The sequence below is a fragment of the Bombina bombina genome, chromosome 4, assembly GCF_027579735.1.
Source record: "Bombina bombina isolate aBomBom1 chromosome 4, aBomBom1.pri, whole genome shotgun sequence".
NCBI lineage: Eukaryota > Metazoa > Chordata > Amphibia > Anura > Bombinatoridae > Bombina > Bombina bombina.
The window spans coordinates 288,848,115-288,920,203 of record NC_069502.1 but is presented as its reverse complement, the minus strand read 5'-3'; positions in this window follow the sequence as shown (position 1 = coordinate 288,920,203).

Here is a 72,089-nt window from a genome sequence, read left to right as displayed (position 1 = left end):
CTTTGTGCAAAGATTTTTATACATTATGAGCAAACCAAATAAATGTAATATTAATATTGTCATTCACAAAACATTCCTTATCATGTATATGTGAATGAAACAGTAAAGAAAATGCAAAAAAGAAAGATAAATAATAAAAATAAAAATACACAAATACAAACCTATATACACACAATACTGGAGGCACCAGAGAATTATTATCATCAGCTTATACATGTTAGCATTTTTGTATGTAACCATATTGCTCTAATACCCATATACTAGGATGCATTGGAAGAGGTTTGCTAACATCCAATACTACATAAGCTAACCCCGGTAAGACACAGTACTACGCTGGAATAACGGTCTCCCTTGGCCGTGGACTTTCCTCACCTGCGGATCCTTCCGCTCCCACGGCTCGACTTCCAGGATACTACTGTGGATGCACAGAATTCTGAGAGAGGGGATCTGGAGCAAAGAAGGTTCAAGGTGGGTCCCCAGAATCAGCGTTACATCAGTGTATTGATTGCAGGTCGTATGTATGCACACGGAACATTTGGGGGTCATTGTAATGTGAGTTGAAGCAGGTGTCATATACTAGGGGTGTATTCTTACATAAACAAGCAACTACAACAATACGCTTACAGGTGCTGCAGACTCTCTCTTGTTTGTATACATCACACTGTATGTCCCAGTGATTCTTTAGCTTGCACTGTCAATATATTGTTGTTGCCATACCAAAGCTGCTTTATATATACAATCAACATGGAGGCTAATCAAAGCTTGGATGTATCCACACACTTATATTCACTCTCTAAACTGGAGGACAGAGGGTTAAATGAACTTGAACTTGAGACTTTGTTTGTCACGGATCGAGCTCACCTTCCACTCAGTAAGCTTTTTGAGGAGGCTGAATTTCTCTTGACAAAAGAATGTCGTCTCAAATGGGACATTTGGACATTACAAAAATATCTTAGCCTGGGGATTATACCCAGGGGGCTACGCATTGCCAAGTTCCCCACTTTTCCTGTGGAGGATGTGGAATTCATTTCTGCATGGAATGCCATATTAACAGACTGTTCGATACGCTTAATTAATATGCTTATAGATTATAAGAAAAAGCTGTTACAGAGTATAACTGTTGATATTGAATGACTGCAGTCAGAATTAAGCATACGCAGCACATGTATCAAATACTCACAATATGATAGCATTTTGAGAAACACTTTGGATGAGGCTAAAAATAATATCATGGGTACTAAACATGAGAAATACCTCAGGGACCAAAGTGATTATGACAACAATAGAGTCTATATTTGGAACAGAAAACAAAGGTCAATTACACATAGATTTAAGAAAGACAACAAACTTAAATCTCAGGGACAAGGGGGTCAGAAGGGACATTCTACACTCAAAAAAGTCACTTTCTCTGACAGTGAGGTAGAGTCACAAGAGGATTATAATACTGGTGCCTCCTCAGGTGATGAAAATACACAAGCACCTTTAGTCACCTCAAACAAAACTAGAGCTACAAATCCCACCCCAGTACAGCCTAACACAGGTAGCAGGGGAAGAGGTAGGGGTAGACAATCCAGATATCAGGATCTGGATAGAGCAAATGATGCCCCCGTACCTAGTACTGCCACTTCTATGGAACGGTAGAGGGGAGAGATTGAGCAGGTTTTTTCCAGGCCCCCCGTAGGACAAGAAGGGGGGGGGAAAGGTGGAGATCATTTAAAAACAAGGTCCTCATCCAGGAGGAGATATCAGGGCAGGAAGTACAACTGACACCAGTGATTAACCTTTCTAGCCATACATTGAGTAAGGTTGAGGAAAAAGTCCTAGGTTTGGGACTAAATTTTGTACCAACTGATAACTTTGATTTATTCACTACATTAGTTGATGTAAACAAACTCATCAGAACATTAACATTAAAGAAGCATTTCAAAAATGACCAGGCTGAGGATATCTTTATAGGAGATTCAGCTAAAGAATCAAGAGTGAATTTAACTTTTGAAGAATGTTGTGATGTAGTGGACCTGGAGTCACTACAGAGGGAGAACCTTTGTGGTGACACGAATTCTGCCCACACCAATACCATTGGTCCCAGATTCAGAGGTGTATCCAAATTTTACCCCATTCAGTCGAGGGGACCCATCCTGGAAAAATTCCAGCGGAGGGTGGAGGAAGATTTAAACAAATTGGCATACACCTCTGGCTTTGGAACTAAAGGTAACCTTAGTGCAAAGGAAAGAAAAGCACTTAAAGATTTAAGTGAAAATAAGAACTTGGTGGTGAGGGCAGCAGACAAGGGAGGATCTGTTGTTCTAATGGATAGGGAGTTTTTCACCAAAGAAGCCCTACGGCAACTAAATAATCCCAAACAATATACCATACTGGATTTTGATCCCACATCTAGGTTCCTAAAGGAACTTTCACACCTGATTGATGATGGGATGGAAGGGTTTTTTTTTGATGATGGCACTAGTGATTTCTTATATAATAGTCACCCCAGAATTCCTACCTTCAACCTTCTCCCCAAGGTACATAATACCTTGGAGAATGTTGAAGGCAGGCCCATCGTCAGCGGTATAGGTTCAATGTTGGAACCATTATCCAGATGGTTAGATTCCCTTCTACAACCCCTAGTGGGGGAACTCCTTAGTCACCTGAGGGACACTAAACAACTCCTTACAGAGATAGAAATGATATCTTGGAAAGAGGGCTATGGCTGGCTATCAGTGGATGTTAAGTCACTATATTCATCAATTCCACATAGTTTAGGTTTGGAAGCCATAGCCTTCTTCCTAAGGAGATCTACTGAATACAGTGACGAGTTCACCAGGTTTGTTGTCAGGGTCACTGAATTCCTCCTTACGCACAACTTTTTTGTGTTTGAACGCGTTTTTTATCTCCAGAGGTGTGGCACAGCAATGGGAGCAAAATTTGCTCCCTCTTACGCCAACCTGTATATGGGTTGGTGGGAGCTGTGCCACATCTATGGGGATAAAAACAGACAAAGGGGCAAAATAGTTTATTATCGTCGATATATAGACGATCTGCTCTTTGTCTGGGATGGGAGTGTGGAGGAAGCAGAGACATTTGCAGAGTATTTGAATGTTAACAATGCTGGTTTACAGTTCACCCATGAGTTTGGATCTACTAGCATCAATTTCTTGGATGTTACCCTTCATGGTGTGAAATCAGAACATGTAAAAGTTGAGCTCTACAAAAAACCAATAACTAGAAATACTCTCTTACATGCTCATAGCAGCCACCCAAAACAGGTATTTAAGTCAGTCTTGAAGGGCCAGTTCACCAGGGTTAAGAGGAATTGTATCCGGGATAGTGAACACTTCAAGCACGAAACTGAACTCGTTACTAAGTTTCAAGAGAGAGGGTACCATAGACAGGATATATGTAGGGCCCGGGAGGAAGTAAGGGCCATAAAAAGGGCCACCCTACTCAGTGAGAAACAACCTGTATGTGACATTAAATCTGAACAGCTTACGTTTGTTACTCAGTTCAGTAGGCAATACTATCAGGTGTGCAATATTATACGTAAGCATATGACATTGCTGAAGGCTGATGATGAACTTGCACATATTGCCACACAGAATGTGAGGTTTGCCTTCAGAAGAGGCAAAACCATAGGCAATTATGTAGCCCCCACACAATTGAAACAAGATGAAACAAATACATCCTCTTGGTTAAGGTATAAAGGGGTTTACAAGTGCAGTTTTAGTAGCTGCATAGCGTGTGGACATGTAAAATTGGGCAATATATTTAGGAGTGCATACACAGGTGAGACATTTGCACACAGGGCGCTCTTCAATTGTAGATCCACATATGCAGTTTATCTCCTCAGCTGCGACACATGTGACATTCAATACACTGGTCAAACTTCTCGACAAGTCAGAACCAGGATAAGGGAATATATAAATGATATCAAGCAAGGCAAACTCACTTTCCCCCTAGTGAACCACTTCAAGATAAAACATAATAAAGATCCAGGGACATTGTCATGGACAATTATTGAAGTGGTAAATACACATAATAGGGGAGGTGATAGGGAGAATTTGCTCCTTAAAAGGGAGGTGTTTTGGATACACAGGCTGCACACCAGGGTGCCCAATGGGCTTAATTCTGAATATGACCTAATTAACTTCTGGTGTTAGCCTGTGTATTCGCGATAAAACACCAAATGCTGAGACATACGTACAAGTATATCTATGGATACATTTTTCCTTTCCCCTAAGTAACTAATCACTTGGGTAAGCAAATGAATGAATATAGGAATACTATATAGATATATAACCCACCCTTGTCCAGTTTTCATAGCACACGGTTAGCTTATGTAGTATTGGATGTTAGCAAACCTCATCCAATGCATCCTAGTATATGGGTATTAGAGCAATATGGTTACATACAAAAATGCTAACATGTATAAGCTGATGATAATAATTCTCTGGTGCCTCCAGTATTGTGTGTATATAGGTTTGTATTTGTGTATTTTTATTTTTATTATTTATCTTTCTTTTTTGCATTTTCTTTACTGTTTCATTCACATATACATAATAAGGAATGTTTTGTGAATGACAATATTAATATTACATTTATTTGGTTTGCTCATAATGTATAAAAATCTTTGCACAAAGTGGATAGTATGGTTTTACATCCTAAATTAGGGCAGGTGTATAATATATAGGTGGAGGTGGGTGTCACCCATGTAGCATATGAGTTTTTTAACCTATCACAGGTGATCTGTGTCTTTAAATAAGTAATTAGGCTTACATCCTTTAGCTACGATTACGGCATTTGCCGAAACATGTCAGCATCAGGGTACGTGGGGTACCGCCTTTCCACCTTTGCCCCAGAGGTTTAAAGCTTTAACCGAAGTGTCTCCTGTTGTGTTTTATTACCTTAATAAAGGACATTTTTGCTTGTGAAACTACCCGGTGCCTCTCCTCGTTTTTGTTATTGTTGCTGTCTGGATATGCTTTAAAGGCACGGGTACTCACATTTCCTGAGCAGCAGTGAATCACCCCGGTAAGACACAGTACTACGCTGGAATAACGGTCTCCCTTGGCCGTGGACTTTCCTCACCTGCGGATCCTTCCGCTCCCAGTTGTGACGTCACACAGTTCCGGACTGACCGTACACACGCTGAGACGCTGTAGGGACCCACGCCGCGGCTCGACTTCCAGGATACTACTGTGGATGCACAGAATTCTGAGAGAGGGGATCTGGAGCAAAGAAGGTTCAAGGTGGGTCCCCAGAATCAGCGTTACATCAGCGTATTGATTGCAGGTCGTATGTATGCACATGGAACATGTGGGGGTCATTGTAATGTGAGTTGAAGCAGGTGTCATATACTAGGGGTGTATTCTTACATAAACAAGCAACTACAACAATACGCTTACAGGTGCTGCAGACTCTCTCTTGTTTGTATAGATTTCTAATAATCTTATTGACATCTAGTACTGTCTGGAAGAGGTTAAATCTAGCTAAAAGTACAAAGTTTAATCCCCTATTTAAAACAGATCTTTGTTGGTTAGTTTGGGTGTAATCAGAAATGTTTACCACATTGTCTATTTGTATTTGATTTGGAGATGGTCTCTTATCTGAGGGTACTTGTACAAGAGTGAGAAGATCAGTCTTGTACGAGGATACTAACTGTGATTTTATTTTAAGGGTAACTAATTTCCTGTTAACAAATAATTATTTTAGGTTTGAGAGGGTGTTCTATCTCAAGAGATGTGGCACTGCGATGGGAGCAAAGTTTGCTCCCTCCTACTCCAAACTTTTCATGGGTTGGTGGGAGCAGGCCCACATCTTTGGAGATGTTAACACCCTTCAAACCCTACATCTCTTTTTACAGGAGATTTATAGATGACCTGATCTTGATTTGGCAGGGTGATGAGTCCATGGTGGAAGCCTTTATTCATAAACTTAATGATAATACCATAGGACTTTCATTTACACATGAGTTTAACAAATCTCAAATTAATTATTTGGATGTAACTCTCACAGGCTCTATTTATCCCAAAGGTGGCCACATTGACACGAAAATTTATCGTAAACCATCAGCAGGTAATTCCCTACTGCATGCAAAGAGTGGACATCCCAATTGGGTTTTTAAAGCTATAGTAAAAGAACAGTTTAATAAAGCCCGCAGAAATTGCTGTGACCAACTGAGCTTTCAAGAGCAAGCAGATGAACTCACTGATAGATTAGTATCTAGGTCCTACCCTGATCCAATGGTAAGAGGGAATAGGAAATCAGTTGAATCCCGAGCTAAAGAAGAGTTCTAGCTAAACAAGAATAGATATGGGACCAAATCAACTAATCAGGCAAACAAAACGACCTTCATTACTGCGTATAGCAACCAATTTCACCAGGTCTGCAGAATAATTATAATATACTTTTCAGGGGGAACTTCCGGGAGGTGGCCATGATAGGTCGCACATTACCACTCTGCTCTAGCCTTTTCATAATTTTTGCTCAAAATAACATCCCAGATGTCTCATTTATATGCTACACAGCCTGATTTTTGAAGCACTACAGATCCTGCTTTAGATGAGCCTATTAACTCTCAGATGATTGTGACATTGAGTACCCGGAGCACATTCTAAGGCTGAGGCCTTTTATCCACCCCCCGGCGAGGTCCAACTGGGCCTTGTCGTTAGGCAGCACGTAGTGCTGAAATCGAAGCATCCCATCTCTAATCTGCCTGACTACAGACCTATATTGAAGATAATGGAATGCGCTACAGATATCTTGAGGGAGCTGAATCATCTGTTAATGGAACATCATGCTGCATTCAAGACTATTTTACACAAAACCTTTAATCCCGGGGACAACCACTTGCCCCATGCAATCACTCAGTGGGAGCTTGTATTGACAGAGCGGGAGAACGTGGACATTCGTAATGGCAGTTTGGAACCCTGGAGCCCGTTACCCACTCCTACTAGATTGGTGAGGGACTTAAAAAGTACTCTTGTGGTGCCCAATGGAGTGGCTGAAAGAGCTGAGCAGCTAGACGTTAGCGTGATTTATTGCAGTACCAAACCAGGTGTTTGTATGTCTATTACACTGGTGAGCCAACTAACTTTTATATTGCAGTAGAGGGCTTTAGATCAACTATCAGTGCACTCTCCAGCAAGTGACTTTCCCTGGAACAGTTTCTACAAGCAGCTGGAAGAAACACATTGTTCTATACTGCCTAACATCCTTCTTTATGCAGTATAACTACATCTGCAATGGGATCCTGGCAGTCTGATTCAGGCTGCTTCCTTCTTGGCAGAAACGGAGGCTGGAACAAGCCAGTCAACTTTTGTCCCATTACAAATTTCATGAATACTTTACTTACCAGATACCTGTTCCTATCTAGCCTTGCTGCACTCTGGTTGGGTTCCTGTCGGATCGCATTGGTCTGTTCCGTGTGACTATAATAACAAAAATAATGGTGATTCATTACCCGCATTTATATACTCTTGATATATTTGTGTTGGAACACTGAAGTTTGATATCACCAGGCTTAAAGGACAAAACACCCCTTATTTAGCGATATTATGTCTAGTGTCTGGGTTACTTGATATCCTAGATAAGATTTTATTATGTAGATGGCAACTGTTTTATCATGAGAGTGTGGCTATGGTTCCCTTGTTATAACAATTTATATGCCAGTATTTCATGCAAGACCACTTTAGGATCTTATGGTGAACCCTTCAAAGTTTAAAATATCTATGGCACACTAATTGTCTCACATCTAGCAACACCTTGTGATCTGTTTAATGTTTACCACCATCCATCTATATATACATAATACTCTTTGTTCTCCAAGATGTTCTGATTTAACATTGCTATACCGTTTATCCCGACAGTTGTAGCTTTTAAGGTTACCTCTTTATACATTTCCTTGCCATGAGATGGTATAATAATTCTTAACGTTTTTATAGGGATGTCAAGCTCAGTAACATAGCAGGAGCTTATCATATATCATGCGCCCTGTATTTTATATATATTAGTACTTAAATCCCGTTTGAGCAATGAGTATAATATTTCCAAGAAAGTGTTGTGGTGACATAATAGTATTTACTGCTTATATAAGGATATCAAGCTCAGTGTAACATAGTAGGAACTAATCCTATGGGTATTAAACCCTATAGCCATTGTGTTCTGTATTTCATGTGTGTTTAATCTGTTTATCTGAAATGAGCATATAACCACTTAGGGACTACCTATCCACTATTTACAGGTCCCCTACATATTTATGACTTATTTATCGCTTACCAATACACACTGGTATGTCCACTTCTTAAATGTTGCATTACTTATATACTCCTTTACAGCTTCTCTATAGAAAGGGTATTTAGCCACCTCTTCATTTAAGCCCTAGATCATATTACAGCCTTTGAACCCTACTTACACCCATAATGCTTTAATGAACCATTTTAAGGTGGTGTCTTGTTCCCAGCGGCCGGGGTAGCAGGACATCTATCTATCTCTTTACTTCTCTAGTTCTTATTAATCACTTATAAAATCCCAATATGGGTGGATATTTACTCTGGAACATGTTCTGGATATGATTTGTCACTTTAGACTTTGGCTGATTAATATCTAATCCACACTGGGTTTAGCAGTGGGGAATCCTTTGTGGCAACCTCACATATAACCCCCTCTTACTCTTTCAACTTCTACGTCATATGTAGCTATAATCTTTTTTTTTATATAAATAATTTTTGTTTTAATGAAAATATATCAAAGTAAAGTGATAACAGCAAAATTATCGATACAGTGCGTAGATGACATATATCAATCAGAAACATTTAGATTGAAGAACAGCAAAACAATTCACATCATTTTAAAGTGCCAGAGTAGGTATATGTATACAATACATAATCAGAATCAAGATCACAATATTAACCTCCAACATATTTTCAAATATATATCTAGAGTGCTGACAACATAATCTAGAGCAAGCTATAAATCTAGTTAAGTATATTAAAACATGTCATCTAGTAGGAATACAAAGGTATGACGACAAGTGCCAAAATTCGTTAGCATGTGACCATCAATATCATGCAAACCTCTGGTAGTGTAGTCATATTATATCCAATTATAATCGCTATCCAGGCAGGGTACAGTAGTTGGGAGGGGGGGAAGGATTGAATCAGGAAGCATCAAGTATGATTAGTGATTATTCAGTTAATAGAATATATTTAGTTTATCCAGGGTGGTCCTGGTAGTGGAGCCAGGGGTCCCAAATAGCCCAATACAGGTCCTATCTATCCCTTTGTGAGTAGATGGGGTTTTTTTCGATTTCAGCAAAGTATGTAATATTTTGGATTAATTCCGCTATGTCTGGGGATATATGTTGTTTCCATGTTCTTGCTATGGAGAGCTTCATAGCAGCAAATATGAAAATAGCCAATTTAGATTTAACAGGAGATGGGGATTTTGGGAACAGATGTGGAAAACCTTATTTTACATATGTGGAAAACCTTACATATGTGGAAAACCTTATTCCAGCATGATGTCAGACCTGGGCAACTCCACCAAACATGCAAATCAGTACCTTTTTCGCCACAACCCCTCCAGCAAGCAGGGGAGGAGAGCAGGAATATCTGAGATAATTTAGCAGACGTATAGTACCACCTAAGAAGCAATTTCATATGTGACTCAATAGAATTTGCACAGTGTAAAGTTTTCTTAGTCAATGTCATGGCTTTTTGTAAGTCAGCATCAGAGATGCTTATAGATAGGTCATGTTCCCATGCTTTGAGTTGACAGATTCTCTCTGAGTTTGTTGATTTCTGAATCAAGCTATAATGTGTAGAAATTGTCTTAGTGAGTCGGGTTTTCGACTTCCAGAGTTTTTCCCAAGTTGTCACTGGTCTGTCATCTGCTTTAGGGAAACCCCAAGCTAGTAGGAAATTGTATAATCTGGCATATTCAAAACCTGCACAAGATGGCAGGTCCCGTATCAGGGATTCCAAGTGCTGTGGAGGAGTAAGAGTCCCAGATGGGTAGAGCTGATTAACTAGTTGGATGTTCCATTTTTTCCAATGTATATAGTGCATGTCCGGGAGAGTCACCAGTAAACTGGGTACTGAGTGAACCGGGGATGGATGAGGCGCCAACTCAGGAAGATGTCTTATAGTGTGCCAAATTTTTAAATTATCTTTTATAATTGGGTTCCCCATCCCTAGACTAGGAATCCGATGAACTGGGATCCAGAGGAGGTCACCTAGCCCCAGTCCAGGTGGCAATTCTGAAGCTTCCATATTCTTCCACCTCTGTGGTTCTCCTTTATTTGCCCATGCAGAAATATGAGTCAGTCTGGCTACTTCATAGTAGGTCTGAATATCAGGCATGGCTACTCCACCCTGCCCATACTGCTTGTGTAGTATTTTCGAAGCTATTCGGGGTCTAGAAGATCCCCATACATATTTTAGACATAGAGATTGGATTCCGCAGATAAATTTCTTAGGGACATTGAGAGGTAGACATCTAAGATAGTAGAGAATCTTAGGAAGTATAGTCATTTTAAGGGAGGAAATACGCCCCAGCCATGAGACTTCTCTGAATTCCCAGGATTTGAGAAGTGAGGAAATTTCCAAGAGAAGATTATTATAATTTTTGTGAACAACTAGGTTGGGGTCGGGGCCCAATTGATGTCCTAAGTATCTTATGGTTTCTGAAGACCATTTAAAAGAATAGGTTGACTGTAAAACTTCTAATTCAAAAGATGGGATACAAACAGGTAATGCTTTGGTTTTTAAAAGGTTAATTTTATAGTAGCTGTATTTCCCAAATTCAACTAACATGTTAAACAGTATGGGCATTGAGCCCAAAGGGTTGGTCAAAAAGAGTGTTACATCATCGGCAAAGAGGGCAATCTTCTCCTCTCTCCCTCCCAAGTGTACTCCCCGGATCATTGGAGAGAGTCGTATAAATTGTGCCAGAGGCTCAATTGCTAAAACAAAGATAAGGGGCGAAAGTGGGCAACCCTGTCTAGTACCATTGGATATGGGGAACTCCGGGGAGGAAAAGCCCAGCCCTTTAACCACTGCAGAAGGATTCATGTAGAGCTCTTTAATAGCCGATATGACCTCATTTGGAAAACCAAATTGTGCTAAGACCTGCCATAAATATTCCCATCTGACCCTGTCAAATGCATTCTCGGCATCTAAAGACAGGGCCAGCATGGGGGACCCACGTCTATTAAGGACTCTGCGAGTATTATCCGGACCTTCTCTCCCAAATGTAAACCCTACCTGATCGGGATTCACGATCCTCAGCAGGATGAGTTTAAGGCGATTAGCCCATACTTTTGCATATATCTTGGCATCGGCATTTATTAGTGAGATCGGTCTGTAGCTACTGCATTGAGATAAATCTTTGTCAGGTTTTGGGATTGGTAATATAATTGCCTGAAGGAATTCTTTCCTCCAATTACCCGTTTCACGCATCTCCGCGAATACTTTCAGAAGGAGTGTACATACATCCGACTAAAAAAGTTTATAGAAGTCCGATGGGAAACCATCCGGAGCCAAGGCCTTATTGTTTTGGTGGTTTTAATAGCTAGAAAGATTTCAGCTAGTGTAAAAGGGGTGCTCAGTGTGTTTTTGTCTGCTTCCAAAATCGATGGTATGTTTAGTTTATCAGGGAGGATGTTATAGATTGAGTCGGGGGTTCTGAGTGTATTCCCGAAGATTTGAGTTTATATAGTTCAGTGTAATATTCTGTGAACAATTCTCCTATTTTCCTAGGGGCAGTAGCTACCTTCAGACCTTTTCTGAGTAATAAGATTCTCGCTGCTGACGTCCTACCGCAGAGTTTACGAGCTAACAAGGCAGAGGCTTTATTCCCCTGATAGTACATCAACTTTTTAAAATGTGAATATGCTGCCTGCACTCTTTCCAACTCCTTCTCTGCTAATTGGCTTCTAAGAGTATGGATCTCATCCGCCAATTGCGACGAGGGGGAGGTCTTGTTATGGAGCTCTTTACTTCTCAAAGAAACAACTAGCTGCCCCATCGAATAGCCTCTTTAGTTCCGGTTAGATGCTTGAGTCTTAATACAGAGGCCTCGTATGAAAGCTTTAAGAGAGGCCAAGGAAGGAAGAGGAAAACAGATTTACCCTGGAAAGTAGACATAAACCGTAAGATAAACTGAGATAAACACTTGGGTATGAAAATTCTTGGAACATATCCATAAGGCACAGTATGAATGTAAATATACAGTTGCGGGGGAGGGGAGGGGGAGGAATAGGAGAAGAAAACATATTTAACCCTTAACTTAAATGCCACTGACGCATACATACAAGCTATAATATGAATCTAAGTATGAAGTGATAGACATGATTCATAAATGTACATTTGGGTATGAAACACCTTACAACACAGTCAGAAATCCCATGATGCGCTCAAATATAGAGTTGAGTGTACTATTGAGGGCGGGGAAGGGAAAAAGGAGGGGGAGGAGGGGGGTTGGGGGAGAAGAGCAAAAGAAATCATATGTACCATCTATATAAGTAATAACATAAATACAGGTCTAGGGCTTATATGGAGAGAGGGAGGGGGGAGAAGAGGAGGGGTGGAGGGGGAGGGGGGTAGGGGAAGGGGGGGAAGGATGAGGAAAACACATTTATCCTTTACAGTAGACATTAACCATAAGATGAACTGAGATATACACTTGGGAATGATAATTCTTGGAACATATTCACAAGGCATATTATGAATTTAAATATATAGTTGTGTATAATTGAGGATAGGGAAGGAGCAGGAAAAGGGGAGGGAAGAGGTGGGGAGGGGAGGGGGGGGATAGAGAGAGGGACAAAGGGGAGGGGGGAGAGGAGAAGAAAACATATTTCTTAAACACAACTGTAGCATATATGCAAGTCATAATATGAATTTAAGTATAGAGTTTATTGATGGGGGGAGGGGAGAGGGAAAGGTGTGGGGGAAAGGGAGGGGAGGGGGGAGAGGGGGGGGTTATACCATATATGACCTGCAGCATAGACATGAGTGCTATTATAACATTAAATAGAAAATGGAGTGTCCCTTTCAAGTATTAGGCCTTTGAGGTAAGGGGTTCCACTCAGGGGCCCCAGGTTGAAGTCTAGAAGTTGAGGGAGCTTTTGCCAAAGATGTAGGAGATGTTGACATCCCCCATTCTTTAAGTAGACTAAGGTCCTCTGTAGGGGTAATGATAGTGTGGGTGTCTCCATTTCTAGTGACTATTAATTTGGTGGGATATCCCCATCTGTATCTAATATTTTCAGCTCTCAGGGTTTGAGTGATGAATCTGAATGTCCTTCTTTTTTGGAGCGTATAGCTGGATATGTCCGGATAAATGGCCAATTGTTGGAAGTTAGTCGGAAGTTGTGGTTTATTCGCCATCTCCCTAAGGATATTTGATTTATGAGAAAAGAAGTGGATTCTAGCTAGAACATCCCTAGGCTTATCCTGTGAGACATTTCTGGGTCTAGCTACTCGATTAACACTGTCCAGAATCAGACCAGGGGGGTCTAGTGAGGGTAACAAGTGCTTACAGAGTTCCAAGATATACTTTTCCAAGTCTTGAGGACCGATTTCTTCTGAAATTCCACAAAATCTTAAATTGTTCCACCTAGATCTGTCCTCCATGTCTGCCAATTTAAGTTCCAGATCTGAAATTTGTAAAGAGAGATTTTAGGAGTAGGATAGGAGGTTTGCATGATCCACCGCTAGGTCTTCATGTTTGTGTTCAAGGGTTTCCATGCGCTCTCCTAGCGCAGCTATATCTATACGCAATTCGGCAGTAGAGCCTTTGATTTCCTTAGTTAGAGTGTCCTGCAAGGTGGTCATGCGCCTAGATAAAATCTCTACAATATTGGAAGAGACAGTTTCATCCAATGGCGATTGGGAATCCATACTGCTCTCTGAACAACTTAACTTAAAATCTTGATTTGAATTTCTAGGTGAGCGATCCTTTGAGAAAGGGCATTCTATAAAATGATTTGCAACAGTTTTTTTTAGGTGTTTGTGCAGGTTTAAGTTTGTGCCTTGCAGATTGAGACATATTATAGAAGCAAATTTCCTAAAATGGAGTGTAGAATAGGAGAAGAAGCACTTTAAAGCAGATTCCACTTAAAAATAGGAGCATTGAAGGATACAAAAATATTAGTGTAAGATTACAAAGTCCCCCTGGTGTCAATCGCGACTTAGCAACTCATGGTCAACTGTGACATCTAAGAGAGTGATCTAGTGTTAAACCTCTCCGGGGAGAGTGTCATCTAATGACGATGTGGGGTAGAAGATATTGGATATGACCCACTAGGATTTTCCTAGCAGGAAATAGGAAGGGAGAGGCTCGAATTAACTCAATGGTGATAACTCCTGGGTTATTAAGTTAGGTGAATAGTTTAGCTGCTGCAATCTGAGGACAGACAGTAAGATACACTGTAGTTAAGGATGAGAAGGTCCAAGTTGTTCTAGGTTATCCAAATGTATACACTTGCAGTGTGTAGGACGTCTTAACTATATTCTTGCTAGTATATATACCAATGGCCATTGTTTTGAGCAGTTATAGAGAGCATCAAATATACAAAAATGAAAGTGTGATCGGTGCAAGCAGTGCATGTCCCCCATAGGAAGATGTCCCCTTGGACTCTATGGTAACTACTATATCTATGGTAACTACTAGATTAGCTGTTAAAGAAGCCCCAGCATTGATATAGTTTACTTTCTTTTGAGGGTATTCCAATATGGCCTCAATTCGCGCCAAAATCCTCAGCCGTTTTTGAAAAGTAGTAGTCGTCCAAGTTAGCTAAATTTGTGGGCCTGCAGTAGTTATGTGAGGTTCTAATCCTCTTCTGTTGCTATGTTTTAATGTTTTTAGCTGGACCTCAAATGGGTCATCCGCATATGTGGGAATAATATTGCGGTTTGTCTGCAGGTGGAAAGGGCCTCACAGCCCACGAGGGAAATCAAGCCAGGGCCAGTCTAAAGGCCGTGTATAGAAGGGGGTCAATGGTTATATTCAGAGATCTTACCCTCTTTCACTAGCCTTGGTTCGATGCTTGCTCCGGTGTCTGTTTTTCTAGATTCAGTTCTATAGCAGGGCAGGCCGCTGTACAGATGGAGGGTATTCGTGCCGGAAAGCTGGTGGTGCAGTTAGAATCAGTAATCTCCACCGCCACTTGTAAAGTCACCTCTATAGCTGGTCCCACCGGCAGATGATACAAGCCAGGAGTAGTCCCAATGAAAGGAATCCTGCCGAGCAGAAGCGATATAGGACTTTGGTCAGTAAGCCAAATAGCCTTGTGTAGATCCGAGCCTTCAAAAGGCCAGCCTATCTCCAGTCCCTCTACGGTACAGCCAGGTGTAACTTTAGTACTCTGGAGCGGAGCCCCAACCCTCCGGAGTGCAACAGTTTAGCAGTTGCTTGTCTTCTGTCCTCAGAGTAGATGGAATGGTACCGTAAGTGCCGTTACCTTCTACGACCCAAAACTCTTCTCCCGCTGTCCTCCTAGTATAAATGCTGTATTTACATTTCCAGGTCTCCTTAGTATATATGAATGGCTGCTATATTTTTAGAAAACTTGTCCAAATTTGCAGAGTTTTATAGAATAAAATGAGGAGCTCACACAAAACACGTCCTCTCAGATTGATGGTTAACTCCGCCCCCCATTTTAGTAGTATTTTAATGTTATATTCCAATTATATTTCAGGCAGAGCTCTACCTATAATATTTTAATGTTATTCTACCCTGTTAAAGTGATCATCAGAAATATAGTATCAAAAAGTAAAAAACAAGAAGTCATTCACTTGGGGTCCATGAGTGGCCCTTTCACATTAATGTTTACCTACCTTATATTATGTTAGCTGCAACTGTGTGGTCAAAAATTGGCCACTCAAAACATTTGGTGGGTATACAGTTTGAGCAGCATTTATTGCCTGTATTGACAGTGTAATTTGTCATTTAATCGTATTGTCCACTTCCTTGATCTGTTTTAGTAGCTTACCCTGTAACATTTTTTTTTCCGTATGTGTGTTATGGCAACTACTAATTGTCTGTTTTGAAAAGAACCTCAATAAAAAAAAAAATACACTTTTCAGTGTTGTCTGCAGATAATGATCTAGTGGAATTATCTAGGACTGATACCCAAAGCTCATGGCTCTCTACTAAGGGGGTTTATAGATATCACTTTTTAAACTATAAGGCTTGTGAGTTTGTACAGTTGGGGATGTTTTTTCTAGTACAAATACTGGGATCCATTATACCCACAAGATTTGCTACAACTGTAGAGCGACATGTTATTTACCTATTAACTTGTACACAGTGTAACCTACAATATGTATGTATGACCTCCAGGGAGATCAGATCCCTGATACGGAAACATATCTGTAACATAAAAAAGGCACATTGACTACACCCCTCATTACTCATTTTAAATATGTTCATGACAAAAAAACAGATGGATTAAGGTGGGCCATCATTGACCATGTACCCAGATTGAAGTGTAGGGGTGACAGGGATCTTCAACTTGCTAAGCAAGAGGTCTTTCTCACATTTAAGGCCAGACAACTGCTGGGACTTAACAGTGAATATGACCTTATCAATTTTTGGCAGTGAATGCCTATCTGAGCAAATGAATAATAATAATTAAAAATACCCTTATTATATATACCCCAAAAAACATATATGTTAAATCCTCAATGAGAACTTTTTTTAAACAAAAATGACTATTATCACCTATGCTTCTCAATCTCATGGAACAAATGTTCATCTCTTCTTCATAGATAGAGGCAGTACAGTACAATTATTATTATTATTATCAGGTATTTGTAGAGCGCCAACAGATTCCACAGCGCTGTAAACATAGTCGGTGTATAGGATAATTTTTGTAGGGGTCAGGTGGGTAGAGGGCCCTGCCGAGAGTTTCATTGTTGTATCGGCTCTTATGAAGCGATATGTAAACAGCTAGGCCCATAGGCTTACATTCTAAGGGGTTCAAGGGGAAAGCAATGAAGTTAGGAAAGGTTAGTGTTGGTTGAATGCATCCCTGAATAGTAGAGTTTTTAGGGAGTGCTTGAAGCTGTTAAACTAGGGGAGAGTCTTATGAAGCGAGGCAGGGAATTCCACAAGATGGGGGCCAGTCTGGAGAAGTCCTGTAAACGGGAATGTGAGGAAGTAACAAGAGAGGAAGAGAGGAGGAGATCCTGAGCTGATCGAAGGGGACGGGAGGGAGAGTATCTAGAGACAAGTTCTGAGATGTAGGGGAGAGCAGTGCAGTTCAGAGCTTTATATGTCAGGGTGAGGATTTTATGCTTAATCTTAGAGGCAAGAGGAAGTCAGTGAAGGGATTGGCAGAGAGGTGCAGCAGATGAAGATCGACGAGTAAGGAAGATGAGCCTGGCAGAGGCATTCATAATGGATTGTAAAGGAGCTATGCGGCAGCTAGGTAGACCAGAGAGGACGGAGTTGCAGTAGTCGAGGCGGGAAAGGATGACAGAGTGGATTAAAATCTTGGTTGTATCTTGTGTAAGGAAATGTCTAATTTTAGCGATGTTTTTAAGGTGGAAACGGCAGGCTTTAGCCAAGGACTGAATGTGAGGAGTAAAGGAAAGATCTGAGTCAAGTGTGACCCCAAGACATCGGGCGTGCGGGGTAGGGGTAATGATGGAATTATCAACAGTTATAGAAATTTTGGGGGTGGAGACATTGGAAGAAGGGGAAAAAATAAGGAGCTCAGAACCTAGTGATGATGTGTAGATTGAAAAGAGAAGGGGACCAAGGACAGAGCCTTGAGGTACCCCAACAGAAAGTGGTAACGGGGAAGAGGATGCTCCGGAGAAGGCTACACTAAATGTACGGTTAGTCAGGTAGGAAGAGAACCACGAAAGAGCTGTGTCACAGATGCCGAAGGATTGGAGGGTTTGGAGCAGAAGAGGGTGGTCAACAGTGTCAAAGGCTGCAGACAGGTCAAGGGGGATAAGCAGAGAGAAGTGGCCTTTGGATTTTGCTGTAAGTAGGTCATTGGTAACTTTGACAATTGCTGTCTCTGTAGAGTGATGGGAACAAAATCCAGATTGCAGTGGGTCAAGAAGAGAGTTTAGTGTAAGGAAATGGGATAGACGTGCATAAACTAGCTTTTCGAGGAGCTTTGAGGCAAGAGGGAGTAGGGAAATAGGGCATTAGTTGGAAGGGGAGGTTGGATCGAGGGAAGGTTTTTTGAGGATAGGTGTGACCAGTGCATGTTTTAGAGATGAGGGAAATATACCAGTGCTGAGGGAGAGGTTGAGAATGTGTGTGAGTATGGGGGTGAGGGTAGAAGAGAGGGAGGGGAGTCGATGTGAGGGGATGGGGTCATGGGGACAGGTAGTGAGGTGGAAGGACAGTATAAGGGCAGAAACTTCATCCTCGTTAACAGGGGCAAAAGAGCTGCATTTTTGGATATATGGGTTTTGGGTGATCGTGAGCTTTTAAGGGGGTGGGAGATTGGAAGTATGTTGAGAGCTGATTTCACTTCTGATGGAGTCAATTTTGTACAATACTATTATGTACTAAGTTAAGTTTAACTTGTAACACTGTAACTGTGTCATACTCATCTGTCCGTTCTCTTTCCACATTTGAGCTTATAAGGGAATTGATAATCATCAATGTGTATATATTGCTTTAAATTTCAATTAGCAAGCAAGATAGGATGATGTATTTTTGTTTTTAACCAATCAGAGTGTGCTACTGGTTTTAAAATACACAGGTGTAACAGTCAGTATTCATGCTATGACTACGGCATGATAGCCGAAACATGTTAGCGAATCTGACAGACACACCATCCCACTATTGTTCTGCTTGTACCTGTTTTAGTGAATTTAATAAAAGAAGTCTGACTGCTTTTAAAAGAAACCACTTCTATCTTTTTCTATTTGCCTTTGACCTGTTTTCGTTAGCCATTGGGGCCCATTTATCAAGCTCCGAACGGAGCTTGTGGGCCTGTGTTTCTGGCGAGTCTTCAGACTCCAGTACATCCAAGACTTGCCAGAAACAGCAGTTATGAAGCAGCGGTCTAAAGACCGCTGCTCCATAACCCTGTCCGCCTGCTCTGAGCAGGCAGACAGGAATCACCGGAAATCAACCCGTTCGAGTACGATCGGGTTGATTGACACCCCCTGCTGGCCGCCCATTGGTCACGAGTCTGCATGGGGCAGCGTTGCACCAGCAGCTCACAATGCATATTGCTCTCCGCATTCAGAAATGTCTTGCGGACCTGATCCACACTGTCGGATCAGGTCCGCAAGACATTTGATAAATAGGCCCCAAGGGGTCAACCCTAGAGGCTGTTCCTGTTCAACTAATGAGATGCTACCAGTAGAGTGCCATTTTAGGTACACGCCAGGAGGCGAGGAGGATCCGTCTTTAAGAGGGATGTAGTGCCATCCCCCAGGACCAAGCAGATTCCTTAATTACTAGCCACTAGTGTCCTGCTGTGAGGAGGAGCCGTCTTGATGAGGGGAGTTACCGGAGGCTGACATAGTGCCATCCCCTAGGACTGAGCAGATTCTCCAACTTCAAGCAGTGAGTCCCTTGCCATGAACCGGCTTATCCTGTTAATCATTTGACTCACGCATCACAGAGTGGCTGACAATCTTGTTAACAGTGGTGACACTTATCCTACTCTCATACCCTGGGTAATCCTCAGTCTTTACCTTATTTTACACAAGCTGACAGATGACCATATGGTTTAGCGGAGTAACAGAGGATACAATTGCACTCATTTGGGATATGATACTGTGGGTTATTAATCTCAACTATGTTATAGGTGTGCACATGGACTTGTTGTATTGAAATAATGTAACACCTAATTTAGTATTCTTTTTCTAGAAGCTGGGATTTAAACTTATCACCCTGAATAATGTATGTGTAAGTTTTACACCTAGAAGCACAGCATCTGAAACATCCTTTTTTTTGTCTTAACCAAGTAGATTGTTGCACTTTGGGTAACAACTATGGAGACAATATATTCCTAAGGGTCCTAACTTTTCTGTAAACAAATTTACAGCCATCTTGCACCACTTTAAAGAGACTTGGGTGCATCTGTTAATTAGGAAGATGTTGTTTTAAAAGACCACATATTTGATTTGATTAGAGAAGTAATCTGGCAAAATTACTTCTCTGACCATGATCCCCAGTTTTCTGTTTGTATTGTAGCTCTTGTGTAGAGGGTATTTGATCATCCTGTTTCTTACCATCTACAAAAATAAATCTGTCCATCAAATGTGGTGGATGGGCAGATTGGTAAATCTAAATGGCATTACCCAAAGTCGGATTATGATACAATTTAACAGATAACTGATTTGTATCTCTATCAAGCTTAATCCTTACATCCAAGAAGAGGGCGCAAACTTGGCACCAATAGCAGTTCCACATCTTTGTAATTTCACTCAAATAAAACAAAAATTTCTAGGAAAATTTTCTATAGTTGCTAAACCCTTATCATGAGGGATCATAGTATATAGGGGATGAAGCATCCAAACATATGAGCACATATGTATCGCTCCACCCTAGGTATTACATATCATGTACAAAAGATGTAGTGTCTTGTATGTTGCTAGGGAGAGCAGTCATTAAAGGCTGTATGATAGGGCAGCCAAGGGAATCTAATCCACCATATGGGATTTAATAATGCCACGCTTTAAAGCATATTCCACGATGTCCCTAAGAATCTCTCTCTGTATTCATGTACAGGATTAAATGGCAAAACTGAATATGTATTAGTAACAATTGACATAAAGCTTCGATAATGTGGCCTGCCAGTTTAATATAACTACATTGCCCCCTTGTCTTAGTCACCTATGACTATTTATTTATAAAATGTTTTCATTATTTGGCATCTTTGACACAGCTATGTCATGGCTCTCCTCTTACCTGTCTAACCAGACCTTTAGTGTTACCTTCTCTGGCACATCCTCTGACCCTTTACCACTTTCTGTTGGGGTACCACAAGGCTCTGTCCTTGGTCCCCTGCTCTTCTCAATTTATACATAATCCTTAGGTTCCTTAATACAGCCCCATAGGTTTCAATACCATTTATATGCTGATGATACCCAAATCTACATCTCTGCACCAGACCTATCCCCTTCCTTACTAACCCATGTCACTAACTGTCTTTCTAATATTTCATCCTGGATGTCCTCTCACTACCTTAATCTAAATCTCTCAAAAACTAAGCTCCTTATTTTCCTCTCTTCTTCAAAAATCCCTACCCCCCAACTTTCTCTTACTGTTCATAATATCGCTATTACTCCAATGCCACATGCCCGATGTCTTGGGGTCACACTTGACTCAGATCTCTCTTTCACTCCCCACACCCAGTCTTTGGCCAATTCTTGCCGCCTCCACCTTAAAAACATCTCCAAACTTCACCACTTCCTCACACAAGACACAACTAAGACTTTAATCCACTCTTTAATTATCCCCCACATTGACTATTACAACTCCATCCTCTCCAGCCTCCCTAGCTGCCGTCTATCTCCCTTACAATTCATAATAAATAATTCTGCCAGACTTATCTTCCTTACACGATGCTCATCATCTGCCACACCTCTCTGCCAGTCCCTTCACTGGCTTCTTCTAACCTCCAGAATAAAACATAAAATCCTCTAACTTTTAAAGCTCTCAATAACACTGCTCCATCCTATATCTCTGAACTAGTCTCCAGATACTTGCCATGCCATTCCCTTTGCTATGCTCATGTCCTCCTTCTCTCCTCCTCTCTTATTACCTCCTCACATTCCCGTCTACAAGACTTCTCCAGACTGGCCACTATTTTGTGAAACTCTCTGCCTCGCTCTTCACGACTCTCCCCAATTTTTTAAACTTTCAAGTGCTCCTTAAAGACTGTACTGTTTAGGGATGCATATAATATACACTACTATTTTCCTATTTTTGTTCCTGTCCTACTTAAGTTATCCCCTTGAACCCCCTTAGCATGTAAGCCTACGAGCCCAGCTGCTTTGTAGATCACATTCATGAGAGATGATTTACAAAAGTGAAACTCTTGGCAGGGCCCTCTATCCCTTTGTCTCCTATAACTGTCACCTTGCATATTCGACCCATGTCTTTAGCACTGTGGAACCTAGAGGCGCCAACATGGCCTAATATCGCCAGGGAAATGAAACACAGCAACACAGATGAGTAGGATACTCACAAACAAAAAGCACCCAGCTGGTGCATGTGTAGCAGGCTGAAACTTTTGCAGTGGTCCAGCTCACTGTGTCCTTGGCACAAAGGCAGTTGGAAATCCTCAGAAGGTCCAGATATCAGATGCCTAAATGAGCAAGAGAAAACAAACCAACATGGCCAAATATCATCTGGACAAGGAGAATAGGACCCAGAGTGATTAAACTTACAAGATAATCTGCACCTGTGGGTGCAAATTCAGCAAACTGGAACCAAAAAAGTCGCCCAGTAGACTACTGCAAAGGCAATCCTCAGCAAAAACCAGGAACAGATATGTAGTGGTCACAGAAGTGATAGACCACACAATAGCAAGCGTATAAAATATTAAAAACTTTATTAATACAGCGACGCGTTTCTCAGCCTGCTCAGGGCTGTTTCATCAGGCTATGAAAAAACATTGTTATACACTTGCTATTTAACAGATAGTCTATAACAAAAGGAACTAATGTGATTGGTTGAGTAATTAACAATTAACTGACCACACCTATAACACATCTCATGAATGTGGTTGCATGGTAACAGTTGTATACAAAAGTGGGTCAGATATTGTCAGGCATGTATTAACTAATACATAAAAAATGATAACAATGACCACATATATAAACTGCGGTTGGCTCATCACATACTGATAATCCCCACAATACACATAAATAAAAACTTCATTAAAAACAATTTTGAAAATATTCAGTAGATAACCCCTAATATAAACATTCTATAAATTAAAATTATATATTTAGTACTAGTACAAAAAACATTTATTATGCCATCATAATATAAACATCCTATTAATCAAAATGTGTGGTGAGTATATATGCCTAATGGAGTCAGTTTGTACACTGACACCATTCCTATCAAGTTTGAAAAAAAAAAAGGTTTGGGAAAAAAATTGGTCGTCAGAGATAAATATAAAGAGAACCGTCAGAACATTAACCCACTAAATAGGAATTTTCCTCCAAATAGAATATCCAAATGCTGTAGGAAACGATGTGGAATGTGCAAATTCATTCTACATAGGGCGATAAGTTTCCAATCACATACCACAGGAGACATTTTTAAAATAAAGGGTTGTATGACATGTGAGTCATCTTTCGTCATACACCTCCTGAGCTGTTACTGTGGGGTCCAATACGTTGGACGCACCTGTCGCAAGGTGAAAAAGAGATGGAGTGAACATCTATATAACATCAATAAAAAGTCTAAATCTCACAGGCCTAGATTTAGAGTTCGGCGGTAGCCGTGAAAACCAGCGTTAGAGGCTCCTAACGCTGGTTTTAGGCTACCGCCGGTATTTGGAGTCACTCAAAATAGGGTCTAACGCTCACTTTTCAGCCGCAACTTTTCCATACCGCAGATCCCCTTACGTCAATTGCGTATCCTATCTTTTCAATGGGATCCTTCTAACGCCGGTATTTAGAGTCGTTTCTGAAGTGAGCTCTAACGACAAAACTCCAGCCGCCGGAAAATAGCAGGAGTTAAGAGCTTTCTGGGCTAACGCCGGTTCATAAAGCTCTTAACTACTGTACCCTAAAGTACACTAACACCCATAAACTACCTATGTACCCCTAAACCGAGGTCCCCCCACATCGCCGCCACTCGATTAAAAATTTTTTAACCCCTAATCTGCCGACCGCCACCTACATTATACTTATGTACCCCTAATCTGCTGCCCCTAACCCCGCCGATCCCTGTATTATATTTATTAACCCCTAACCTGCCCCCCACAACGTCGCCGCCAGCTACCTACAATAATTAACCCCTAATCTACCGACTGCAAAGCGCCGCCACCTACGTTATCCTTATGTACCCCTAATCTGCTGCCCCTAACACCGCCGACCCCTATATTATATTTATTAACCCCTAATCTGCCCCCCACAACGTCGCCGACACCTGCCTACACTTATTAACCCCTAATCTGCCGAGCGGACCTGAGCGCTACTATAATAAAGTTATTAACCCCTAATCCGCCTCACTAACCCTATCATAAATAGTATTAACCCCTAATCTGCCCTCCCTAACATCGCCGACACCTAACTTCAATTATTAACCCCTAATCTGATGACTGGAGCTCACCGCTACTATAATAAATGGATTAACCCCTAAAGCTAAGTCTAACCCTAACACTAACACCCCCCTAAGTTAAATATAATTTAAATCTAACGAAATTAATTAACTCTTATTAAATAAATTATTCCTATTTAAAGCTAAATACTTACCTGTAAAATACATCCTAATATAGCTACAATATAAATTATAATTATATTGTAGCTATTTTAGGATTAATATTTATTTTACAGGCAACTTGGTAATTATTTTAACCAGGTACAATAGCTATTAAATAGTTAAGAACTATTTAATAGTTACCTAGTTAAAATAATAACAAAATTACCTGTAAAATAAATCCTAACCTAAGTTATAATTAAACCTAACACTACCCTATCAATAAATTAATTAAATAAAATACCTACAATTACCTACAATTAACCTAACACTACACTATCAATAAATAAATTAAATACAATTGCTACAAATAACTACAATTACATAAACTAACTAAGTTACAAAAAATAAAAAAATATTTACAAACATAAGAAAAATATTACAACAATTTTAAACTAATTACACCTACTCTAAGCCCCCTAATAAAATAACAAAGACCACCAAAATAAAAAAATGCCCTGCCCTATTCTAAATTAATAGAGTTAAAAGCTCTTTTACCTTACCAGCCCTGAACAGGGCCCTTTGCGGGGCATGCCCCAAGAAGTTCAGCTCTTTTGCCTGTAAAAAAAACATACAATACCCCCCCCCAACATTACAACCCACCACCCACATACCCCTAATCTAACCCAAACCCCCCTTAAATAAACCTAACACTAAGCCACTGAAGATCTTCCTACCTTGTCTTCACCATCCAGGTATCACCGATCCGATTGAGCTCGCATTCTATTGGCTGATCGGAACAGCCAATAGAATGCGAGCTCAATCTGATTGGCTGATTGGATCAGCCAATCGGATTGAACTTGATTCTGATTGGCTGATTCCATCAGCCAATCAGAATATTCCTACCTTAATTCCGATTGGCTGATAGAATCCTATCAGCCAATCGGAATTCGAGGGACGCTATCTTGGATGACGTCCCTTAAAGGAACCGTCATTCGTCGGGAGACGCCGGAAGAAGAGGATGGATCCGCGTCGGCTGATTCAAGATGGACCCGCTCCGCACCGGCTGGAAGAAGATCGAAGATGCCGCTTGGAGAAGATGTTTGCCGGTCCGGATGTCCTCTTCTTGCCGGATAGGAGGAAGACTTTGGAGCCTCTTCTGGACCTCTTCAGCACCGGATGCCAGGACGGATCGGTGATACCTGGATGGTGAAGACAAGGTAGGAAGATCTTCAGGGGCTTAGTGTTAGGTTTATTTAAGGGGGGTTTGGGTTAGATTAGGGGTATGTGGGTGGTGGGTTGTAATGTTGGGGGGGGGGTATTGTATGTTTTTTTTTACAGGCAAAAGAGCTGATTTTCTTGGGGCATGCCCCGCAAAGGGCCCTGTTCAGGGCTGGTAAGGTAAAAGAGCTTTTACATTTATTAATTTAGAATAGGGTAGGGAATTTTTTATTTTGGGGGTCTTTGTTATTTTATTAGGGGGCTTAGAGTAGGTGTAATTAGTTTAAAATTGTTGTAATATTTTTCTTATGTTTGTAAATATTTTTTTATTTTTTGTAACTTAGTTCTTTTTTATTTTTTGTACTTTAGTTAGTTTATGTAATTGTAGTTATTTGTAGAAATTGTATTTAATTTATTTATTGATAGTGTAGTGTTAGGTTTTATTGTAGGTAATTGTAGGTATTTTATTTAATTAATTTATTGATAGGGTAGTGTTAAGTTTAATTATAACTTAGGTTAGGACTTATTTTACAGGTAATTTTGTTATTATTTTAACTAGGTAACTATTAAATAGTTCTTAACTATTTAATAGCTATTGTACCAGGTTAAAATAATTACAAAGTTGCCTGTAAAATAAATATTAATCCTAAAATAGCTACAATGTAATTATAATTTAAATTGTAGCTATATTAGGGTTTATTTTACAGGTAAGTATTTAGCTTTAAATAGGAATAATTTATTTAATAAGAGTTAATTAATTTCGTTAGATGTAAATTATATTTAACTTAGGGGGGTGTTAGTGTTAGGGTTAGACTTAGCTTTAGGGGTTAATCCATTTATTATAGTAGCGATGAGCTCCGGTCGTCAGATTAGGGGTTAATAATTGAAGTTAGGTGTCGGCGATGTTAGGGAGGGCAGATTAGGGGTTAATACTATTTATGATAGGGTTAGTGAGGCGGGTTAGGGGTTAATAACTTTATTATAGTAGCGCTCAGGTCCGCTCGGCAGATTAGGGGTTAATAAGTGTAGGCAGGTGTCGGCGACGTTGAGGGGGGCAGATTAGGGGTTAATAAATATAATATAGGGGTCGGCGGTGTTAGGGGCAGCAGATTAGGGGTACATAGGGATAACGTAGGTTGCGGCGGTGTACGGAGCGGAAGATTAGGGGTTAATAATAATATGCAGGGGTCAGCGATAGCGGGGGCGGCAGATTAGGGGTTAATAAGTGTAAGGTTAGGGGTGTTTAGACTCGGGGTACATGTTAGAGTGTTAGGTGCAGACGTAGGAAGTGTTTCCCCATAGGAAACAATGGGGCTGCGTTAGGAGCTGAACGCTGCTTTTTTGCAGGTGTTAGGTTTTTTTACAGCTCAAACAGCCCCATTGTTTCCTATGGGAGAATCGTGCACGAGCACGTTTTTGAGGCTGGCCGCGTCCGTAAGCAACTCTGGTATCGAGAGTTGCATTTGCGGTAAAAATGCTCTACGCTCCTTTTTTGGAGCCTAACGCAGCATTTTTTTGAACTCTCGATACCAGAGTTAATTTTATGCTGCGGCCAGAAAAAAGCCCGCGGAGTGTTAACAGCCCATCTACCGCCAAACTCCAAATCTAGGCCACAGTGTCTCTAGACACTGCTATACTTGCCATAGTAATCTTAAAAATCCGATGAAAATTATGCCAATAGAGACTATTTCCAGAGCCCTACCTGATGCTTTCTCTATTCTTCGCAAAAGAGAGAGTTTCTGGATTAGAAAATTAAAGACACTCCAACCAGACGGTCTTAATGAAAATTATGATATGGCAGTATTTTGAAACAGACCATTAAGATCTCTGTTGTTGTGATACCTATAATTCAATAGGGTATATTGATCCAATCATATTTTACATCTTGGATGAAGCCTGTCTCTAATTTCACATAATTACTCTGACATACATAACTAACTTTATCTATCTCACATAAATATTTGTGCACTATAATGTTATCTCTTGTTATACTTACAAGGGGAAATATTATTAGATATGAATTAAATCACTATTTTATTTTTTAGTTACATATATTCATGACCCTATTGGAATATAGGAAATTTATTATTTTTTAATCTATCACTACACCTTAAAGAGACAGTATACACTCATTTTCATATAACTGCATGTAATAGACACTACTATAAAGAATAATATGCACAGATACTGATATAAAAATCCAGTATAAAACTGTTTAAAAACTTACTTAGAAGCTGTCAGTTTGGCTCTGTTGAAAAGGTAGCTGGAAAGCCCACTGCAAGTGGCAAATAAGACACTCCCCCCCTCCCCCTTCTTTTGCATATGAAAAGACCCTTTACACAAACAGGAGCAAGCTGGAGTAGGTAGTCGAGCGTATTCACATAAAACTTTGGGGCTTGGTTAGGAGTCTGAAAATCAGAGCAATGTCATTTAAAAATAAGCAAAACTATACATTAATTTTTAAAAAAAAACTTTATGGGCTATATAAATAGATTATCTACAAAACATTTATGCAAAGAAAAAATGAGTGTATAATGTCCCTTTAATGTGAGGACTGATATCACTGTTATATAGGACTTATCACCATACCTTAGCTGCAAGTGTCACCAACATTTAGTGGTAAGTGTCATTAACAAATAAGGAGCACGAATACACCATTTATATTATTCACTTATCACATTCCACCTAATCTTTTACCAGATTGATGAAATCTGTAGGATAATCTACTTTAGCTGCAAGTGTCACCAACACCTAGTGGTGGGTGTCATTAACAGATAAAGAGCACTAATACACCATTTATATTATTCACTTATCACATTCTTCCTAATCTTTTACCAGATTGATGACATTTGTAGGATAATCTATAAGACTCTCTGACTTAGATTACCCTACATAATTCTTTAATGCTCACAGCACCAGCACATAGTTCTTCATACTATATTAGTAAATATACACACAGTACTTTACATTTCACTCAATATATACTTTTATATTTCACAATTTATTTTTAATTATTTTGTATTTTCTAGTAGCACGCACTTATATATTTATCTACCATTTATTATTTTTCCACCAGTTAGATAACTAACACACTGGTTATATTATCGTTATATGTATCTCTATCTCCACAGACATCCTTTCTTATCTCTTATGTTTACCATGGTATTTGATCAAGCTATTATTATATATATATATATTATATTATTATATATATATATTACATTCCTTTATACTAGTACATCACTCTCTATTACACGGACACCTTAGGTCCATTATGTTAGGTGTTATGATTGAGCTAGATTGCACTGCCAATTTGAGCCTGCGTGTCTGCCCTTATCCCTAACATTTTTTTGACAGTACATCACTGAACTAGTGGAGGCGCAAGTGTTTTGCACACGGACTGACATGCAAGTTTAACTTCTATTGCTGACACACTATAGCATATTTCCTGTGAAGGAGAGAGGCTTACCAATCTGTGGGGATTTTCTTACATCTGATCGTATTGGATTTTCATTTTTTGAAATATCACTCTAGCATCGTGATTGGCTGGATAAATCACACTACAGATTGGTGACTCTGGGACACTCCCTTATCAGTTAGACGCACCAGCTATAGTTAGACATGGGTTTACAAATTTATATACACACAGCTGATGCAGTCCTCCCGCTGTGCAATGGAATGGAGTTAAGTGTGATTACTTAGTTACCTTTATTTTTAAATAAGCAACGATTACATATAATTAATCAACAATGCCAACATAAGATCTCACAATATTTGAGATAGTCAACAATGCTAACTTAAGACCTTATATAAATATGCACATAAACCACATGCAAATATCTTTTATACTTTGTATCAATTTTTTTCCCAAACCTTTTTTTTCAAACTTGATAGGAATGGTGTCAGTGTACAAACTGACTCCATTAGGCATATATACTCACCACACATTTTGATTAATAGGATGCTTATATTATGATGGCATAATAAATGTTTTTTGTACTAGTACTAAATATATAATTTTAATTTATAGAATGTTTATATTAGGGGTTATCTACTGAATATTTTCAAAATTGTTTTTAATGAAGATTTTATTTATGTGTATTGTGGGGATTATCAGTATGTGATGAGCCAACCGCAGTTTATATATGTGGTCATTGTTATCATTTTTTATGTATTAGTTAATACATGCCTGACAATATCTGACCCACTTTTGTATACAACTGTTACCATGCAACCACATTCATGAGATGTGTTATAGGTGTGGTCAGTTAATTGTTAATTACTCAACCAATCACATTAGTTCCTTTTGTTATAGACTATCTGTTAAATAGCAAGTGTATCACAATGTTTTTTCATAGCCTGATGAAACAGCCCTGAGCAGGCTGAGAAACGCGTCGCTGTATTAATAAAGTTTTTAATATTTTATACACGTGCTATTGTGTGGTCTATCACTTCTGTGACCACTACATATCTGTTCCTGGTTTTTGCTGAGGATTGCCTTTGCAGTAGTCTACTGGGCGACTTTTTTGGTTCCAGTTTGCTGAATTTGCACCCACAGGTGCAGATTATCTTGTAAGTTTAATCACTCTGGGTCCTATTCTCCTTGTCCAGATGATATCTGGCCATGTTGTTTTGTTTTCTCTTGCTCATTTAGTCATCTGATATCTGGACCTTCTGAGGATTTCCAACTGCCTTTGTGCCAAGGACACAGTGAGCTGGACCACTGCAAAAGTTTCAGCCTGCTACACATGCACCAGCTGGGTGCTTTTTGTTTGTGAGTATCCTACTCATCTGTGTTGCTGTGTTTCATTTCCCTGGCGATATTAGGCCATGTTGGCGCCTCTGTGTTTTACTCTTTTTCAGATTTTGTACATCAGGATTGCCATCCTTTGACAGAGTGCTGCCTCCACCTTTGGATCATCAAGGATATATAGACTTTTATATATATTATTTTTTTATTTTTTCTTATTATTTTTTAGGTTTGTTGATATTGTGATTATTTTATTGTGTATCATCTTATGCTCTATATCTATTGTATCTGGCACTGCCATCTGACTATTTAAAATTAGTATACTTATGACCACATAATAAGAAATATTTGCTTGTAAATCTTACTAATCGTTGTGAATATTTATAATTAAGGAAGCGCCCCCTAAGGGTGTGATGTGATAGTAGTTCACATCACTCTTTCTATATATATTGCACTGTGGAACCTGTTGGCGTTCTACAAATTACTGATAATAATAATAAAGTATGTCCTGGGGTATGCCAGCAATACATTACATATTGTACAAATGGTAAAAATTTTACATAGCTATACACAGACACAAGGTAGGTCTTTTTATAATATATAGTCTTTACAAGATTAATCTGTTTATTTTACAATTTTTCGAAGGGCAAATCTGTCTGACAATGTTAAACTATCCCCACATTTGGTCTTATTTCTACTCCTAGTCCCTTCATTAGTCTGAATAAGATGCTAGTACATATTGATTAATTGTGTTTCAATGGTTTGTCGAAAAACTTTTTTGCTTCTAAATTTAGTAAACACAACATCTGACTAAGAGGGACCATGTCTAACCATAATACCCCTTAACTTCTGCAATTCTTCAATGTCCTTATAATACAACAAAGTTTTTGAAAACCAAGCTTCTGTGTACAGTCTTTGCTGATATCTTTCTCCCCCATATTCATAATAACCTGCTTACTACCCGGTTCCTGAAAAAGGTGTCTTTTTAACGTAAGAAATTGCAAATATTTGTTAACGTCCAGTATGGTCTGAAAGAATAATGAGGGAGCAAAATGTAATCCTTTAACCAGAACCCTGCAATTTATCCTATCAAAACATATAGGGCCAGATTACATGTGGAGTGATATTTAATGCTACTGTTTGTATGCTATCTCAGCTAGAAGTAAGGTTTTTTCCAGGTAGCACTCGTTTTACAAGTTGAAAGTAAAACGTTTTTGCTTGTGCACTAACCCGATGTACACAAAAGGCTTCTTTTAAATATCATGATTGTGTTAACATATTCCCCCATTTAATTCAATGGAGCAAACAAACACCCTACTCACACGCAAACCCAATCGCATATTTTCAAGACAAGAAAATATGAATATTTCCCATTTCAATGTTCTTCACATAGCAGAATATGTTCTATTTATTCATAAATACATACACCTAGATTACGAGTTTTGTTGGTAAAGCTGTGCATGGCTAATGAGCAGTTTTCCCTCACCGCTTACCTACAGTAACGCTGGTATTACGTTTTTTTTTAAACCCGGCGTTAGCAGCAGAAAAGTTAGAGAAGAGCAAAATGTAGCTCCACATCTCACCTCAATACCAGCGCTGCTTACGGTAGCGGTGAGCTTGCTAAACGTGCTCGTGCACGATTTCCCCATAGGGATCAATGGGGCAGAGCCGGCTGAAAAAAAGGCCTAACACCTGCAAAAAAAGCAGCGTTCAGCTCCTAATGCAGCCCCATTGATTCCTATGGGGAAATAAAATTTATGTCAACACCTAACACCCTAACACGAACCCCGAGTCTAAACACCCTTAATCTTACACTTCTTAACCCCTAATCTGCTGCCCCCAACATGGCCGACACCTGCATTATTATTATTAACCCCTAATATGCCTCTCCGGACACCGCCGCCACCTACATTATAGTTATGAACCCCTAATCTGCCGCCCCCAATGTCTCTGCAGCCTACCTACACTTCTTAACCCCTAAACTGCCACCCACAACATCGCTGCCACTAAAATAAAGTTATTAACCCCTAAACTGCCGTACTCCCGCATCACAAACACTAGTTAAATTTTATTAACCACTAATCTGCCGTCCCTAACATTGCCGCCACCTAACTACACTTATTAACCCCTAATCAGCCGCCGCCAATGTCGCCGCCACTATAATAAATATATTAACCCCTAAACCTAAGTCTAACCCTAACACCCCCCTAACTTAAATATAATTTAAAATAATCTAAATAAAATAACTTTAATTAACTAAATTATTCTTATTTAAAACTAAATACTTACCTATAAAATAAACCCTAAGCTAGCTACAATATAACTAATAGTTACATTGTAGCTATCTTAGGGTTTATTTTTATTTTACAGGCAAGTTTGTATTTATTTTAACTAGGTACAATAATTAACTATTTAATAGCTACCTAGCTAAAATAAATACAAATTTACCTGTAAAATAAAAATAAACCTAAGTTACAATTACAACTAACACTACACTATAATTAAATTAATTCCCTAAATTAAATACAGTTAAATACAATTATCTAAATTACGGGAAAAAAAACACTAAATTACAGAAAATAATAAAATAATTACAATTTTTTAAAACTAATTACACCTAATCTAATCCCCCTAATAAAATAAAAAAGCCCCCCAAAATAATAAAAATCCCTACCATATACTAAATTACAAATAGCCCTTAAAAGGGCTTTTTGCGGGGCATTGCCCCAAAGTAATCAGCTCTTTTACCTGTAAAAAAAATACAATTCCCCCCAACATTAAAACCCACCACCCACACACCCAACCCTACTCTAAAACCCACCCAATCCCCCCTTAATAAAACCTAACACTTACCCCTTGAAGATCACCCTACCTTGAGACGTCTTCACCCAACTGGGCAGAAGTGGTCCTCCAAACGGCCAGAAGTCTTCATCCTATCCGGACAGAAGAGGTCCTCCAGACGGCCAGAAGTCTTCATCCAGACGGCATCTTCTATCTTCATCCATCTGGAGTGGAGCGGGTCCATCTTCAAGACATCCGACGCAGAGCATCCTTTTCCTTCCGACGACTAACACTAAATGACGGTACCTTTAAGTGACGTCATCCAAGATGGCGTACCTTCGAATTCCGATTGGCTTATAGAATTCTATCAGCAATCGGAATTAAGGTAGAAAAAATCCTATTGGCTGATCCAATCAGCCAATAGGATTGAGCTTGCATTCTATTGGCTTCTCCAATCAGCATTCTATTGGCTGCTGCAAGGGTGCACAAATTGTTTCCCCTGAGACAACCCATTACAGGTCACACACCCACTACACCTGTAACATCCATTTCTCTCAGAGCCTAACCAGGTTCTGTTAGTGTAACTTTGTCTATTGTTGGTATGTAGCAATAGGTCACGTAAAGACCTCCCTTTTCTATATCCTACCATGGGACCATCAAAATTATTAAAAGGTAAAGATGTATCAGTTTTTACAATGTACCAGTTGTTCTTAAGTATATAAGGTATATCCAATTTATCAGGCGTATATTCAGTAGAGAATACAAGTCTCTTATTAACAGATTCTCTCTCGTTCTTGATTAAGGCCTGTTGCTGTGTCATGGACAAGGACTCACCAGGTGGCACCTGTAGGTGTTTAATGTCATATCCTCTCTCTTGGAATTTATGACACATCTCCCCCAGTTGTATGGCTTTCTTAGTGGGATCGCTATTATTTCTCACAACTCTTTTAAACTGGGATTTAGGTAATGCCCATTTTAAACTTGGATGGTGACAACTTGTAGCGTGAAGCAACGAGTTGCGGTTTGTAGCCTTGCGGAATAGTGTGGTGGTCAATCTATTTCCTGCTTTGATTATCCTAAGATCCAGAAAGTCAATTGTAATCTTATCACAGTTAATTTTGAAAGCCAAATTAGGATTCTGTAAATTTAACATCTGAAACCATTCATTGAGTTCCTGCTCGGATCCCCCCCAGATTAGGATGAGATCATCAATGTATGTCCTAAATAATTTAAGACTGGGGTCTTTGAATGCTAATGTATCCTCCTCTTCAAAACATGCCATGTACAGGTTGGCATACGATGGGGCCACGTTTGAGCCCACCACTGTACCAGCAATCTGGAGATAATAGCCATGTTCAAATTTGAAATAGTTATACTTCAAGCAGTACTCAGTTAGATCCAAAATAGCATTTATGGGTGGACTGATGTATGGATATTGAAGCAATTTACTCCTAATAGCTGACAAGCCCTCACCATTTGGAATTACAGTATAAAGGCTGGTAATGTCGAGTGTTACCAACAAGTCATCGGGTCCCACATCAGGCATACTTCTTATTAGTTGAATGACCTCGATAGAATCCAATATAAATGAGGGCATGTGGCGTACTAACGGCTGTAATTGAGTATCCAGATATGTGGCAATGGGTTGTAATATAGATCCTCTAGAAGGCCCGGTCCGTATACCATTTATACAATATGCAACTGTACTTAAGGGTGTAAGTCCAACCTCTTTGCATTCCATAGTGTATGTTTGATGGTCCATTGTATGCATTCGATAACTTAAGTTGTTTTGTAAGTTATGGCTTCAAACGATATGTGCTTTGTAACATTTTTATGTAGTATGTGTAGTAACTGCATCTTGCCATCTGTTTTGAATTGATTTTAGGTTTGATATGTTGGCCCAGATGGGGACCTGTAGCCCTACCGCTGCATGCGCAGTAGCGCTGTGTGTGTCCTGCGGGGACCCGGATGTGGCAGAGCATTTGCACTTGGGGAGTAGAACGGTAGCACACATAAGGTGGTAAGTGAATGTATTCTGTATGTCTGAGGACGGGCTTAGGCCCGAAAACGTTAACTGTATGCTTTATATTCAGTAAAAAAACTTTTTGTTAAAACGCCAGTGAGTGCCTACCTTTGTGGACTATTGTGTACTGGAATGTGGCTGGCACCCTGGGGGTTGGATCAGTGAGCGAGTGCTGGGTTCCCTTGAAGATTTATATATATATATATATATATATATATATATATATATATATATATATATATATATATACATGATTATATATAGGTATAGATATAATCATATATACTGTACATAGGAATATCTATTTATAAATATATAGAACATATTCTGCTATGTGCCGAACATTGTAAAGTGAAAATGTGAAATATTTACAGTAAATACACAGTATAACACTTTATTAAATATGACTATAGTATAAATATGCTTTTTTCATCTACTTAACTGCAAAGGGCTCCAATGCACTTAAATATATGTCTATATTTATGTACATATGTATTTATGTGTTTATATGTCAGCCTGAGACCTCATATCTTTGAGCTTTTATAACTTTTTTGTGCAATATTTTTTTATTAGATAGTGTTATTATGATTGTAAATGTACTTTTCAATGTATTTTTGATGTGTTTTGTTGCATTTTTTTTAATGAATCAGTTAACCAGAACTCTGAAGATGCACTATCCGGATGCACGATAACTTCAATTGCGCTCATGTGATCGCATTTACTTTCAACTTGTAATATGAGCGCTACATCCAACATGTGCAAACACCCGTGATAAACTCTTTTTCGCTTGTGCGTAACTGTTAGCGCACCACTCGTATTCTGGCCCATAGTGGCAGATATTAGTTACTGTATGTTCTTTGTACGTATTTATGATTCAGTTTGGTTCTGGGTCTTTGTGGGTAGTGCAAACACCTTTCTATAACTGCTTCTATTACTTTTTGGCCCCCCTCAGCCTATTTTTTTTCTTTTGACTTTTAGAATGGAGTCTAATGTAGTAGAGTTGTTTTTTGACTCTTCTTTTGGTTTAATAGAGGAAGTGTGCAGAGCTGATATCTTATCCGTCTCAACTTCCAGACCTGTATCTGAATCCCTATCTGAGGTTTTAAAGTCATACTCTGTATCACTAACTGATACATGTCTGCTACATTTATATCTCTTACACCTAATTTTCTTATCTTTGTAAGATTAAGAATTCAAAACTGTATGTGACAAACTATACACATTTTTTGAATCATAGTTCATTTTGTCTCAGTTGATCTTATAAAGTTTATAAGCCAACAGTTCCTTTTGGAAAGACAGCATGTTCTGCTTGAACTGCTTATCATATAGTTTGAAAGGACTTAAAGAGCAATAGTGCCCTATTTTTTTTACCATTTAATTTGTTACAGATTATTATTATCAGCTAGATAACAAGTTTTGCGTTGCGGCTTGTAACTCTGAAAATATGGCATTTTCAGCGTTAAAACAGCACCACAGCTATTCCAAGTGTTGTTGGTATAGGTGTACCACAGACCTTTAAGCCTGTAACGCAACGTCAGTCCTGCTCATGTAAAAATTAAGTTTTTTCATGGGATTCCCATAGCATCGGTATTACGAGTTTTGCGTTCTGGCTAAAACGTGAGTGTTACAGCCTAAAATGACAAGATCTGTACCGCCATCTAAAGTCAGTAGTTATGAGTTTTACGCTACAAAGCTGTAGCATAAAACTCATAACTAAACTGTTACAAAGTACACTAAACACCCATAAACTACCTATTAACCCCTAAATTCGAATTAGCCAATAGAATGCAAGCTGCTTGAATCCTATTGGCTGATTTGAACAGCCAATTGGATTTTAGCAGCCCTAATTCCTATTGGCTGATTCAAAATTTTCAGCCAATTGGAATGCAAGGGACGCCATTTTGAATTGCGTCCCTTGCATTGACGATTCAGTGTACGGCGGTGACCATATAAAGAGGATGCTCCGCACCGGATGTCTTCAGGATGGACCCGCTCCGCGCCGGCTGGATGAAAATCAAAGAGGCCGTCTGGATGAAGACTTCTTGGCCGCCTGGATCAGGACTTCGCCAGCTGGATGAAGATAGAAGAGGCCACCTGGATGAAGACTTCGCCAGGATGAAGATCGTTCAAGCCGGACTTTAAAAACTGTAAGTGTATCGTCAGGGGGCTAGTGTTAGGCTTTTTTAAGGGTTTATTGGGTGGGTTTTATTTTTTAGTTTAGGGTCTGTGCAGTAAATGTCTATACAAATGCCCCTTTCAGGGCAATGGGTAGCCTAGGTTATTTTAGATTTTAAGGGCCATTGGTATTTTATTCTAGATTAGGTTTTTTATCTTGGGGTGTTTTTTTTTTATGGGTATTAGAATAGGAATATTTTTTTTATTTTTGATCATTTGTTTGTTATTTTGTGTAATGTATATTTTTGTATGTGTTTATTTTTTAGCAAAAGAGCTGTTTAACTCAGGGCAATGCCCTACAAAAGGCAATTTTAAGGGCCCCCAAAAGGCCATTTTAAGGGCCCTTGGTAGTTTGGGGGTGGGGGTTTGTATAGTGTTATGGGGGTTTATATTATTTTGGAGTAAAAGAGCTGTTTATCTCAGGGCAATGCCCTACAAAAGGCCCTTTTAAGGGCCCTTGGTAGTTTGGGGTGGGGGTTTGTATAGTGTTAGGGTTTTTTGTATTTTTTTGGAGTAAAAGAGCTGTTTATCTCAGGGCAATGCCCTACAAAAGGCCATTTTAAGGGCCCCCCCAAAAGGCCCTTTTAAGGGCCATTGGTATTTTGGGGGGTGTGGGGTTTCTATAGTGTTAGGGGGTGTTTGTATTATTTTTGGAGTAAAAGAGCTGATTATCTCAGGGCAATGCCCTACAAAAGGCCCTTTTAAGCCCCCCCCCCAAAAAAAAAATGCCCTTTTAAGGGCCCTTGGTAGTTTATTCTAGAGTAGTTTTTTATTTTGGGGTGTTTTTATTTTTTAAGGGTATTAGAATAGGATTAATCTTCATTTTTTGGATATATTTTTTTTTGTAATGGTAGGTTTTAGTGTAAGGCAGCTTAGGTTTTATTTCACAGGTAAGTTTGAATGTATTATAACTAGGTAGTTAGTAAATAGTTAATAACTATTTACTAACTAGTCTACCTAGTTAAAATAAATACAAACTTACCTGTGATATAAAAATAAAACATAAGCTAGCCACAATATATTTATTAGTTATAGCTTAGGTTTTATTTCACAGGTAAGTATTTAGTTTTAAATAGGTATTATTTAGTTAATAATTGTAAATTTAACTTAGATCTAATTTAATTATGTTAAAGTTAGGGAGTTAGGGTTATGTTTAGGGTTAGGGTTATGTTTAGGGGTTAATATAGTTTAATATAACTTCTTGCAATGTGGGGGGGCTGGAAGTTTAGGGGTTAATAGGTTTATTTAGTTAATAATTGTAAATTTAATTTAGCTATATTTTTATTATGTTAAAGTAAGGGGGTGTTAGGGTTAGGTTTAGGGTTACATTAGGGTTAGGGTTATATTAGGGTTAGGGTTACATTAGGGTTAGGTTTAGGGGTTAATATAGTTTAATTTAGCTTGTTGTGATGTGGGGGGCTGGCGGTTTAAGGGTTAATAAATGTAGTATAGGACTGGGGGCGGAGTCTAGCCACACTGGAAGATGGCTGCAAGCTAGAAGGGCTCCTATCCACCAAACCGACTTAAAGCACTTTAAGATGGCAATAATCCCCAATCTCCCTTCCCTTTAGTGCCTGAATAACCGCCTGAATAACAGCTGCTGTCGACACTGATTTCTGCAGAACGCTGCTCTCTACTCTGCCACACAAACAAAGAAGCTCCTGCCTGGGGCCTAGCTCCTTGTCGACTACACTCAGATTGAGGAGCTGAGCCCGGCTGCGACTTACCCGACTCCGACAAGAAGAGCACTGCACAAATACCGGCTTGGCTGCAGGGGGTCCACCGCAGACGGAAACATCAAGGACTCAGGTGAGGGAGCCGAGCTGCAGCTTTTGGCTAATGTGGAGTGCGCCGCTGCACGGAACCCCTTAAGGCCTTCTCACTACACTGACAGCCTGCGCATCTGACACGCACCACTTCTGACCCAGGTTATGATCAAGCTGCGTTAGTGCCCATCACAACCTCTGCTGCGTTATAGCTCTCTCACAGAGAGCCTCTAGTATTGGGAGGCTGATATATAACGGTCTCACCTACCGCATATCCCTTTTTTTTCCTTTGACTCTGGTTGTGGGACATAGCTAGGGCTAGAGCTTCCCTAAAATTACATAGCGCCATTTACTGAAATCGAAGGGCCAATTAAAGGAAGGTCCACTGAGGTGATAGTTTGCTTTTACATAGAGGCACAGTCCCTTCCATACAGGCACTTAATTCACATCAGAAGCCATAACAAAGTCACAGGGCAGTGCCTTAATCACTTTTTTTATGTCCTTGACAGTGGTCTGATATATCTGTTGCCCTTGGATATTTTATAATAATCAAGTCATCTCCTCTGTATCAACTTATTATACCTGCCTGGATAGGTGTGTGATGCCTTGTAAAAGGCAAAATAAAGGAGATAAAACCACCTCCTCAAAACCTCTTAGTCAGTTTCTAAAGCCTAGAGACTTACAACCTTCTCTTGGCCCTGAGGGAGCTGTAGAAATGCAGACTCCTACCACAAACCCGCCAACGCTGGGAGACTGCGATATGGGATCCTTTCTCACAAAAAAAGATATCACGCACCTGTCTTCAAAAGACGATATCAAAGTAGTTTTACACGAGATGAGGACATTATTCGGGGATCTCAGAAAGGATTTAGGGGCCATGGAAAAAAGAGTAATCTCCCTAGAAAATAAACAAGAGGCCACTGCTGCTGAGGTTCATTCAAACTCCTCTAGCATTCAGGAACAAGAGATCAAAATACAATCACTAGCCGAAAAACTGGAAGACCTGGAAAACAGGACGCGCCGAAATAATCTCAGAATCAGGGGAGTTTCTGAAACTATCTTTCCCCCGGCGATCGAGGGTTATCTTCAAGCCCTGTTTAGGGTGATCAAAGAAAATCCGTCGGCTAGTGATATTCAAATAGAACGAGCCCATCGGGCTCTGCGCCACAAACCTCCACCTAAAGCCCCTCCTAGGGACATAATTGTGAAATTCCTTAAATATAAGGACAAAGAAGATCTACTCTGCTGTGCCAGAGAGAAAAATCCAATCCTACATGCAGGAGAAGAAATTCAACTATTTACGGATTTGTCTCCTACTACTCTTCAAAAGAGAAGGGACTTGTCTCATATCACTTCTACCCTGAAAAAGCACAAAGTCTCGTACAGATGGGGCTTCCCGGTATCACTGATAGCCTCAGCTAACAACAAAACAGCTATCTACAGACCGGGCTCAGATCCTTATCAGTTTTAAAAAGAACTGGCTCTGTCGCCCACCCCTGAAGGAGAGGACTTTATACCAACTCCTGGAGAACAACGGAGATCCGCAGAGCTGATGGGTAATAGCTCCACTTCAAGTTGACATTTATCAATTTGCTTCTCTTTTTTCACTTACGTCAACATGAATGCAGAATCCCTGCTGTAGGGACGGGGAGGTAAGTGCATGAACAGAGTTGAGGGACTGTCAGCTGAAAATAAGTCTATGTTCGTGCTTATTGCCTCTACGCTGCTGGAGTCTCCACTCTTCAGGACTACAACCTCTCCGTGACTGAGTACTCATTTGCAGACAGGGAGAACTCATACTGTCAAAGTTAATGGGTATGTCTTGTTGCTACCCCACATACTCCCCAAATCTGTCAGTCACCTGTCTGATGAGAGGTTGTGTTGCCTAACGCTCGCAAATCTTACATAAGACACAGGTTTTCTGCTCCTTAGTGCACCTTCCTTACGCTTTGTTATGGCAGGACAAAAAGTTTATTGTTAACAGTTGCTAACTCATTTAAATGCTTTTGTGGTCTATAATGTTTATGATTTTTTACTGTGTATTTGCTGTTGGTAGGAGAAATACCTCTCTTGCTACGGAATACACCCTCCCCTACATATCTCTTGTTATAATTGAGTACTTCTCAACATTGCTTAATTCCCTGCCATTATCAAGGTAACAAAGGGCGCTCTCCCCTCCCCCCTTCCCTTCTAACCTCCCCCTCCCTTTCCTTACCTCATCTTCCACATCCTTTCCCTCTCCCTAATTCCTTCCTTTTCCCTGCCCCTTCCGCCTCACACCTACCCTCTTCCCTAATACCTTCTCCTACAAAAAATTTACCTACTGCAGCCCACACTCTTCTCTTGCAGACAGGGCAATTCCACATGGATATAATAATATGTTGCGGCACGCTGTTACCTTTTGTGCTCCCCAAATTTATCAGTCACGCATCTGTTGAAGAGTATAGTTGTTTAACGAAAAATACTCAATGTCCTAGTTATCAGTGACTTGATATGGACACATCTTTTTTCAGGTACCTATCTTCCATTTCATTGTGGCCGACCAAAAGGTTCATTGTTAACAGTTGACAGTTCATTTAAATGTTTATAGGTACTGTAATGTTTATGCTTATTATTGTGATTCTAAGGTTGAAATGTGAATTATCTCCTCTGATACTGTGTCCACCTAACCCTATATGTCTCCCCTGACAGCTAGATGATTACTACTGCACCAAGTTTAACTCTCTGTTATTATCCATGTAAAATAGGGTGCTCCCCCCCTTCCCCTCCCCTCCTCCCCCCTCCAACCTTCCCTCCTCATCTCCTCCTTTCAACATACGTCTTTTTCCTATACCCTTCCCTCCCCCCTAGCCCCTCCCATTCCCCTGTCCCTTCCTGTCCAACCCTAGCCCCTCCCCCCCGACCCCTTGCCATCAAAAATATATTTATCGCAAATCATTCTCTCCACCTAGTCGGTTGTGGAGATGCTTCCCCAGTGTAGACACCTCAATCAAGGCTTTTAGGCTTTGATAAGAAATTTCTCTTTTTTTTTATTTCTCATTCTTATACAAATCTTTCTCAAGGACCATTTAGAAGTACTATTCTTACACAGTGTTTTCTTGCTCCTCGTAAGACTACTTTTCTCTTCTAAATTCTTTTTTCTTCTACTTCCTACTCTAACTCTATTTGCCCTTTTTTTTTTTTTTTTTTTTTTTGTTCTCTCTCTCCATCATGCCTAACAACCATAGTAGATTTCAGGAACACTCTTTTAAAATAACATCTATTAATGTTAAAGGACTTAATAACCCAGGTAAAAGGTCTATTGCACTTAGAGAGTTAAATAAATTAAAAAGCCAGATTATATTATTACAGGAAACCCACTTTCAGAAAGGAAGGGAGCCACGTTGGTCGCCCAAGCACTTTACAAAATCCTTCTTTGCCTCAGGGCCAGATAAAAACGGAGGAGTGGGCGTCCTTATTCATAAATCTTTGCCCATACAGCCAACTTACATTCATAAAGATCCAGAGGGACGTTTTATACTCCTGGTAGGCACATTGTTTGGCCAGTCTTTCACAATACTAAATGTGTATGCCCCCAACCAGGCTCAGAACAAATTCTTTAAAAAAATCTCAAATCTTTTGTTGGATCATGCTAAAGGTGTGATCTTTCTGGCTGTGGATTTTAATATCCTACTGGACTCAAGTTTAGATTCCTCAAGAGGGACAACTAATGCTCCAAAATCTGTTTTGAGAGCAATAAAGAACTCTTTGTATAGTCTTGACCTTCACGACACATGGAGAACTTTACATACAACTGAAAGAGATTACACGTATTACTCCCCTCCACATAACTGCTATACGCGGATTGACTATACAATGACGGATTCCCACGGTCTCTCCCTTATTAACCAATGTGATATAGGTAAACTTACTTGGTCAGACCATGCACCAGTAACTTGCTCCATCCAATGGCCAGATCTACCAATTACTAATAGGTCCTAGAGACTGGATGATTCCCTACTAGATAACTCAGTCATTCTGGAAGAGATAGAAAGGGCTTTAACTGAATACTTCTTAATGAATGAAAACACAACCTCGTCTCCTCAATTGGAGTGGGACGCACATAAAGCAGTGATCCGAGGCCTTTTCATTAAACATAGTGCGAGACTGGCTAGACAAGCTAGGGTACAACACACAAATCTTTTAGACAGGATCAATACTTTAGAAAAGGCACACAAGCAAAACCTAGTTGACAAAGACCTTAAATTAGATTTGATTGCCGCTAGAGCGGACTTAAAACAATTTCTCACAAAAATACACCAACGTCACGCACTTTATCTTAAACAGTATTACTACAAAGGGGGCAATAAACCGGGGAAAATCCTTGTGAGATCTCTCCGCAGAAAACAATTATCAACATATATTCATTCCATAAAAGCTAGGGATGGCACTTCTGTATCTAGTAGTAAACTTATAGCTTCCACATTCAGGGACTATTACAAGTCTTTGTATAATATAGCTGACCAGAATAAAATAGCACACTCACATACAGAACCAGACGCTCTCAGTGGACACATGGACGGCTACTTTAAAGACATTGGTCTCCCTTCCTTAGATGATAAGGCGAAAACACACCTTGCATCTCTTATCACACTAGAAGAACTGCAGTTAGCCATTCAGGACATGCCTTCTGGCAAATGCCCTGGCCCGGATGGCTTCACCCCCAGGTACTATAAAATGCTCAGTAAAAAACTCTCTCCACACTTAGTTAGGCTTTTCAACACCCTAAGAGACTCTCCCACCCTATCAGATCCACTTTTAGAAGCACATATTACTGTCATCCCTAAACCTGGGAAGCCGGCCTCATGTCCGGAGAATTTTAGGCCCATCTCACTAATAAACACTGACATGAAGTTGCTGGCCAAGGTCCCCGCTAACAGACTAAATAAATATTTACCAAACCTAATTGCCACAGACCAAGTTGGCTTCGTCCCGGGACGGGAGGCCCGGGACAATACCATCAAAATTCTGCAACTAATAAACCATGCCAAGGTCACGAATACCCCTTTAGTACTGTTTGCAACGGACGCGGAGAAGGCCTTTGACAGAGTCCGATGGTCTTTCCTGCGCAGGACAATGTTGGAAATGGGCATCCCATCGCCATTTCTAAACATGTCCATGGCCTTATATTCCTCCCCAAATGCAAAAATTAGAATCAACGGTACTCTTTCAGAACCTTTCAAAATTAATAATGGAACTAGACAGGGCTGCCCATTGTCCCCATTGCTCTTTGCTATGACCATGGAGGTTCTTGCCCAAAAAGTTAGGAAAAACAAAGATATAACCGGATTAGTGGTGGGAGAGGTTGAACACAAACAAGCTCTTTATGCTGATGATGCTCTTTTCTCACTGACAAATGCTGAGACATCTATTCCTGCACTTTTAGAGGAAATGAATAAATATAGCAAGGTTTCAAATTTGCAACTCAATATTTCTAAGTCTGAACTCCTTAACATCAACGCAAACCCAAATCATACACAACACTTATGCAATAAATTTCATATCCCCATTGCCCAACATAAACTCAAATATCTAGGGATTTATCTAGCCACTTCCTCTCAGGATTTATATAAGCTTAATTAACATAAAAAACGAGATAACCAGAGATTTATCGTCATGGAAAAACAAAAAACTATCGTGGCTCGGCAGGATTGGAGTTCTGAAGATGATTGTCCTCCCCCGCATTTTGTATTTGTTCCAAACACTTCCTATATCACTCCCTGAGGGATATCTAACCCAGTTACAAAAAGGCTTTTGAACAGTACATATGGGATGGAGCTAGACCTAGAATCCCAAGAAAAAACATGTATTTACCTAGAGATAGTGGGGGTCTGGGAGTCCCATGCTTACAGTCTTACAAACAAGCAATAGCGTTACAGCACATAGTGGAATGGGCACATAATACTAATGACAGAGCTTGGATTCATATAGATAGGCATATTCTTAAAATAAATAATATGGCAACAGTGGCCTGGAGACCGCGTCAAAAGAGACCCAAATTAATTGATAATTATCATGTCACGGCAGGTATACTCTTAGAATGGGACAAAATCTTCCTCATGTTCTGCTCCGCTTACACCCATTCTCGAGCACTCTGATCTTCCATACTCTCGGTTAGGTTTTACTACACTTCAACCATATAGCCTTAGGACAGGCTCTGTGCACTTTATTTCCGTTGAGGGCAGACTGAAGACTCATTCGGAACTAGAGGAAGCACACGGGGGGATTTTCTCCTTGTGGCTTCATTATCACCAACTGATTCACTTTGTTTCCCACCACAAAAACAGAGAAGATCTTGGTAGGAAGCTCACATCCTTAGAATCCCTATGCATTTCACCTACCGCTCCTGTACATGTCATCTCTAAGCTTTACAAAATAATATCAGGTAGTGATTTATTAAATCTTCCTTCCTATACATACTCATGGAAAAAAGACCTAGGTTGTGAGATTGATGAGAACGCTTGGCACCGCGCCTTCCATTTAATTAAAAAATCTTCTGTATCAGCAACAATTCAGGAAATTCATATAAAACTCTCGTGTAGATGGTATTTAACACCTTCACGCCTCCACAAAATCTTTCCTACACTTAACAATACCTGCTGGAGAGGGTGCAGGGAGGAAGGCTCTCTCCTTCACATCTGGTGGTTGTGCCCCAGTTTGGGGGGATTTTGGCCAGCCATCTTGTTGGAGATTTCTGAGATCCTGGGATCTGAGATTCACCACAGCCCAAACACAATTCTGTTTCTTGATCTCCCCAAATTGACTGGGATGGGTAAACAACCACTACTTTTAATCATGCTTACTGCGGCTAAAAAACTCATACCAAAACATTGGAAATCTCAAACAGTTCCCTCCAAAGATGAGTGGACAGTAACGGTCTCTCACCTTCTTTCTCTTGAGAGATATCATTATCTAAAAACGCATACACTAGAGGTGCATGAAATGATGCTGGCACTCTGGTCAAAAACAATATAATTCCAAAAATCTCACTCAGGTCAATTGTTTCCTAAAACGTATATAGGAGTTGGAGAGGGGGGGACTTTTTAGTTATACATTTTTTTTTTTCCTCTCTCTTCCTTGGTTCTCTCAAACCCCTGCTTTCCTCTTTTCTTTTCTTTCCTCAAGTTTGCAAATTTCTTCAAAAGGTTGAATTTATCCTAGTTAAATATATGGAAAAATATAAAATACACTTAGCTTCTTGAGAAAGTCCACTACCGAATATAATGCTGACTTATTGTTCATATTTTCTCTTGTACTTACAAGTATTTTTAGAATGATTAACTTTGGATTCTCATGTATACATGTGGAGAACTGAGACCTTCAGCCTCATATTATAATGTGCAAAGTTATCTCACATGTTTACTCTATATATGTGTCTAATTATGTTACCTTGTTATCATTCTCAATATCTTAATAAAGATTTAATTAAAAAAAAAGGGAAAAGGAAAAAAAAGGAAAAGGGAAAAAGAAGAAGGAAAAAAATAAAAAAAAAAATAAAAAATAAAAATAAAAAAAAAAAAATGTAGTATAGTGGCGGTGATATCGGGAACGGCAGATTAGGGGTTAATAACTGTAGGCAGGTGTCAGCAATGTCGGAGGCAGCAGATTAGGGTTGTTTAGACGAAGGGTTTATGCTAGAGTGTAAGGTTTAAACAGTATTTTTATTTTCCCATAGACATTAATGGGGCAGCGTTACAGAACTTTTGTTTCCACCTTCGCAGGTGTTCGTCTCAGCAGCGCTCTGATTGTGTGCGGTATGCAGCTCAACACAACCATATCGCACGCAAAAGGGGTATGTTTGAATCTTGTAATGGCATCGCTATCGGAAATTAAATAACGTAACTTTTGTTGCGCTCGTTAATTTTTATATAGCGCTCAAAACTCGTAATCTAGCTGTATGTGTATCAAATCAGCATTTTAAATTGTGTCTATGGTATCCCTACCTATAATGAAAAATTCTATACTTAAGTATAGGCTATTGACAAGCTATGTTAACATAGCCAGCAGAAGAAATTGAACTCTCAGTGGGGAGTCTGAGAGATAAAGTTTTCAAATTTTTATTTTCATTCTTTCTAAGTATTGTATTGTAGAGACAGGGATAAAAAATGGTAGCATCTGAGTGATAAGAAAAGGATATCTGATCTCGCTGCATGCTTAGCTTATTTTGAAGGGTTGTGCTTTCAAAGGGCTAATCCAGCTATTTCAAGTCATTGGAAACACATTAAGGGGAAACCAATTTTGCAGTACACTATCCCTTTAAGATACTATTGAATGGCTTGAATTTATGGAATAAGTGCAATTTTTGGTTTTCTTTAATATTATTAATATTATTTGTTATTTGTAGAGCGCCAACAGATTCCGCAGCGCTTGAGAATATCTATTAGTGTTTGTGAACATTTCATAAGTGCAGTATTCGATTTGGTAATAAATTCCAAGCAGATCAAATGAAAAGAGGGACTTTTTTATCTGTATACCTCTAGGTATGCTGTATGTTGTCATTACTGATAAATTATAAATTCTTTGTATCCATTTATAATCTTTTATCCTTCTTTCTTAAGTTGTCTATTTGTATAAATAAACAATCCAAATTTAATTCCACATCCTTAATCAAATCCTGAACCTCATCAGTCATGATATTAAAAGTCTCCTGGCCATCAAGACATCTGTCAATTCTGCTTACCAGTTAAGTTAATAGTTGAATAACATTGCTCAGGCTTGCAGTAGGTTGACTTAGGTTTTCAGTGATACATAGAAAAATGAGTTACAAAGTCTGTAACAAAAAAGAGTGTTTTACCCCTACAATTATGTAGAAAAAATTCTCACTGAATAATACAGAACGATTTTTTAACCATTCATACTTTATCTTTATTGGTTTAACTATTCAATCATACATGTTTAAATACACTTAAACTCACTAGATCAATATAGCATAGGTGTGTGAATAATACCTCTAAGAATCATGTATCTAGATGTGAAACATTGTAATTGGTTTGTAAAATATCAAGCAGTCAGATACAAACAACCGGCTAGATTACGAGATGTGCGTTAAAGTAAAAAAAACAGTGTTAAGAGGTCCTAACGCTGCTTTTTTACGCCCACTGGTATTACGAGTCTTGCAGGTTTAGGGGCACCGCACACTTCTTTGGCCTTACCGCAAAACGACACGTAAACTTCGTAAAGTCTTTTTTCTATGGGACTTCCATAGCGCTGATATTACAAGTCTGTCCTGGGAGGCCAAAAAGTGTGCGGTACACCCTACCTCGTCAATTGCCCTAACACATTTAAAAGTCAGTAGTTAAGAGTTTTATGGTCGAACGCCGTAGCATAAAACTCATAACTAAAGTGCTAAAAAGTACAATAACACCCATAAACTACCTATTAACCCCTAAACCGAGGACCTCCCGCATCGCAAACACTATAATAAAAATTTTAACCCCTAATCTGCCGCTCTGCACATCGCCGCAACTATAATAAACATATTAACCCCTAAACCGTCGCACTCCCGCCTTGCAAACACTAGTTAAATATTATTAAACGATAATCTGTCGTCCCTAACATCGCCGCCACCTACCTACATTTATTAAACCCTAATCTGCTGCCCCCAACGTCGCTGCCACTATACTAAATGTATCAACCCTTAAACCTAAGTCTAACCCTAACATCCCCTATCTTAAATATAATTACAATAAATCTAACTAAAAATTCCTATCATTAACTAAATAATTCCTATTTAAAACTAAATATTTACCTATAAAATAAACCCTAAGCTAGCTACAATATAACTAATAGTTACATTGTAGCTAGCTTAGGGTTTATTTTTATTTACAGGCAAGTTTGTATTTATTTTAACTAGGTATAATAGTTATTAAATAGTTATTAACTATTTAATAACTACCTAGCTAAAATAAATACAAAATTACCTGTAAAATAAAACCTAACCTAAGTTATAATAACACCTAACACTACACTATAATTAAATAAATTAACTAAATTAACAACAATTAAATAAATTAAATTAGCTAAAGTACAAAAAACAAACAAACACTAAATTACAGAAAATAATAAACAAATTACAAGATATTTAAACTAATTACACCTAATCTAATAGCCCTATAAAAAAAAACCCTAGCCTAAACTAAACTACCAATAGCCCTTAAAAGGGCCTTTTGCGGGGCATTGCCCCAAAGTAATCAGCTCTTTTACCTGTAAAAAAAAAATACAAACAACCCCCCCAACAGTAAAACCCACCACCCACCAAACCAACCCCCCAAATAAAATACTATCTAAAAATCCTAAGCTCCCCATTGCCCTGAAAAGGGCATTTGGATGGGCATTGCCCTTAAAAGTGCAGTTAGCTCTTTTGCGGCCCAAACCCTAATCTAAAAAATAAAACACACCCAATACACCGTTAAAAAAACACTAACCCCCTGAAGATCGACTTACTGTTCTTCAACGAAGCCGGGAGAAGTCTTCATCCAAGCCGGGCGAAGTGGTCCTCCAGACGGGCAGAAGTATTCATGCAGACGGCATCTTCTATCTTCATCCATCCTATGCGGAGCGGCTCCATCTTCAAGACATCCAACGCGGAGCATCCTCTTCAAAAGAAGTCTTCTTACTGAATGACGGTTCCTTTAAGTGACGTCATCCAAGATGGCGTCCCTTAGATTCTCATTGGCTGATAGAATTCTATCTGCCAATCAGAATTAAGGTAGACAAAATCCTATTGGCTGAAGCAATCAGCCAATAGGATTGAAGTTCAATTATATTGGCTGATTCAATCAGCCAATAGGATTGAGCTCGCATTCTATTGGCTGATTGGAACAGCCAATAAAATGCGAGCTCAATCCTATTGGCTGATTGCATCAGCCAATAGGATTTTTTCTACCTTAATTCCGATTGGCTGATAGAATTCTATCAGCCAATCGGAATCTAAGGGACACCATCTTGGATGACGTAACTTAAAGGAACCGTTATTCAGTAAGAAGACTTCGTTTGAAGAGGATGCTTTGCGTCAGATGTCTTGAAGATGGAGCCGCTCCACGTCGGATGGATGAAGATAGAAGATGCCGTCTGGATGAAGACTTCTGCCCCGTCTGGAGGACCACTTCACCCGTCTTGGATGAAGACTTCTCCCGGCTTTGTTGAAGAAGTCGATCTTCAGGGGGTTAGTGTTAGGTTTTTTTAAGGGTGTATTGGGTGGGTTTTACTTTTTAGATTAGGGTTTGGGCCGCAAAAGAGCTAACTGCCCTTTTAAGGGCAATGCCCATCCAAATGCCCTTTTCAGGGCAATGGGGAGCTTAGGTTTTTTTAGATAGTATTTTATTTGGGGGGTTGGTTGTGTGGGTGGTGGGTTTTACTGTTGAGGGGGTTGTTTGTATTTTTTTTTTACAGGTAAAAGGCCCTTTTAAGGTAAAATGCCCTGGAAAAGGCCCTTTTAAGGGCTATTGGTAGTTTAGTTTAGGCTAGGTTTTTTTTTGTATTTTGGGGTGGCTTTTTTATTTTGATAGGGCTATTAGATTAGGTGTAATTAGTTTAAATATCTTATAATTTGTTTATAATTTTCTGTAATTTAGTGTGTGTTTTTTTTGTACTTTAGCTAATTTAATTTATTTAATTGTTGTTAATTTAGTTAATTTATTTAATTATAGTGTAGTGTTAGGTGTTATTGTAACTTAGGTTAGGTTTTATTTTACAGGTACTTTTGTATTTATTTTAGCTACATAGTTATTAAATAGTTAATAACTATTTAATAACTATTCTACCTAGTTAAAATAAATACAAACTTGCCTGTAAAATAAAAATAAACCCTAAGCTAGCTACAATGTAACTATTAGTTAGATTGTAGCTAGCTTAGGGTTTATTTTATAGGTATTTAGTTTTAAATAGGAATTATTTAGTTAATGATAGGAATTTTTAGTTAGATTTATTGTAATTATATTTAAGTTAGGTGGTGTTAGGGTTAGGGTTAGACTTAGGTTTAAGGGTTAATACATTTAGTATAGTGGCGGCGACGTTGTGGGCAGCAGATTAGGGGTTTATAAGTATAGGTAGGTTGCGCCGACATTGGGGGCAGCAGATTAGGGGTTAATAAATATAATGTAGGTGTCGGCGATGTTGGGGGCAGCAGATTAGGGTAAATTAGTGCAAGATTAGGGGTGTTTAGACTCAGGGTTCATGTTAGGGTGTTAGGTGTAGACATAAATTTTATTTCCCCATAGGAATCAATGGGGCTGCGTTACTGAGTTTTACGCTGCTCTTTTGCAGTAGTGATGTCGCGAACAGTTCTGCCGCGAATAGTTCGCAGCGAACATAGCATGTTCGCGTTCGCAGCGGACTGCGAACATATGCGATGTTCGATCTGCCCCCTATTTGTCATCATTGAGTAAACTTTGACCCTGTAGCTCACAGTCACAAGACACATTCCAGCCAATCAGCAGCAGACACTCCCTCCCAGACCCTCCCACCTCCTGGACAGCATCCATTTTAGATTCATTCAGAGCCTGCATTCTTAGTGAGAGGAGGGACAGTGTAGCTACTGCTGATTTAATAAGGAAATCGATAGCTGGGCTACTGTATTCAGTGTCCACTACAGTCCTGAACGACTCATCTGATCTCTACTGTAAGGACAGCACCCCAAAAAGGCCTTTTTAGGGCTAGAACATCAGTCTGCTTTTTTTTTTTTTCCCTGTGTAATCTAATTGCAGCCTGCCTGCCAGCTCAGGCTAACAGCGTATACTGTGACCACTTGCCCAGTGCCACCACTCATATCTGGTGTAACAGTAGTGTACATTTAAAAAAAAAACTTTTTTTAATTTGAAATAATAGCAGTCATTTTCCTTCACACGTGTGCATTTGAGGTCCTGCCAGGGCACAGTGTGACACCAGTGCAAGTCATATCTGCTAAAACAGTAGTGTACATTTAAAAAAAAAAAACAACCTTTTTTTAATTTGAAATAATAGCAGTCATTTTCCTTCACACGTGTGCATTTCAGGTCCTGCCAGGGCACAGTGTGACACCAGTGCAAGTCATATCTGCTAAAAAAAGTAGTGTATATTTAAAAAAAAAAAAAAAAACTTTTTTTAATTTGAAATAATAGCAGTCAGTTTCCTTCACACGTGTGCATTTCAGGTCCTGCCAGGGCACAGTGTGACATCAGTGCAAGTCATATCTGCTAAAACAGTAGTGTACATTTAAAAAAAAAGAAAAAACTTTTTTTACTGTGAAATAATAGCAGTCAGTTTCCCTCACACGTGTGCGCTCCAGGTCCTGCCAGGGCACAGTGTCACACCAGTGCAAGTCATATCTGCTAAAACAGTAGTGTACATACATTTAAAAAAAAAAACTTTTTTATTGTGAAATAATAGCAGTCAGTTTCCCTCACACGTGTGCGCACCAGGTCCTGCCAGGGCACAGTGTCACACCAGTGCAAGTCATATCTACTAAAACAGTAGTGTACATACATTTAAAAGAAAAAAAAAAAAACTTTTTTTACTGTGAAATAATAGCAGTCAGTTTCCCTTAAAAGTATGTGTTCCAGGTCCTGCCAGGGCACAGTGTCACACCAGTGCAAGTCATATCTACTAAAACAGTAGTGTACATACATTTAAAAAAACAAACCTTATTTTACTGTGAAATAATAGCAGTCAGTTTCCCTCACACGTGTGCGCTCCAGGTCCTGCCAGGGCACAGTGTCACACCAGTGCAAGTCATATCTACTAAAACAGTAGTGTACATACATTTAAAAAAACAAACCTTATTTTACTGTGAAATAATAGCAGTCAGTTTCCCTCACACGTGTGCGCTCCAGGTCCTGCCAGGGCACAGTGTCACACCAGTGCAAGTCATATCTACTAAAACAGTAGTGTACATACATTTAAAAAAACAAACCTTATTTTACTGTGAAATAATAGCAGTCAGTTTCCCTCACACGTGTGCGCTCCAGGTCCTGCCAGGGCACAGTGTCACACCAGTGCAAGTCATATCTACTAAAACAGTAGTGTACATACATTTAAAAAAAAAACTTTTTTTACTGTGAAATAATAGCAGTCAGTTTCCCTCACACGTATGTGTTCCAGGTCCTGCCAGGGCACAGTGTCACACCAGTGCAAGTCATATCTGCTAAAACAGTAGTGTACATTTAAAAAAAAAAAAAAAACACTTACACTACCTGAACGATACAACATCATACCTCATGTTTTAAAGCACGTTATTCCAAACAATTTAGGAATGTTAGGTGATTTATGCCCTTTATGGATTAAAACCAGACTCTGCATCAACTATGTAATTTTCCATGGGAGTTTGCCATGGATCCCCCTCCAGCATACCACAGTCCAGGTGTTAGTCCCCTTGAAACAACTTTTCCATCACTTTTGTGGCCAGAAAGAGTCCCTGTGGGTTTTAAAATTCACCTGCCTATTGAAGTCTATGGCAGTTCGCCCGGTTCGCAAACTTTTGTGGAAGTTCGCGAACGCAAAATTTTAGGTTCGCGACATCACTATTTTGCCGGTGTTAGACTTTTTCTCAGCCACTTTTTCTCAGCCGGCTCTCCCCATTGATTCCTATGGGGAAATCGAGCACCAGCACGTATGACCAGCTCACCGCTGACTTAAGCAGCGCTGGTATTGGAGTGCATTAAAGAGCAACATTTTGCTCTACGCTCACTTCTTGCCTTTTAACGCCGGGTTTGTAAAAACCCGTAATACCAGCACTGTAGGTAAGTGAGCAGTGAGAGCAAACTGCTCATTAGCACTGCACAGCCTCTAACGAAAAACTCGTAATCTGGCCGAATATATTTTGTAGCAGGCTATTAATAAATTCAGAAATAATTCTGTAACAAGAGGACCTGTTAAAATGTCAGATTATGAGATTAAAGCTATCTAGCTAATACAAACCAAGTACAATGTTTCACATCTAGATACATGATTCTCAGAGGTATTATTCACACACCTATGCTAGATATCTAGAGATTTTAAGCAGACAGAATCTATTACACTGAACAGTTGTGCTAAAGTTAACTGGGCAAGCAAGGACTTTATAATTACAGATAGAGTATTAGCTAGATAGCTTTAATCTCATAATCTGACATCCCACATATTGCTTGCACAGTTAACTTTAGTACAGCTGTTCAGTGTAATAGATTATGTCTGCTTAAACTCTCTAGATATCAATATATAGCATAGGTGTGTGAATAATACCTCTGAGAATCATGTATCTAGATGTGAAACATTGTACTTGGTTTGAATAATACCAAGCACTTAGATACAAACAATGTCTTTTGTAGCCGGCTATTAATAAATTCAGAAATAGCGTTGTAACAAGAGGACCTGTTAATATGTGGGATGTCAGATTGTGAGATTAAAGCTATCTAGCTAATACAAACCAAGTACAATGTTTCACATCTAGATACTTGATTATCAGAGGTAGTATTCACTCACCTATGCTATATATTGATATCTAGATAGTTTAAGCAGACAGAATCTATTACACTGAGCAGCTGTGATAAAGTTAACTGGGCAAGCAAGGACTTTAAAATGACAGATAGAGTATTAGCTAGATAGCTTTAATATCATAATCTGACATCCCACATATTAACATGTCCTCTTGTTACCACATTATTTCTGAATTTATTAATAGCCAACTACAAAAGATATTGTTTGTGTCTGACTGCTTGATATTATACAAACCAATCACAATGTTTCACATCTAGATACATGATTCGGGGTAATGCTTTATTTTTTTATACAGACTTTGTAACTAATTTTTCTATGAGTCTCCTTAGTGCTATATTGCCCCCCTAACATGTACAGGTTGATTACAAAAAGATTTGGCACCTACTTACCATTAGGACTACTTTACCTACTATTTTGTTACTATAGTTTTCAGTGATATCGCTGATTGGCTTTAGGACTGTCATTAGCTGCCTAATGTTACCCTAATGTACTGCCAAGAAGACATAGGGGGCGATTTATCAAGGGCCGAATGGACCCTAATGCCCCTGCTTCCATGCGAGCCTTCAGGCTCGCCAGAAACAGCAGTAAAGAACCTGCTCCTTAACTGGTCCACCGCCTCTGAAGCTGCGGATATCAATTTGTCCCATCTCATACTATCGGGTTGATTGACACCCCCTGTGTGATTGGCCACAAATCTTTAGGGAGCAGCATTGCACAAGCAGTTCACCAGAACTGCTTTGCAATGTTAAATGCCGACAGCGTATGCTGACAGCATTCAGCGATGTCTGGCGGACAGACATTTGATAAATCGGCCCCATGGAATCTAGTACCCTCTGATTTTAAAAGAAGTGCTCCAGCATTTTCAAAGTGCAGTTCTATCTTGTGATCCTTCACACTGCAGTGGAAAGCCCATTAATCATGCAATACCACTCAATAATGATGGTTATCCTGCAATGACCTTTGGTTTGGAAGAGAAGCCCTTACAAAGTATTAGATAGTTTGCACTGCACAGTATTCACCAACCAGTTCCCCATCTCTTAAGGGTTTTTACATTGTTGGTAGCTCCATAAGACACAACAATTGTAATCTCATCTTTGGACTTGTCATGCTTTCAACCCAGCATGTAAGAATTTTTTGGAGTAAGGGCATGAAATAAAGAAAGACTAATAGCATTGCTGCCTTTTTGTCCCACTGGTGCTTCCTTTTTAAGGGATGTTGTCTATCTACAAATGCACTGTAAAGGACAATAAGGTGCGCACTGCCCTTGGTGCACTACATAGGTTTAAGATTAAGTGTTTATCTAGCAGCCTTTGACAGTTCTTCTCTTATATGAGTCTTTCATAAATAGTACAGGGTACTGCATTACTGCTAAAGGTGTTACAAGAAAGCAATCAGTACTGTGGGGCAAGATCCTTTTTTAATTGCTTGAAGAATTCTCCTTCTATCATGGGGAATGAAGCCTCTCCAACATCAATCAAGTATCCAATAAGCCATGTAACTTTAATGATGTTTGGAAATTTAATGGAAACCAGTGAATAGGTTAAAGAGTAGGCTTCTGCTGGAATCCCTGCCCCATCATTCACGTGACCCAGATATTGTGAGGCCAGTGAATGTTGAATCTTCAATATAACCTCTGAAAGGGCTAATAATTAGAAACATACAAGGGCAAAATATTTGTTTTATCTGAAAGATCCAAGTCAGATTTTTTTGACAGGTTTGTTTCGACATTTTCTCAACCTTGATGGCATTTGGATCCTCAGAATATTTGGAAAATAATTTTGTTTACCATTAGTGCTATTTTAAATGGTAGACCCAGATAAAACTAATAGTAAAAATGGCAACATTAGATTATGGGATGACAATAATTAAATTAATTACAACCAATTACCTTTAGAAAGACAATTCAAAGAATACAGTGAAATTAAAATCATGATAGTTAAATGAATGTCAATTAATCATGACGTTTAATACCTTTTTCCACCACCCTATTTACTTACCCCCTTCTACACTCTGTGCCGAGATATTCTTTCATTGCACTCCATATCTTAGCAGAAGGAATTTAGTGTGGCACTGAAAGTAGAGTGCAAGGTACCACATTCACTACCTTCCAACTCTCCAACTGCATAACAAATTTGTAGTTTTCCTTAGAGACTCAGCTCAGAGATATGTTTACAAAGACATTGTGAGCAAGAGGAAAATCTCTCAGAAGTGTAACTTGAGGGAATGGGTGAGATCCCAAATGAAGCATTGGTAGAGGTAGGAATCTTTGGAGAGATGCACAATGGACTGTGGATTACCCTGAATTGCAACAGCAGAAGCAGCAGCAGTTAGCTCAGTTACTGAAGTAGACCTCTGATTATAGTGCACCAACCACATAAATTAGATCACCAAGGAAGGTTTACAAAGATTTATTGTGAGACACTTGGACAAAGCAGATTGCATTACCTAACATATTTAGCATTGAATGATGATGACCACCACAGATGCAGAAGGGCAGAAGCAAGAGGGACAGCAGCTGGCAGCAGATTAACTGATGTAGGCCTCTGATTATAAAACACAAACCATGAAAATAGGAAGGAAGGCAAATAAATGCTTGTCTAGAGTCTCTTGGACACAGCAGATAGAATATCCCTAATGATTTGGCATGGGCTGATGACCACCACATAACATAAAGGGAAGGAGCAGGTATGGCAGCAGGAGGCAGCAGAGTTATTGAAATAGGCCTCTGATTATAGTACACAAACCCCAAAAATGAAATATACCTTCCAGAAAAAGTTCCATGGACACAGCAGCTAACTATTCTCTATCTTCAAAACCAAAACTTGAATTGAATGCTTCTATTTTAGCAAGTTGGTCCATGTTCTTTGGTTTGTTCTTACCAAATTAAATTTCGGTTCCACTTAAAACACAAGTAGAAATGGATTGCAAGACAGTCAGTTTTTACTACAGCTGCAACTCAACTTTGGAGGTGGTGGAATGGATTTTGGAGCAGCTCTCCACGCTATGGCTTCTGATTAATTAATTGGGATTAGGAGCCAATTTGTCAAAGATGAGTAGACCATGATTGGTCAGTTAGTGGCAGTCCTAAAGCCTTTTAGGGATGTTACCAAGAACACTGCCAGTCTGGGTCAAGTCATACCCTTCTTCAGTCATTTCTTGAGCAAGATGGATGCCTTCCTCGAAAATTTTGAAGTGGTTCCTAGTAGTGTCATAATTAGTAAAATAGCAGCACGTATCAGATGGTTGAAGGAGCAGCTGAAAGGTTGCATGCAGATGTGTCTAAAGAAGCTCCTGCATTCAAAAAGTTTTTAACAGTAAAAGTCTGCATCCAGAAGTAAAATGACTTGAAATGCGTACTTCCATTATTCTGACCATAACATTAAGGGAAGTAACTGATCTTACTGTGTTTTATTTAGTTCTCACTCAAGAGGGAAATACTGTTTGGCAAACTTAGTTAAATGATAAAAGAAAATGTACAAAGAGCAGATGAGAAATAATCGATGGGGATATGTATTCAAACTGCGTTCTTATCATATGCCCTTAACAACTTTACAAGCTACAAAAGGACTGGTACAAGCAGGGAACTGTATTGTTAAATGGTCAGCTAGACTAATGTCCTTTAAATATAAGTGCAGGCATGAAACTGAGACAGCTGATTGACTAATATGCTTGCCTTTGCCATCACCAGCTATTCCAATGGAGGATGATGTAGAAGTTGTTGTACTTCCTAAAAGCACTCTCACTGCAGTAACACAAGAACAATTTTAAACTGTCTGTTTAGTATGCCCAATTCAGCAAGAATTTTTGAAATTCCTGTTAAAATAATAGCCAAGCGCTTAGGTTTCAAGGACTTGATTCTGCATTGCTGAATTATGTTAGAGTGTGTGAAAATAAAAAAAATATTGTGTGCAATGAGGCACACTGGCTACTTGTGCCAAAAGAATTACAGCCCACATTGCTAAATCTTTATACACAGCTGAGAAACAACACTATCACTCTAAATATCCACAGTCTGCACAAGAAAAAATGCTTACTTTCAGAGTTCCCCCATTACCCCAACTTGAATCCAAAGTAGAAATAAAAGCGTTAGGGGGCAGCATTACACACAAGGTGAAGTGTGCAATTATAAATTTGCTAGCCATGTTGCTCTTCCTTTATCCTGTGTTGCAACATCTTTTGTACTTACCTGGCTTCCTGATGCATTTACCTGAATCCTGCTGTACCAACTGCACTTACCTGGTATCTCATGCCAGCCTCACCAACTGTACCTGCTAGGTTTCCTGTGCCTGCTAAATGTCCTGCACTTGATGTACCAGTTGAAATACACCTGAATCCTGCTGTACCAGCTGCACTTACCTGGTATCTCATGCTAACCTCACCAACTGTACCTGTTGGTTTCCTGTGCCTGCTTAATGTCCTGCACTTGATGTACCAGTTGTAACTTTCCTGAATCCTGCTGTACTAGCTGCTGTTACATGGTATCCTGTGCCAGTCTCACTAACTGCGCCTGCTGGGTTTCCTGTTCTTTTTGAGTCTTCTGTACTTGCTGTACAAGTGCCAGCCTCACCAACTGTACCTGCTTGGCTTTGTGTGCCTGCTGAGGCTTTTGTATTTGCTGTACCTGTTTCAACTTAACTGAATCATGTTGTACCAGCTGCACTTACCTGGTAATCTCATGCCAGTCTAACCCACTGTGCCTGCTGAGTCTCCTGTATTTGCTGTAACAGTGACAATTTACCTGAATCCTGCTGTATCAGCTGCAGCTGGCTGGTATCCCATACCAGTCTCACCAACTGTACCTGCTGGGTTTCCTGTACATGCTGAGTCTCCTGTACTTGTTGACAGCTTACCTGAATCCTACTGGACCAGCTGCACCTACCTGGTATCAATATCAGCCTCACCATCTGTACCTGCTGTGTTTCCTGTTCCTGGTGAACCTCTTGTACCTTGTTTCTGTACTGATCTCATGGTACCTAAGCTTTGGCCTGTCCTTGGACTCTGCTCTTGCCTTATCCCTTGGTAACTTGTTGCTGGACTTTTCTCCTTGTACCTGACCCTTGGCCAATTCTCAGTTTCAGTTTCACATGAGCCCCACTCACCTAAACCACTCACCTAAACCCTCACACCAATAATTTGAACTCTATGAGTCCCATGATATAAAGCTCTCCACTCAGTCGAGATAACCTATGAAGCCTCAACAGTATGTCTAGGCCCCTCAAAAATATTTAATAACACAAATGTCATCTTGAGACATGTTTATGTCTCTATGTAGTATTCTTTATGTGGAGGAGATACTCCTATATTACAATATAAGGTCTTAAAAAATCCCAAAGATTTTGTATGATTTCCCTCTATGCTGGCAAGTTTCTGAGGTAAATCTGGTTTAAATTAATAAATACTTAATTGTTTCACCCCAATTACTCCAAAAAAAATAAATTGGGGTGTACCCCCAGTGTATAATGATACAACTACACAGTTTATGTTTTATTACCTCTGAGTTTTCAATCATGAGTAAATATGCACTTACAAACACACTTGTTAGTCAGGATTTGTATTATAATTTAAGAAACCATTTAGTATATGTTGCATTGATGTGCTTTTTAATTTTATATCAATTGCATTTTTACCTGGGCCAACTGTTCTGTTTAATTCATTATTATAAATCACATCTTTTTCTTTAACAAAAATGTTTGAATTAAACAGTCATATCTCAATAGGTTTTACTGATTTTGCCCAACAGTTAAAATAGTTTTTTAGTAATATGTCCTGACTCTTGTTACTACGCAACAAGAGTAGACACGTTTTAGCTGAATACATCTTCATTCTACATGTAAATATTCAGATTTCCAAATGTTCAAATATTGTCTAATTGGAACTTTCTAAAAAAGTACAAAAAAGCAAATGGCATCAAAAACTTCAAAGACAGGTCTCCATTTTATGTCTGAAGTTGTTCAGCTATGTACTGTCTTTGAAGAAGGATTCCTGGTGATCAGAATCCTTTGAAATTATAGAAAACAGGCATTTATAATTACATAAAGGTGCAGTGTCCAACAGAGATGGTTGAAGACATTACTTAGGATTTGAAGAAATAGATATGGGCAAGACAAAAGTTTGGTTATCAACAATCACTTGACCCATTGCATTGTGATAATGGGAAGGACAATCATAAGAGGTGTCTTTTAAATACAGCAATTAATGTCCTAAATAGATAATACTATTTTATAAATTAAAGATATTACAGGTGCACATTTTCTCAACTACAGTTTAAGTTTCATGTACCATTTTATGTTAATTTTTTTTTAAATATTTATAACTTTTGCCTAGAAAATTATAGAAAATGTTATATGCAATACTAGATTAAATAGCAAGTTGCTTTAAATATACTACTTGGTAATCTTAAAAGACAAAACAAGATATTTGTGGTGGTGTGATGATCTGATTGTGGTGGTGTGATGATCTGATAGTGGTGGTGTGATGATCTGATAGTGGTGGTGTGATGATCTGATTGTGGTGGTGTGATGATTGCAGTGGTGTGAAGATCACTTGTTAAAAATAAATGACTTGCAACTTGAATACTTTTTTTAAATAGTGCCTTTATTTTAAAAGTACAAAGATGTCAAAATGTTGTGGTTTTAAATAGCATGTTTTCACATTTTAAAACAAACATTGTGCAAATATTCAGACTCCCAAATGCTATCGTCACTGTTGATACCCAGAAAGATAGTCTTCAAACTAGGAGTAGCAAACTTGAGTAGGGATAAATGGTAGATTAAAAGAATAAAAAGTTTGTGGCACAAAAAGTCTTAAAAGGATTCACAAGACTTTAATAGCACAACGTTTCTTGGTCGTACCTGACTGTTTCCTCAGGTGCATATACATAAGATAAAATGACTACTAACTTATAACACCGTATTCGGCGTCTTCAATTGGAAACTGCGCATGCGTGTAGGTGTGTCGTCAATTAAAATTGTATTTGTATTATTTTATGTATATTGATTTTTTAATATATATTTTTTAAGAATTTTAGATTATGAATATGGTTAATGTTATTTGTATTTATGTGTAACATCAACATTTGTATTGCATTATGTATTATTATTAATTTTTGCTTATTTGTAGTTTTCTTGTATTTAGGATTAAATTGTGTCTAAATTGCGATATTTATTTCCATCATGTTTTCACATATAATTTATTCCGGGGAGAGTTTGTCATTTAATATTATCCCTGATTGTTATTTTTATGTTCTTAGTGTATGGGGCTACGATGCACAAGTAGATGTCTGAATATGGAGTTCATCTTTGATAACAACACATTGTATGATTTTTTAGGAAACTACCTGAGCTGTTTAAAATTCACTGACAGCTATCATATCGGAACGTATACTATGAGTGGCCTCATTGTTTAGAATACGGAGAGGTTGGTTTGTTTAACAACACCCGATTGGTGTTTAATCCTCCAATAGGAACTCCATATTGTCGACACACCTACACGCATGCGCAGTTCCCAATTGAAGATGCTGTATACGGTGTTATATGTTCGTGGTCATTTTATCTTATGTATATGCACCTGAGGAAACGGTCACGTACGACCGAGAAACGTTGTGCTATTAAAGTCTTGTGAATCCTTTTAAGACTTTTTGTGCCACAAACTTTTTATTCTTTTAATCTACCATTTATCCCTACACAAGTTTGCTACTCCTAGTTTGAAGACTATCTTTCTGGGTATCAACAGTGACAATAGCATTTGGGAGTCTGTTGCAGAACCTCCATTGTCATTCCCAGCAGACATTGTTTTGTGTCTAGCCCAGGAGAGCACTGGATTTACACGGACCGGGCTCCCAGCCAGTACGGGAGTGTGAGTCAGCTGGACGACTCATAAGAGTCCAGGAGGCGCTTGTGACACTTCTCAAGTGTCTGAAATCCTGTAAGTACAGTATCATTTGTACTAACGGCGTGTCATGTATTACTGTTCACTATGTTGGCGTCTTCTTTTATATCATTTTATCTGTAGATTTCATTGTCTTGGGCCACCAACAAGATTTTTTGAAGAAGCAGCTTGCCACCACTGTATGTAACCAACACCATTGACGTTGGAAACACAGTTTGGACATTGAACTGTTCTGTACTTATTATTGCTATTCATTTGCAGTACATTGACATAGCACTTTAACATGAATTGTTTTGTTTGCTTTGGCACATTTTTGTGAGTATAGAGTCCATTAATATTTAACATATAAGTGAACCACATCTTTTGTGTAACATATATACATTGATCCATTGAGGCTATTTATATAAATATTAGTTATCTGTGTTCCTAGTTTAAATTCACTTTGTTGGCACACTGATTTATTTGGTTTTTGATTATATTGTGCAAATATTGCTGCCATATAGTGCTAAAAAAACACAAATGCTCATAAGAATACCTAAGTATGTTCTCATGGAAAGGAGTAACATTTCAACAAAGCATACTAAAAGAAAGAGGTACATCTAATAATAGAAGTAATTAGAATTTTTTGTGTGTGTTTACACCTTGCACGAATCATGAAACTTTAATTCTGATTATCCCTTTAAAGGGGAAAATAATATGCTTTCACCATTACGAGCTACTATGTAAACTAGTTAAGTATTTATGTTCAAAGTTATGTATTTGACCTGCAAAACCAGACAGTTCATCAGAGAGCAGGTAGTGTGAGCACACATTTTTATTTTCTATAAAGCTTGCGTTACAGCTTCTGATTGTCTATAGAACTATGTTTCAGGAAGACACAAAGCAAGAGTGGATTAGTGGAGATGAGTAATATAAATAAGGATAAAGGGAAATTGTTCTTATTTTGTTATTGATATTATATTTATTTCTAAACAGAATTTGTAAAGTAAGCATCACATCTATTTATTGCTAGGTTTTCATGAGGCCTGTTAAAGGGACACTGTACCCAAATTTTTTCTTTTGTGTTTCAGATAGAGCATGCAATTTTAAGCAACTTTCTAATTTACTTCTATTATCAATTATTATCAATTATCGTTCTCTTGATAACTTTATTTGAAAAAGAAGGCATCTAAGCTGAGGAGACTGCAAATTTGTGGTTCAGAACCATGGACAGCAATTGTTTATTGGTGCTGCCCAATCAGCATGGACAACCCAGGTTGGTCACCAAAAATGGGCCGGCATCTAAACTTAAATTCTTGCTTTTCAAATAAACATACCAAAAGAATGAAGAAAATTTGATAATAGGAGTACATTAGAAAGTTGCTTCAAATTGCATGCTCTATCTGAATCATAAAAGAAAAAATTTTTGTACAGTGTCCCTTTAAGTGTTAGTTTTTTAAATATTTTTTTTAATTTTGCTAACAAACTTTGTTTCCAATAGAATTATAGATGTCTAAGAATAATTTAATCAAAGCTTTGCCAATCAAATAGTGAGTAAAGAATCTGAGCAAAGATTCAGGAATGTCTGTATAACCTGCAATGGATTTTGCCAGAACTAAAGGAAGGAAAAACCTAAAAAAAAAACTAAAAAAAAAAAAAAAAACTGTGGGCATCATATTGTGCTGTAAATTTTTACCTTCCTATCTAAAACATCAAATCTCTTTTTAGCGCAAAAAATTACAACTATTTAGTTTTATTAAGGACAACATAAATAAATAATGATATGAATATTTTTACATTTATATACTTTATACTTCATGATATCAGTCCATGGCCCATATTTAACAAAGGTCTGTCGGACCTGAGCCGACAGGGCGAATCAGGTCCGACAGACCTCGCTGAATGCGGAGAGCAATACGCTCTCCGTATTCAGCATTGCACCAGCATCTCTTGTGAACTGCTGGTGCAACGACAACCCCAGCAGGTTCACGGCCAATTGGCCCCAGCAGGGGGTGACAATTAACCCGATCATATTTGATTGGGTTGAATTGCGGCGATGTCTGTCCGCCTGAAACACGGGCCCTCAAACTCCATCCGGAGCTTGATAAATGGGCCATTATAACTATAATTTCATTACCAGCAATATAGGAATATTTAGCATGTTATAAATACTAATAAATCATGTACATGTAGAAAAAGATATAGATATAGCAATATTTAAAATACAAATCATATATATTTTTTTAAAATTTAAAGACAGCAAATCACATTATTTTATTTAATACAAGAGTAGCTTTATCAATCAGAGATCAGGTATGCCTCTAGGTTGATGTACAGAAATAGGAAACGACACACTAAAGTAGTTGTAAAGAACCAGTCAGTATTCAGTCCAGCTGTATACATAACACAATAGGTTCGATGAATGTTTATACAGTATTGAGCAAGGAAACAGGAATACGTAATTCTTTACTTACAGTCTTTCACTTATAGTGTAAGTCAATTTAGAATTGTGTACAAGAACAGCAGAAAAGTACTATAAAAATGGTTGGGGAAAGTCATCAGGAAAATCCCAGACAATGCAGGCAAACTGGCCCAGATTACAAGTGGTGCGCTAATGCTAGCGCAGGATGTTACAGTAATATCGCTAGACCAAGCTAAAATTTGTGAGCAAATTGATCGTACAAGTTCATGGTAAAACAGATTTACCAAAGAAGGTTTAGAGGCCAATTTAACAAATGCCTTGCGGACCTGATTCGACAGTGCGGATCAGGTCCGCAAGACATCGCTGAATGCGGAGAGCAATACGCTCTCCGTATTCAGCATTGCACCAGCAGCTCACAAGAGCTACTGGTGCAACGCCACCCCCTGCAGACTCGCGGCCAATGGGCCACCAGCAGGGGGTGTCAATCAACCCGATCGTACTCGATCGGGTTGAATTCCGGTGATCCCTTTCCGCCTGCTCAGAGCAGGCGGACAGGGTTATGGAGCAGCGGTTTTTGTTACCGCTGCTCCATAACTTGTGTTTCTGGTGAGTCTGAAGACTCGCCAGAAACACGGCCGTCAAGCTCCATTCGGAGCTTGATAGATAGGCCCCTTAGTGTGTCCGGCATTGTTCTAGAGCACCCATTACTTTTTAACGAATATCGCAACTCTGCCAAATAGGACTGATAATACAAGTTGAAAGTTATGAGTTGCGTGAAAGCCCAATAGCACTGAAAGAATAAATACAATCTAAGACCTGAAGTAAAGTGTAAAGGTTAAAGAAACTGTTTCACAAAACACATGTAAAACACATTAAAGAATTACACTCAAATATAAACATTTTTAATTAAAAAAATAATAAGTTTTATATTGAATAAAATGTTTTAAAAGGGTTAAAAATATATATATATATTCTCAAGTCTGAAGCAATACTCATCAATTCAATGGAATTTACAGATTATACTAGCAAGGTGTACCTTATAAAGTATACATGTGTAAATATAATACTGTTGATCCCTTCCCAGTCAAATACCTTGAACTATGCAATATTATTTTTAATACATTTTAATATGTTTTGTGCTTTTTCACTTCACTTAGAAGAAAATATATATATATTTTTAAATATATATTTCTCTCTATATATTTATTTTCTCTCTCTCTCTCTCTCTCTCTCTCTCTCTCTCTCTCTCTATATATATATATATATATATATATATATATATATATATATCTATCTATCTATCTATCTATCTATCTATCATAAATACTTAAGACTCAGAACTTACTCTACATTCCACTTTATTGGTGAGGTTTCAGGGTTAAACCTTCACCTTGCTTAGTCTCTAAGTCTGAGGAAGGGGAAGGTTTATCCCCGAAACATCAACAATAAAGTGGAATTGGGAGTGAGTGCTCAGTCTTACGTATTTATTGGGTGTTTTTCTCTCAAGCACCCTAAAGCTGTTTTGTTAAAGTGAGAGTGTACTTTTTTGGGAATTTACTTTATATATATACAGTATGTGTATATATATATATATATATATATATATATATATATATATATATACTGTATATATTCCTCTAAGTGAAGAACATAGCAATGGGAAGTATTCGTCTAGCACAGCTTCGGGTTATCATATGATCGATAAAATGAAAAGGCTTTCTTTATCATGCCTCACAGAAGTTTATGGGGAGAGGGAGTTAGTTTGGTTATGATAACCAAATTCCAGATGTTAGCAGGCATGAGTCACTAGTGTGCAAAATGTTTGCTCTTAACTTGGAATACCAGAGCTAACTTTGGAGCACCAATATTTTATCTTGAGCACAGTTAACACTCATGAGCAATAAAATGTTATTTCACTTGTATTCTAAGATAATATTTTTTAAAATGCAAGACATGCCTGGGTCTAAAGCCTATACAAAAGTAGGCTTTAATTAAATGTGGTCCTAGCTCAGTGCAGTACACCATCATTTTTTTGTTTTTTTTGTTTTAGTATGTGTTTTGTTTTTTTACAGTTATGATTTCTTAAATATTTCAAACTTTATGTATCAACATTTAGCATAAACTTGCCTTCTCAGAACATTATACCTATATAAAAAATATCAAAATTGCTATCTGAAAATTAGAGTTCTTGGCTGTACTATAAGATGAGGTCAGGATTTGTCACATTAGTTTGAGGGTGGCCATCCTTAAATTAAAGGGTTATATGACCCCCATCTAAAAGACATTCATTTATTTTTTTCAAATAAAAAGTGTTATTCCTCTTAATTAAATCAGATATTGAAATAGGGACAATGTAACATACCCTTCCCTCACTTTAAATTTAATATTTTTAGCAGTTGGTCACTTCCATCCTAGAGTAACAATTAATCTGTAATTTTAAAGGGAGGTTGATACCCTTTAGAAAAGAATATCAATTGTCTGTCTATGTTAAACAGGGGTAGATAGGGGTTACATTAGAACCTCCACCCCAAATCTGCCAAAATTGTAGTACATTGTTTTTTGTTGCTGATTGACTTATTTTATGGCAATCAACTTTACACTAGATAAACATCAGACCAGGAGAGAAAGAAATATTTGTGTTTCTTTAGATGGGGGGAGCAAAGATAAGGGGGCCTATTTATCAACCCGTCAACTGTGCTGCATTCGCCGGCACCAATACGCTCGCCTAACATTGCATAACATTGCAGCCGCGGACCTGAATAAGTTATACATATTTAACAAAAAAACTGTCAAAAAGCCACGCACCAAGTACGCCATCTTGGATGACGTCATTTAAAGGAACCTTCATTTGTCGGTAGTCGTCGGAAGGAAGAGGATGCTACGCATTGGATGTCTTGAAGATGGAGCCGCTCCGCGCTGGATGGATGAAGATAGAAGATGCCTTCTAGATGAAGACTTCTGCAGGTTTGAATGAAGACTTCGGCCGCATTGTTGAGGACTTATCCCGGCTTCTTGGAGGATGGATGTCGGATCTTCAAAACTGTAAGTAAATCTTCTGTGGTTAGTGTTTGGTTTTTTTTAAGGGTTTATTGGGTGGGTTTTAGTTTTAGATTAGGACTTGGACCTGCAAAAGAGCTAAATGCCCTTTTAAGGGCAATGCCCATCCAAATGCCCTTTTCAGGTTTTTTTAGATAAGTTTTATTTGGAGGGTTGGTTGTGTGGGTGGTCGGTTTTACTGTTGGGGGGTATTTGTATTTTTTTTTACAGGTAAAAGAGCTGATTACTTTGGGTCAATGCCTCGCAAAAGGCCCTTTTAAGGGCTATTTGTAGTTTATTGTAGGCTAGGGTTTTTTTTTTATTTTGGGGAGGCTTTTTATTTTCATATGTGTAATTAGTTTAAAGCTTCGATAATTTATTTTTTTATATTTTGTAACAATCACCTAGATTACGAGTTTTGCGTTAGAGGCTGTGCGGTGCTAACGAGCAGTTTTCCCTCACCGCTCACTTACCTGCAGCGCTGGTATTATGGGTTTTTACAAACCTGTCGTTAAAAGACAAGAAATGAGCGTTGAGCATTACCACGCTCCAATACCAGCGCTGCTTAAGTCAGCTTGTGTAACGTGCTCATGCACGATTTCTCCATAGGAATCAACGGGGAGAGCCGGCTGAAAAAAGTCTAACCTCTGCAAAAAAGCAGCGTAAAACTCCTTAACGCAGCCCCATTGATTCCTATGGGGAAATACTTTTTTGTTTACACCTAACACCCTAACATGAACCCGAGTCTAAACACCCCTAATCTTACACTTATTAACCCCTAATCTGCCACCCCCGACATTGCCGACACCTACATTATAATTATTAACCCCTAATCTGCCGCTCCGGACACCGCCGCCACATACATTATACTTCTGAACCCCTAATCTGCTGCCCCCAACATCGCCGACACGTACATTATATTTATTAACCCATAATCTTCCACCCCCAATGTCGCTGCCACTTAACTACACTTATTAACCCCTAATCTGCCGCCCCCAATGTCGCCTCCACTATAATAAACATTTTAACCCCTAAACCGCAACACTTCTGCCTCGCAAACATTAGTTAAATATTATTAACCCCTAATCTGCAGGCCCTAACTTCGCCGCCACCTACCTACATTTACTAACTCCTAATCTGCCGCCCCCAACGTCGCCGCCACTATATTAAAGTTATTAACCCCTAAACCTAAGTCTAACCCTAAACCTAACACCCCCTAACTTAAATATAATTAAAAGAAATCAAAATAAATATTCCTATCATTACCTAAATTATTCCTATTTAAAACTAAATACTTACCTATAAAATAAACTAATAGTTACATTGTAGCTAGCTTAGGGTTTATTTTTATTTTATAGGCAAGTTTGTATTTATTTTAACTAGGTAGAATAGTTACTAAATAGTTATTAACTATTTAATAACTACCTAGCTAAAATAAATACAAAAGTACCTGTAAAATAAAACCTAACCTAAGTTACAATTACACCTAACACTACACTATAATTAAATTAATTCCCTAAATTAAATACAATTAAATACAATTAAATAAAATTAACTAAAGTACAAAAAAACCCCACTAAATTACAGAAAATAATAAACAAATTACAAGATTTTTAAACTAATTACACCTAATCTAATCCCCCTAACAAAATAAAAAAGCCCCCCCAAAATAAAAAAGCCCTACCCTACACTAAATTACAAATAGCCCTTAAAAGGGCCTTTTGCAGGGCATTGCCCCAAAGTAATCAGCTCTTTTAGCTGTAAAATAAATTACAAATTACCCCCAACATTAAAACCCATCACCCACACAACCAACCCTACTCGAAAACATCAGCCAATAGGATTTTTTCTACTCAATTCTGATTGACTGATAGAATTCAGCCAATCGGAATTGAAGGGATGCCATCTTGGATGATGTAATTTAAAGGAACCTTCATTCAGTGAAGAGTATGCTCCGCTGAATTCTATCAGCCAATCGGAATTAAGGTTGAAAAATTCCTATTGGCTGTTGCAATCAGCCAATAGGATTAAGCTTGCATTCTATTGGCTGATTGGAATAGCCAATAGAATGTGAGCTCAATCCTATTGGCTGATTGCAACAGCCAATAGGATTTTTTCAACCTTAATTCTGATTGGCTGATAGAATTCTATCAGCCCAGCCAATCAGAATCTAAGGGACGCCATCTTGGATGATGTCATTTAAAGGAACCTTCATTCGTCGGTAGTCATCGTAAGGAAGAGGATGCTCCGTGTTGGATGTCTTGAAGATGGAGCCGCTCCACGCCAGATGGATGAAGATAGAAGATGCCATCTAGGTGAAGACTTCTGCGGGTTTGGATGAAGACTTTGGCCGCATCGTTAAGGACTTCTCCTGACCTCTTGGAGGATGGATGTCGGATCTTCAAAACTGTAAGTAAATCTTCTGGGTTTAGTGTTAGGTTTTTTAAAGGGTTTATTTGGTGGGTTTTAGTCTTAGATTAGGACTTGGGCCTGCAAAAGAGCTAAATGCCCTTTTAAGGGCAATGCCCATCCAAATGCCCTTTTCAGGGCAATGGGGAGCTTAGGTTTTTTTAGATAAGTTTTTATTTGGGGGGTTGGTTGTGTGGGTGGTGGGTTTTACTGTTGGGGTGTATTTGTATTTTTTTTTTTACAGGTAAAAGCGCTAATTACTTTGGGGCAATGCCCCGCAAAAGGCCCTTTTAAGGGCTATTTGTAGTTTATAGTAGGTTAGGGTTTTTTTTATTTGGGGGGGCTTTTTTATTTTCATAGGGCCCTTAGATTAGGTGTAATTAGTTTAAAGCTTTGATAATTTATTTTTTCTTTTTTCTAACTATGTGTTATTTTTTTGTGTAACTTAGTGTTTGTTTGTTTTTTGTAACTTAGTTGTTAGTTTTTTGTAAATTTGTAATTTTTTAGTGTAAATTTAAATTATTTGAGTAGGGTTAGGTGTTTAAATATATAATATAGTTAATTTAATTTGTAGTTTATTGTAATTTTAGTATAAAAGTTAGGTTAGTTTAATTTTATTTTAATATAGTTTAATGTATTTTTATTATAAACGGGTTAGGGTAGATTAATTATTAATTTAATATAGTTTAATGTAATTTTATTATAATTGTTAGAGTAGGTTAATTATTAGTTTAATATAGTTTAATGTAATTTTATTATAATAGAGTAGGTTAATTATTAGTTTAATATAGTTTAATGTAATTTTATTATAATAGTTAGAGTAGGTTAATTATTAGTTTAATATAGTTTAATTTAAATCTAAAGATAAGTTTTAATTTATAATAAGATAGGAATGAGTTAATATTTCATATAAAGTTAGTGGGTTGTTAGGTTTAGGGATTAATAGGTTAATTTAGTTTATGGCGATGTGGGGGGCTGGCGATTATGGGTTAATACATTTATTTAGTTGCGGTGGGCTCTGGGAGCGGCAGGATAGGGGTTAATAACATAATATTGTGGCGGCTGTGTAGGGGGCAGCAGATTAGGGGTTAATAAGTATAATGTAGGTGGCAGCGGTGTAGGGGCAGCAGATTAGGGGTGTTTAGACTTGGGTACATGTTAGGGTGTTAGGTGTAAACATAACTTTTATTATACCATAGGAATCAATAAGATATCAGGCAGCAGCGAACATAAGCTTTCGCTGCTTTCAGACTCCTATTGATTCCTATGGCATCCGCGGCCTACAGGGCGGCGGATTGAAAACCAGGTACACTGGGCCGGAATAGTAGCAAAAGTAGTCAGATAGTGCCAAATTTGCATTCGGAACATCTGTAGTGACGTAAGCATTGATCTGTGTCGGACTGAGACCGGAGGATCGTATGTTACGTCACAAAATTCTACTTTTGCCGGTCTGTAGGGTTTGATAAATATGGAGAATTATTATTATTATTATTATTATCGGTTATTTGTAGAGCGCCAACAGATTGCGCAGCGCTAAAATCAAGCTCTCGACAATTACGCTACGGAATTCCAGCGTATTTGCGGTTGACGGCTTGATAAATAGGCCCCAATGGCTAAGATGCCCCCACCCCATCAATAACAATGAGGAAGTTTCTTTCCTCCTGTGTATTTCCTTGTTCTATGTGAGGTTCTTGTATACAGCATGGTAAAATGATACCCACAATAGAATTCAGATAGGGGGACCTTTTAACACCACAGGCTTTTGCCTGGCTGAAAATAAAG